At 43.0% G+C, this 64,351-nt stretch overlaps 1 protein-coding gene across 1 annotated transcript; it reads right to left on the reverse strand.

Annotated features, from left to right (window-relative positions):
- Nucleotides 1-5,482: 5,482 nt before the first annotated feature.
- Nucleotides 5,483-45,328, reverse strand: GRK7 (G protein-coupled receptor kinase 7). The gene is made up of 4 exons (XM_019968001.2): nt 44,717-45,328; nt 42,731-43,168; nt 16,830-17,104; nt 5,483-5,931 (listed from the first exon to the last, which is right to left on the reverse strand). The coding sequence occupies exons 1-4, from the start codon at nt 45,326-45,328 to the stop codon at nt 5,598-5,600; spliced, it is 1,659 nt and encodes a 552-aa protein (XP_019823560.2). The 3' UTR covers nt 5,483-5,597.
- Nucleotides 45,329-64,351: the final 19,023 nt, after the last annotated feature.

Raw genomic sequence — 64,351 nt, forward strand, 5'->3', positions numbered from 1 at the left:
CCACAGTTTATTGTGATCCACACAGTCAAAGGCTTTGGCATCGTCAATAAAGCAGAAATAGATGTTTTTCTGGAACTCTCTTGCTTTTTCGATGATCCAGCAATGTTGGCAATTTGATCTCTGGTTCCTCTGCCTTTCCTAAAACCAGCTTGAACACCTGGAAGTTCATGGTTCACATATTGGTGAAGCCTGGCTTGGAGAATTTTGAGCATTACTTCGCTAGCGTGTGAGATGAGTGCAATTGTGCGGTAGTTTGAGCATTCTCTGGCATTGACTTTCTTTGGGATTGGAGTGAAAACTGACCTTTTCCAGTCCTGTGGCCACTGCTGAGTTTTCCAAATTTGCTGGCATATTGAGTGTAGCACTTTCACAGCATCATCGTTTAGGAGTTGAAATAGCTCAACTGGAATTCCATCACCTCCACTAGCTTTGTTCGTAGTGATGCTTCCTAAAGCCCACCTGACTTCACATTCCAGGATGTCTGGCTGTAGGTGAGTGATCACACCATCATGATTATCTGGGTTGTGAAGATCTTTTTAGTACAGTTCTTCTGTGTTTTTGCCACCTCTTCTTAATATCTTCTGCTTTTGTTAGGTCCATATCGTTTCTGTCCTTTATTGAGCCCATCTTTGCATAAAATGTTCCCTTGGTATCTCTGATTTTCTTGAAGGGATCTCTAGTCTTTTCCATTCTATTGTTTTCCTCTATTTCTTTGCACTGATCACTGAGGAAGACTTTCTTATCTCTCCTTGCTATTCTTTGGAACTCTGCATTCAAATGGGTATATCTTTCCTTTTCTCCTTTGCAAAAGGAAGTCCTTGGGAGTTGGTTATTGCCAGAGCCAGCCTGGGCTCACACCCAGGTCCAATTATGTTTTGCTTTAAAATGTATACTTTTTCTTGATTTTTAAAAGGAAGTTTTAATTTTAAGTTCTAATGTTCAACTTTAAGTTTAAATGTTCAGTGCAGAAAACTTAGGAAAAAATGAAGAAAACAAAATTCATCTTTCCCCAGAGAGGTATAAAGTTTTAGTGAAATACAAAGTGAATGAAAGCACCCTGCAATCTAAAAATTTTAAAGGGACAAACCCCAGAATATCTCCTCAAACTGAAACGGGGCCTAGAACATTACTGTAAGAATATTTATTGAAAGAATGAAGCCTAAACAACTGCAATTATTTTTCCCAGATGATCCAAGAAAATTCAGTCTTTTTACATTTTTGATAATCAAAATGGCTAATATGGTAAGTCTTCTAGGCTCCCCTTTGCCACCCCCAAAATCTTTTATCTATTTTTTTCCCTTTATGATTTTTTTTTCTCCTTAAGGTTTGTAACTGCCAAGAACAATCATTTAAGAAACAAGGATTATATATTTTTCATTATTTTCATCATGTTTTACTGTCTAAAACTTAATGTATGTTAAATTGCCCCAATGATAAACACAATATAATAATAATGATCTTTTAAAATTGATGTAGAATTCTCTATGATTTCTTTTTTCTTTCTGCCTTTTTTTTTTTGGCGGCACCACATGGCCTGTGGGATCTTAGTTACCCAACCAGGGATTGAACCAAGGCCACTGCTGTGTGCAGTGAAAGTGCTGAATTCTAACTGCTGGACTGTCAGGGAACTTCCTCTATGTTTTCATATGAGCAATTCCCAAGAAGCAAAGCTTAAATTATTCAGTTATTTCACATTCATGCCTGGTCACCTAAATGAGAAATATCTTAAATTTGATATTCAAAGTAACCAATTGAGAATACTTTTTTAAAAAATGTATTAAGTATTTATGTATTGATTTATGACTGTGCTGGGTCTTAGTTGCGGCATATAGGATCTTTATACGATCTCCTTTATAGGATCTCCTTCATTCTGATTTGGCCCAAGTGAATCCCCACCTGGCATATGATAGGCAGAAGGCCTAAGATGGGCTTCTGTGTCTCCACTTATTGCAATTAGATTTTTCTTCTGTTGTGTGTAAAGAACTACCTTCTCAACCACTCCCCAGGAACCATCTCTCTTGCCTCTCTTACCCACTCTGTAACTTTTAATGAAGATGTGGGTTCAGCTCTTGATACTTTGTTCCTCAACCTAGAGTCATTTGACCTGCTGCTACTTCCTGACCATGATCTTCAATTTGTTAGAAAGAGATGGCTGGATGGCATCACCGTTGCAATGGACATGAACTAGGGCAAACTTTGGGAGATGGTGAGGGACAGAGAGGCCTGGCGTGCTGCAGTCCATGGGGTCACAAAGAGTCGGACACGACTGGGTACTGAACAACAACAACTCAGGCTATTTGCTTCCTATACATTATTTCTATTATATCTACATCATGTCTTCTCAATAACACTGTAAAGCTGTGTGACCTTGGAAAAGCTATAAAACATTTATGAGTATCAGTTTCCTCTTTTAAAATGTGAGTAATATACCCACATAAATCTGCATTCTACGTGACACCACATGGCCTTTCTTAGATGGTTGTCTTATTTCTCTGCTGTGTCCCCAACACTACCCAGTATAGGGCTCAATGTAATTAAAGCTCAACACATACTTACTTGGCGACTGTTTAAATGTACTGCTGTGTTCAGTTGTGTCCAATTCTTTGTGGTCCCATGGACTGTAGCCCACCAAGCTGCTCTGCCCATGAAATTTTCCAGACAAGAATGCTGGAGTGCGGTGCCAGGGGATCTTCCTGACCCAGGGATCAAACCTGCTTCTTTTGAGTCTCCTGTATTGGCAGGCGGATTCTTTGAACATGCTTATCTTACTCAATTATTTTCCTGAGTTACTTCTAAAAAGTGAAACAGATTTGCTTTTGAAGTTTATCAAAACCAGTAGGCATTCACTTGAAAAAAATGAATGCAAGTAGACTTCACTTTTAAAAAATGTTTAATGCTTATAAAGCTAAATCTTGAGATCTCTACTCTTGGAATGCTGTGGTTAATAAGGTTTCTGTTAACTGTTGATTAGTTTTTTTGTTAAACAGACATTTTATCAAGTTGTAATCTACTTTCTGGCCTTAGGAAGGAGAATCTGGTGGACACACCTGTATTTCACTTGGGTGACTCAGGACTCTGTGGTGTCTCCAGGGTAGGGTTTGGAGCTTCAGGGAGCTCAGTGAGGATAGAGGATGAGCAGGAGGGTGAATGGCAGGTGTTCTAACCCAGGGCTCAACTCCAAGGGTGTTTCTTCCTCCTGGTTCCTGATATGGTTGATGTTGTAGTTGAGTCTTGTAGTTGAGGATTACTGTTAGGTGGATTCCAATTAACCAAAAGAATTTTTGCCAGTGTTTTTGTAATTTTTGGCTCCCTTACTCAAGGGACAAAACTTTTAAAATAAGTTCAGCCAAGTTTCTCACCTTTGGGACAAACAAGATTGCCTTATGCGCGCGCACACACACACATACACACACACACAATCACTCCAGATATATTTATGTCAAATTTATATATCTCAGCCTTAAAATTCTTACTTTGGCTGTGCTTTAAAAATTTTTTTGTTGTTGTTCTATTTAGTTATTTGGCTATGCCAGGTCTCAACTGGGATCTTAGTTGCAGCATGTGGGATCTAGTTCCCTGACCACAGATAGAACCTGAGCATTGGGATCATAGAGTCTTAGTCACTGGACCACCAGGGAAATCCTGGCTGTTCTTTTGAGAAGTGCTAATTGGTGTGCTACTGGTAAAGAATCCACCTGCCAATGCAGGAGACACAAGAGATGCAGGTTCGATCCCTGGGTCGGGAAGATCCCCTGAAGAAGGAAATGGCAACCTGTTCCAGTGTTCTTGCTTGGAAAATTCCATGGACAGAGAAACCTGGCAGGCTATAGTCCATGGGACCTCAGAGAATCAGACACGACTGAGTGATTAAGTACAATACTCCTATAGAGTGTTGGCTGGGCACCCACTTGAATTGAAAGCCACCATTTGTTCAAATTAGTTTCAAGGCCCATGTTTCTCCTTTAGGTCTTGAAACAGTCAAGAGATCTACTTTCCAAGATATGTGTGAAGAACTAAAGTGTGCCTGGGCAAGAAAATCTACAAGATGAATACAGATTATAATCACTTCATTTAAGTGCAATTGCCCAAGTTATGCATTTTTTGGAGTATTTGAAAGATTGCTGTCAAAATGTCTGATTAGGGTTTTGAGTGACCCAAACAAGGATCCGTGTATAAACATTTAAATCTACAAGGCCGTAGATCCCAAACTTTGTTGCACACTGGTATCACCTGGAGAGCTTATGAAAATCTAGATGCCCAGGTTGTACCCCAGATCGATTAAAATCTGGCAGTGGGAGTTAACGCACTAGTATTTTAAAAGACTTCTGGGTGATTCCAAAGTTCAGCAAAAATTGGGAAGCAATGGAATATGGAAGTATACAAGTGAGCAATTTGTAGAATACTACTTAAAGAACTCAATTTACAGAATACTTTAATCCACAGACATCATGTGTATCTATATTTAACATGCTTCAGTCAAGGCTATGGTTTTTCCAGTGGTCATGTATGGATGTGAGAGTTGGACTGTGAAGAAAGCTGAGCGCTGAAGAATTGATGCTTTTGAACTGTGGTGTTGGAGAAGACTCTTGAGAGTCCCTTGGACTGCAAGGAGATCCAACCAGTCCATTCTAAAGGAGATCAGTTCTGGGTGTTCTTTGGAAGGAATGATGCTAAAGCTGAAACTCCAGTACTTTGGCCACCTCATGCAAAGAGTTGACTCATTGGAAAAGACTCTGATGCTGGGAGGGATTGGGGGCAGGAGGAGAAGGGGACGACAGAGGATGAGATGGTTGGATGGCATCACCGACTCGATGGACGTGAGTTTGAGTGAACTCTGGGAGTTGGTGATGGACAGGGAGGCCTGGCGTGCTGCGATTCATGGGGTCGCAAAGAGTCGAACACGACTGAGCGACTGAACTGAACTGAACATTATAATGGTAGAATATTTCAAAAATATGAAAAAGAGACATTCTGCAAATTAAAAATTATTTTGTGATCTGAAATATTTCCAAAATATTACAATCCACTCCCTTTTCTTTTTTTTTAAACAGGGGAGAAGGAAGTCAGAAATATTTATTTTCAGGTTTAAAATCCTTTTCATAAGTACAGAAGGGGAAGAAATACTGAAAGATGAAAGGAAGAAAAGATATAAACAAAGAAAAACTAAAATGATTATTTACTAAGAATTGAAAATGCTCATTTTTCTGAGCATACCCCAAAGCTCCATCCTCTGTTCCTAGGACTTGACGTCATTTTTCAAGGGCATGATGGCGAAGGCTCAGGCTTTTACTTTATCAAAACAAATCTGAGGGCTCCTTTTCCCAGCACTCAGTGAAAACCGAGACTGTACTTTTCTTTGTGAAGGAAGAAAGAAAGAATAAAGAAGTAAGGTAGGGAGGAAAAGAAGAAGGGAGGAAAGGAGGGAAGGAAGGAGAGCAAATATGTCCTAGTGGTGAGTTCATTTGTCTTTTGAACTGTTCTGTAGTTGAGGTACCCCTCCTGATTGATCAGTCCTCCACAACAGATTTCATGTATTAGGAACATTCGAGGATTCTGTCAGCTGAGACTCCTGCTGCTGGTCTGGTAGAGACAACAACTTATAATAACAAACATACGCCAGACCTGGATGAACCCTCCCCACAACCTGCGGGCCTGTTGGGGTCATTCAATTCTGCAAACAGTCCCGTTTCTATAATCTCTTCCTGCCAAGCTATGGGGACAGCACCTGTTGCAAACCTTTGAAAGAACTGCTTATCATTATCATCAAATTCAACTCCTCGAACCTCAGAGAAATCATCGATTTCATTGATGTCTTTGGCATAAACCACTGATGGGTCTGGCACAAATGGAGGTTCAACTAGGCCGGCTTCCAGGCGAGGAAAATTGATGGTTTTGAAGAAATGGTGTTTCCTGGGATCATCAGACTTTTCTCTGTGAAGAAAGGAGACGGTCAGCCTGAGACATAGTAACAAACCCAAAGAGGAACTCTTCTAGCAATACAAAGCATGTGGTATTCTTTTCCTAGAATTACATTTCATTCTCATTGCAAAGATGATATAAAAAGAATAATTTAGAAAAATAACATCTTTAAAAATCACCCCACAATTCTACCATATGCATTCAGTAGCATTTTCATTGTTTGTAGACCACTTTCACTTTAGATGTAATTTTTAGAGTCAAGCAGTTGGCATGACTTTTGTTCTTGGTGTTTCACAGAAACACCAGCAAAATTCAGTGGGGCCAGAACCTGCTTGCCTACAACTTCCAGTCACATCCTCTTGCTTTGTCCTTCAGGGTTAGAGAGAACAAGTTAAGCATGTCTTTCCTCACCTGATCACCACTTACATTTTAAAAGATAGCAGTCATATCTCCTTACTGTTCATATGACACAATTTCTAAGAACCCCACCTACCTCCCCCAACTGCCACAATAATATTTAAAGACTTTAAAATAACCCATTAGCAATTTTTAGTAGCATAAATGAGCATACATTTGATACTCATGACTTTCATTATTTGTTTTCAAGCCCTTCTTCCCAATGCTAGAAATTATTCTGGTATTTGCCTTATAATAAGGGGGGAAAGTGTGTTTCTAGTTGAGTAACCTTTTGTGTTAGTTATCTTTTGCTGTGTAACAGATAGCCCCTACACTTAGTGACTTAAAACAACAAACATTTGCTATTATCTCACAGTTTCTGTGGGCCAAGTATCTAGGCTCTGATAAACCAGGCAGGCACTTCTGGCTCAAGGTCTCTAGTGACATCACAGTAAAGCTATCGGTCAGGGCTGTGGTCTCATCTGAAGGTTTGACTAGGGGGTCAGTGACAGGGGTAATCTGCTTCCAAGCTCACTGACATGGTTACTGGAAAGTACCCCCCTCACCATGTGAGCCTCTTCTTGTTATTACCTAATCTTGGAAGTGACATCTCCTTACTTCTAGCCTATTCTATTTGGTAGAAGCAAGTCAGTCAGCTCAGCCCATCCTTAAGGGAAGGGGTTACTCAAGGGTGTGGACGGCAAGAGGTGGAGATCTTTGGGGATTATGTCAAGGGTGGTCTACCATACACTCTCTTGGTTCATTTTTTTTTAAAGGAAGATATTTATTTGGCTGCACCATATTTTAGTTGTGGCATATGGGATATATTTTTTTAGTTGTGGTATGTGAGATCTAGTTCTGCAACCAGGAATTGAGTCTGGGCCCTATTCATTGTGAGTGAGAAGGGACCATCAGGGAAGTCCCCTCTTGATTTTCTTAAGTCCAAGTTTTCAAGAAATGTTTTAAAAAGTAGGGGAGCTGTTTTGCAGTATCAGGTTCAAACAATTTTTTTCTCTTTTTCTTTTGTTGTTGTTCAGTCAGTTTTATTGAAGTATATTCAAGGAATGGGGGTTGGAATCAGATAGATTTTAAATGTGTCAGAACTAGACTAGAGCTAAAATTCTATTCAAGTATATCAGGAATGAACCTCAGGTCTGTGTGTCTTGAAGACAACAGAGGAGTTAGGATGGGACCAGGTGCCATGAGAAAGGAGCTTGTACCACCTTGATGGCTGCTGGCAGGTATGAACGCACTGTACCAGAGGTCAAGAGGGCACCTTTAAAGTCACTCTGAGCAGATTTAACTTGGATAAAGGAGAGCGCCCAGGAGCTCAGTAACCATGGGGAACTTGCCGAGCCAGTCTTCACATCAAGATGCAGAGTTTTCTTATGCAGGAAACAGAAAGAAACTCACAAATCTAGACAACAGACTTGTGGTTGCCAAGAGGTGGGGGTGGGTGGGTGGGGAGTTTGGGATTAGCAGATGCAAGCTGTTATATATAGAATGGATAAACAACACAGTCCTTTTGGGTAACATAGGGAACTATATTCAGTATCCTGTAATAAGCCATCATGGGAAAGAATATGAAAAGGAATATGTTTATATATGTATAACTGACTTCCCTGGTGGCTCAGATGGTAAAGCGTCTGCCTACAATGTGGGAAACCTGGGTTTGAACCCTGGGTCGGGAAGATCCTCTGGAGAAGGAAATGGCAACCCACTCCAGTACTCTTGCCTGGAAAATCCCATGGATGGAGGAGCTTGATTAAGCTACAGCGTGTGGTGTCGCAAAGAGTGGGACACGGCTGAGCGACTTCACCTTACCTTATTTGAATCACTTTGCTGTATAGCAGACATTAACACCATGCATCAGTAGAATGATGTATAGTTTTAAAAATCACGTATAATTTTAAAAATGCAGTTTTTTCATTGATGACTGTCTCTTTTTTAAAATATTTATTTAGTTTTTTCGGCTGCATTGGTTCTTGGTTGCTTGTGGCACAGGCAATCTTGTTGCAGTGCACAGGCTCTAGAGTGCTCTGGCTTGGTTGCCCCATGGCATGTGAGCTCTTAATTCCCTGATCAGGGATCAAATCTGTGTCCCTTGCATTGGAAGGCAAATTCTTAGCCACTGAACCACCAGGGAAGTCCCCCCAAATGTACAGTTCTCAACTAACATCTCAACTAGGCCCAGATTGCCTTGGTTTGTCCATTAAGAAGGACCAACTGCTGCCTTTTTTGCAACTAGTCACAGACAGACAAGGACACAATGGGCCACGTTGAGGTTTCCCTCATGTTCCTCAACATCTCCCACCAGGTGCCCCTAGAGGGCAGGGCCCATGCCTTTTGCCCCTTTCCAATAAATGCCTCTGGTTGCTGATGCTAACAACAGAAGACTAGGCTCTCCAACTTCTGTTCTTTCCCTCTGTGTCTAGGCCACCATGGGGCTGCTCACTTGGTTCTTTGGCACGAGTGATGTTTAGCCTCAGTTGTGGAATTAGAAATTGTGTGAAGGTCAGTTGACTCTTAAACATTTCCCTGGCAGCTTTCTTTAGGGCTCTTTTAAAATTTATTTTATTTTTTAAGTTTTATTTATTTGGTTACACTGGGTCTTAGTTGCGGCACATGGGATCTTTAGTTGTCTCAGGGGAGCTCCAGGTTCCCTGACCAGGGATTGAACCCAGGCCCTCTGCAGTGGGAGTGGGAATCTTAACCCCTGAGCCACTAGGGAAGTCCCTGCTCAGGGTTCTTTTGACGCATCATCATGCTGTGCCCTTTGGACTAATAGAAGAGGCTATTGAAGGAAGCAGCACCTTTTCTAATAGCCAAATCAGCAGCTCCAGGGAGACTTCTGCTTATTAAATACATTTCAGAGCACTGACAGGGGCTCTTGTGTTACCAAGCCCCACACAGATTACAATGGATTTTTTGGTAACAATCATTGAAGAAAAGATACCAGCTGCCCATACACAAGGACCACACTGTGGGGTTTGGTCTGCCAAGAACCTGAATTGGCCCAAAATTGTGTCTTGGAGAAGCGCTTAAGTCAGAGACTTACATGGTTATTTGTCCTTGTCTGCACTATCTGATCAGAATAAATCCTGCAAAGTACTTGAGTCTTCACTTTTTATTTTATTGGAAAACACCATAGTTGACTCTATCTGGAGTCCCTGTGTCAAAAAGGTTTTTGGCCTCTCTGCAAAATTAACTCACAAACCCCACATAAAGGCAAAAGAGGAGATTCCCTTGAGTGATGTCTAAAAGAGCAGGGTTTTTAATTTCTTTCAAATGCTCGTGAATGCAACAGTGAGGGGGGCACTTGACCTCTCCGCTGTGTAACACTCTGTCTAGGCATTTGCTGTCTTTGCAGGATGCCCACGACAGTAATCAAACGTTATCTCGTCTGAATGAATGTTTAAAAAATACAAAGAGTTGAAATGAAAATGTTGGAAGGTTTTCTCTTTCACTGAACAGCTGGTTTTTATATGCCTTCGCTCTAATGTTGTAAACAGCTTTTATTCAAAACAGTCTCAACAACAGATGCTTTTTAAAAAGGTTTCGCTTGACAGAGCAGCTTCAGGCCATGATATGGTGCTTTAAGGTGGTGTTTTCCTAAAGAGGTTGGTCAATGTTTCATTTTATAGATTCAAAGTGTGCTTATAAAGTATTGAGATAGATTTTTATTCAAACACAACGAATGGGTCGTGTTTCCTTCAGGGAGGTGATCTAAAGAGACTGTTCACTTCTTCCAGTGCCTTGGCCACTGTTGACACTCCACCCCCGCTTCCCACCCCCTGCATGTGCTTGAAATCCAGGATGGTAGAGATGATCAGTGGTCACCATATTCAGTTCTCCTCTCCTCCTTCCTGGGCAGATAGAAGGCAATACGAGACAGCCTCCTGGCTCTTAGGGCCCAAGGATTCTTTCTGGCTAACAGAAGTGTGTCTGAACTGACCTGTGAAGTGGGTCTGAGGCAGGACAAAGCTCCCAGGTTTTCTACATGCACTTGTGTTGCCATAGCAACCGAAACCCACAAGTTCCAGTGGAGCTGAAAGATGGAGGTAGCCTGGAGCTTTGAGTCACCGCTCTGAAAGGAAATACGCTGGAGAACCACTGGACATATAAAGGACTTCGTGTGAATGAGAAATAATACTTTAAAGTGGCTGAGACTTTGGGATTTGCCTGTTATCACAACATGGCCTATTCTGACCACATTAATACAACCATGTTGAAATCTACACAAGAAAATCACTTCCAGATTTTACTTCCCATCAATGTAGGGTTTCATCTCATTTCAAAATACTCCTCTGTAAGTTTGGTTATCTTTGAAATGTTTTGAAAGTCATTATAAATACATTTTGTTTCACTGTTTTAAAAAATCAGGTCAAAAATCAAAAGCTTGCCTCCATACAAAAGCATTGTACGCTAAGGCAGCCTTGTTCTAGAGCTTCCATGACAACTACTCAGAGGATTTTAATTTCGCCCCCCAAGTTTTGGTAATTTTAAAAATCAGTCATATTACTTTATGGTTGTAACTTTCTATTTGTTATATGTTTTTAGATTTTGAAAATTCAATCCAAGTAATTTAAGACACATAAACTCATAGGTGAGTTAAAACATTAGCTGATATCACTCTTAGGACTACTTAATAATTGCTATCATTTATTGAATGATTCCTAACATACATTATATCTAACCTCCCTGTAGGCTCAGATGGTAAAGAATCTAACCTTGCATGTATTATATCTAAGCCTCAAAATATCCCACTGAGTGAGTTAGGGTTCTTTAGAAAAACAGAACCAAAAGGATGTTGAAGGGGTCCAGAATGCACGCCAGTGACATAAAAACTGGGCTTCCCTGATAGCTCAGTTGGTAAAGAATCTGGCTGTAATGCAGGAGACCCCAGTTCAATTCCTGGGTTGGGAAGATCTGCTGGAGAAGTGATAGGCTACCCACACCAGTATTCTTGTGCTTCCCTGTGGCTCAGCTGGTGAAGAATCTGCCTGCAATGCGGGAGACCTGGGTTTGATCCCTGGGTTGGAAAGGCTACCCAACCCAGGTCCCCACTTCAGTATTCTGGCCTGGATAATTCCATGGACTATATAGATCATGGGGTCAAAAGCATCGGACACAACTGAGCTGTGCTGTAGGTATTTGAGAGTCAACAGATGCAGGTTTTGAAGTCCCCTTGTCTGCCTTTAAGATAAGCAGAGCCTTGGAAAAATACCTAACTCATAAATCCTCTCCCCAGGAGTTTCAGAGTTTTGAAATCAGGTAAGACTGACTCTTATCACCACTGAGAGAAGTCAGCACCACACATAAATAGACATTGTCACAAAGATATCATATCTCCCATCTAGTCTCCTAAGGGCCATTTATCTTTCCTAAAAGTCAACTGCTCTCCCATAAGTGCCCTTCCCCCACCATTTCAAAGAAATCATTTGTTTTCTGGTAAGTAACCTTCTCCCCATCCACCTTCCCTATTAGGATGGTGTGTAAGCCTGAAATTCTAACTGCCTCCTAGCCACAATTTTCTGTGAACTCCGGGTATGAATGTAAATAAAAATCTGTCTCTTGTTAATCATCTTCCGGCAGTTTAATTTTCAGGCCTCCATTCCTAAACCTAAGGAAGGTAGAAGAAAAGTTCTTTCCTCTCCCAGCAATATGTATATGATAAAGAGAGAGAGAGAGGTTTATTTTAAAGAACTGGCTCAGGCGACTGTGGAGGTTTGGCAAGTTCACATTCTGCAAGGTAGGCTGTGTGGCTGGAGACCCAGGGAAGAGGTGCAGTTCAAGTTTAAAGATAGTTTGCTGGCAGAATTCCCTCTTCTCCCAGGGAAGCCAGTTCTTTTCTATTAAGGCCTTCAAATGGATAGCAAGAGGCTCGTTCACATAATGAAGAATAACCTGCTTTACTCATGTGTTTATATATTAATCTTGCCTAAAAATACCTGCACAGAAACATCTGGAATAATGTTTGATCAAATATCTGAGTACTGTGGCCTAGTCAAGTTGAGACACAAAATTAACCATCACGCCCACAAAAATCTCATTTTATATATTAGGATATTGAGACTCAGAGAAAATAATTCAATTGCTGGGGATAAAATGACCAGTATGTAGCAGAGCTGGGATGTGAGTCTATCTCTGTGACTCGAAAAATCTTGGTTTTCCCCCTACGTAACACAATTACTTGCTGCCGAGGGTGCTATCACAGGTCAGCTTTTGTAATTTTTTTCTTCTAAAATATCTTGATCTTATTACTCCATTGTAAGCAATAAAACTTGACTTTTCTCAAAACTAATTTCAACTGTACTTAACATACCTGGCAACATCATATGTACTTATTAAATATCTATTGACTGATTGATGGTATTTTACAGAGATGTTTAAAAGGGGCAGAATTTCCCAGAACTATGGCTATCTGTACTGATGGCTTTTATTTTAAGTTTTACTCATTTTTGAGTAATAATTTATTCACATAGCTCAAAATTCAAGCAACCAGTCCATTCTGAAGGAGATCAGCCCTGGGATTTCTTTGGAAGGAATGATGCTAAAGCTGAAACTCCAGTACTTTGGCCACCTCATGCGAAGAGTTGACTCACTGGAAAGGACTCTGATGCTGGGAGGGATTGGGGGCAGGAGGAGAAGGGGACGACAGAGGATGAGATGGCTGGATGGCATCACCGACTCGATGGATGTGAGTCTGAGTGAACTCTGGGAGTTGGTGGTGGACAGGGAGGCCTGTCATGCTGCAATTCATGGGGTCGCAAAGAGTCGGACACAACTGAGCGACTGAACTGAACTGAACTGAATGAAAATTGTTATTTTGTATCCCTGTCGCCAGCTCTCTCAATTTCTCTCTTTTTAGGTCAGTTAATCCTGGGACTCCCCTGGCTATCCAGTGGTTAAGACTCCATGCCTCCATTGCAGAGGGCATGGGTTTGAGCCCTGGTTGGTGAACTAAGATCCCATATGACACACGGAGAAGGCAATGGCAAATCACTTCAGTATGCTTGCCTTGAGAATCGAAGGAACAGTATGAAAAGGCAAAAAGATACGACACTGAAAGATGAACTCCCCAGGTCAGTGGGTGCCCAATGTGCTACTGAAGAAGAGTGGAGAAATAACTCCAGAAAGAATGAAGAGATGGAGCCAAAGTGAAAAAAATGCCCAGTTATGGATGTGACTGGTGATGAAAGTAAAGTTCAATGCTGCAAAGAGCAAAATTGCATAGGAACCTGGAATGTTAGTTCCATGAATCAGGGTAAATTAGAAGTGGTCAAACAGGAGATGGCAAGAGTGAACATCGACATTTTAGGAATCAGTGAACTAAAATGGACTGGAATGGGTGAATTTAATTCAGATGACCATTATATCTACTACTGTGGGCAAGAAGCCCATAGAAGAAATGGAGTAGCCCTTATAGTCAACAAAACAGTCCAAAATGCAGTACTTGGGTGCAATCTCAAAAATGACAGAATGATCTCTGTCTCTTTCCAAGGCAAACCATTCAGTATCACAGAAAACCAAGTCTATGCCCCGACCAGTAATGCTGAAGAAGCTGAAGCTGAATGGTTCTACGAAGACCTACAAGATCTTCTAGAACTAACACCTAAAAAAAGATATCATTTTCATCATCAGTCAGTTCAGTTCAGTTCAGTTGCTCAGTCGTGTCTGACTCTTTGCGACCCCATGAATCGCAGCACACCAGGCCTCCTTGTCCATCACCATCTCATAGGGGACTGGAATTCAAAAGTAGGAAGTCAAAAGATACCTGGAGTAACAGGCAAGTTTGGCCTTGGAATACAAAATGAAGCAGGGCAAAGGCTAACAGAGTTTTGCCAAGAGAACTCACCAGTCATAGCAAGCACCCTCTTCCAACAACATAAGAGAAGACTCTACACATGGACACCACCAGATGGTCAATACTGAAATCAGATTGATTATATTCTTTGCAGCCAAAGTGGAGAAGATCTATACAGTCAGCAAAAACAAGACTGGGAGCAGACAGTGGCACAGATCATGAACTATTTATTGCCAAATTCAGACTTAAATTGAAGAAAGTAGGGAAAACCACTAGACCATTCAGGTATGGCCTAAATCAAATCCCTAACGATTATACAGTGGAAGTGAGAAATAGATTCAAGGGATTAGATCTGATAGAGTGCCTGATGAACTATGGACGGAGGTTCATGACATTGTACAGGAGGCAGTGATCAAGACTCAAGAAAAAGAAATGCAAAAAGGCAAAATGGTTGTCTGAGGAGGTCTTATAAATATCTGAGAAAAGAAGAGATGCTAAAGGCAAAGGAGAAAAGGAAAGATACACACATTCGAATACAGAGTTCCAAAGAATAGCAAGGAGAGATAAGAAAGCCTTCCTCAGCGATAGGTGCAAAGAAACAGAGGAAAGCAATAGAATGGGAAAGATGAGAGATCTCTTCAAGAAAATTAGAGATACCAAGGGAACATTTCATGCAAAGATGGGCACAATAAAGGACAGAAACGGTATGGACCTAACAGAAGCAGAAGATATTAAGAAGAGGTGGCAAGAATACACAGAAGAACTATACAAAAAAGATCTTCATGACCCAGATAACCATAATGATGTGATCACTCACCTAGAGCCAGACGTCCTGGAATGTGAAGTCAAGTGGGCCTTAGGAAGCATCACTACAAACAAAGCTAGTGGAGGTGATGGAATTCCAGTTGAGCTATTTCAAGTCCTAAAAGATGATGCTATGAAAGTGCTGCACTCAATATGCCAGCAAATTTGGAAAACTCAGCAGTGGCCACAGGACTAGAAAAGGTCAGTTTTCATTCCAATCCCAAAGGGCAATGCCAAAGAATGCTCAAACTATCACACAATTGCACTCATTCTCACACACTAGCAAAGCAATACTCAAAATTCTCCAAGCCAGTCTTCAACAGTATGTGAACCATGAGCTTCCAGATGTTCAAGCGGGATTTAGACAAGGCAGAGGAACCAGAGATTAAATTGCCAACATCTGTTGGATCATAGAAAAAGCAAGAGAATTCCAGAAAAACATCTACTTCTTCTTTATTGACTACACCAAAGCCTTTGACTGTGTGGATCACAACAAACTGTGGAATATTCTTCAAGGGATGGAAATACCAGACCACCTTACTTGCCTCCTGAGAAATCTGTATGCAGGTCCAGAAGCAACAGTTAGTACCGGACATGGAACAACAGACTGGTTCCAAATTGGGAAAGGAGTACGTCAAGGCTGTATATTGTCACCCTGCTTATTTAACTTATATGCAGAGTACATCATGAGAAATCCTGGACTGGATGAAGCACAAGCTGAAATCAAGATTGCAGGGAGAAATATCAATAACCTCAGATACACAGATGACACCACCCTTATGGCAGAAAGTGAAGAGGAACTAAACAGCCTCTTAATGAAAGTGAAAGAGGAGAGTGAAAAAGCTGGCTTAAAACTCAATGTTAAAAAAACGAAGATCATGGCATCCAGTCCATCACTTCATGGCAAATAGATGGGGAAACAATGGAAACAGTGAGAGACTTTATTTTCCTGGACTCCAAAATCACTGCAGATGGTTACTGCAGCCATGAAATTCAAAGGCTCTTATTCCTTGGAAGAAAAGCTATGATCACCCTCGACAGCATATTAAGAAACAGAGACATTCCTTTGCTGACAAAGGTCCAAGCCATGGTTTTTCCAGTGGTCATGTATGGATGTGAGAGTTGGACTGTGAAGAAAGCTGAGTGCCGAAGAATTGATGCTTTTGAACTGTGGTTTGGAGAAGTCTCTTGAGAGTCCCTTGGACTGCAAGAAGATCCAACCAGTCCATCCTAAAGGAAATCAGTCATAAATATTCATTGGAAGGACTGATGCTGAAACTGAAACTCCAATACTTTGGCCACCTGATGCAAAGAACGGACTCATTGAAAAAGACCCTGATTTTGGGAAAGATTGAAGGCGGAAGGAGAAGGGGACAACAGAGGAGATGGTTGGATGGCATCACCAACTCGATGGACATGAGTCTAAGCAAGCTCTGGGAATTGGTGATAACAGGGAAGGCTGGTATGCTGCAGTCTGTGGGATCGCAAAGAATCAGACAGGACTGAGTGACTGATCTGAACTGATGACACACAGTGCAGGCAAAAGATAAAATAAAAGTAAATTCAATCAATCCTATATATTCCTTCTATACTCTGCTTGAAATAGTCAATGCAACTATTTGAATTATGTATTATTTTTCTTCTTTTTAATGTATGCTGCTTTGCACCTCACCTTTTCACTTTAAAATGTATTTTGGAGACTGTTGGACATCAAGTGTTTCTAGTATTTGAAAGTGTTGAAAATACTTAACCACACAATATGCAAATAATAAGAAAATACTGCTATTATTTAATACCAAGGCCTTATCATCAATCCAAAGTATTCTCCAAATCCCTGTGGCAATGCTGACAATAAATATTTATTTATAAGATAATATAAACATTATCTTTATATAATAGTTACCTGCTTCCTAAGCGTTGCTCTGGTGTCTTAGCCAAGAAGAGTCTGCAAATATCTTTTGCTTCCTCTGTGAAGTTACTGTGTTGGAATCTGACTTCCTCTTTCAGTGTTCTTTGCTTTAAATCCTCTTTACTGACTTTTTCCTTGTAATCTCTGAATGGTGTTCGTCCAGCAACCATTTCATAAATACTGCATCCCATTGCAAACCAGTCCACAGGATAGGAATAACTTGCTTTTTCCATTAGGATTTCAGGAGCCATATAACCATTAGTTCCAGCCTGTAATGCCCCAAGCAAAAAAACAAAACAAAAACACTAATGTGAGTGTAACAGACACGGCTGATGCCTTCCCAATGCCCATTCTCCTTCTCTTTCCTTATGAGGGAACCCTAATTTACTTGGAGTGGCCACGTGTCTAACCTGTTCTATTCCCCAACTTTCCCAATAGCCTCTGGTGTAGTCAGGGCAAGCCACGCAATCCATTTTAGCCAATGAGACATTAAGAGGACTTGGCTGGAGTGCATTATGAAGGAGAGAGATACTGTGACTCTTGAAGTGGGAAAATCAAGAGATTTTGGACTCTTGATCAAAATCAAACCTAGACTCTTTTCAGAGAAGGCAATGGCACCCGACTCCAGTACTCTTGCCTGGAAAATCCCATGGATGGAGGAGCCTGGTAGGCTGCAGTCCATGGGGTTGCTAAGAGTCGGACACGACTGATCGACTTAGCACAGCAGCAAACTCTTTTAGTCTCCTCACTTCATCCTTAGGTGAAAAATTCACATGGCTGTTGCTAAGAGCCCCTAAATTGTGCTTCTGCTTTTCATTCAAAGATAATAGAAAATTAGATGCATGATTTTTTAAAAGGTAGAGCTCTTTAATGATAATATTGGATGCTCACATAGTAGTATCTGTATAAGAGTTTTTTAGTCTATTTGGCATGTGATGATATTATCATCAGCCATCTTTGCCTATTTGTCTCTGCACTGAAAAATTAACACAAATATTTTAAATCAGAAAATTCCACACAAGAAACTTCATTTAACATGAATGACTATATATTATAGGCACACTGCCACTGATAATATATACCAAATGATCATTGGGTTTATATATATATATATATATATATATATATATTTTTTTTTTTTTTTACAGGCTTCTCAGGTGACTCAGTGGTAAAAAAATCTGCCTGCCAATGTAGGAAATGTAGGTTCGATCCCTGGGTCAGAAAGATCGCCTGGAGAGGGAAATGGCAACCCATCCCAGTATTTTTGTCTCAGAAATCCCATGGACAGCGGAGCCTGGCAGGCTACAGTCTATGGGATTGCAAAGAGTTGGATATTTCTGAGCAACTGAGCACACACAAAGACATACACACACACGCACACACATATATATATTACACATAATACACAATTTGCCATCTTACCATTTTAAATGGTCAGTTCAACTAGTAAGTACATTCACATTGTGCAATGAATCTCCTAAATTCTTTTCATCTTTAAAAGCTGAAACTCTGTACCCATTAAACAACTCCCCATTGCCCCCACTCCCCAAGCCCTGGCAACTGTCATCTACTTTCTGTCTTTATGAATTTGACCATTCTAGGTACCTCATTTAAGTAGAATCACACAGCATCTCTCTTTGTAACTCAGCATAATTTCACTCATTCATTCAACAAATACTTAACGAATACCTGCAACAAATCTTATAATTATAATGTATATATTTACATTAGAATGTGTTTTCACAAAAACTAAGCTGCTTTTGTTTAAAGTATAATGTATATATATAATGTATAACCTCTGCAGCACTTAAAAATGCTAACAACATCCTAAATGACAATTCAGTTCAGTTCAGTTCAGTTCAGTCGCTCAGTCGTGTCCGATTCTTTGCGACCCCATGAATCGCAGCACAATAAACACCTATTAATACAGAAAACATGAAAACATCAATTATTGACAGAGCTCTGAGAAACAGATGTGCTCTGTGATTTGACTCAGATTTTCAGGAGAGCGGTCAGACACAGAGCAATAGGTAAGTAAGATGTATCTACCATTCTCGTTCCAGAACCAGATCACTTGGAGCAAGTAGCTCAAAGAATTGACTCAGAAGAAAGGGAAAGGAATCTACATCAAGATGTTCATAGTGCCATTATGGCCACAGGCTGGAAACACCCAATGCCTTTCAGTAAAGACAACAGACCAGAGTCACATGTTAATACCAAGAAGTGCATATATGTAATGGGTTTTGCATACTGTTTGTAAATGTGAATTCAGTACACCAGAAAAGGTTGAAAAACGTTTTTGTTGTTCATTGGGTGATTTTTTTTCTTTCTGGTTGCATAAGTATATATATATATTTTTTTCAATGTATTTTTGGCCGCATTGGGTCTTCATTGCTGTGCATAGGCTTTCTCTTATTGTAGACGGTGGGCTTCTAGTTGCAGCGTCTTCTCTTATTGCAGAACATGAGCTCCACGGTGTGCGGAGCTCATGGAGCTGTGGGCTCAGTCACTGTGGCACACAGCCTTAGCTTCTCCGTGGCATGTGGGATCTTCCCGGACCAGGTATCTAACCCATGTATCCTGCATTGCAAGGCGGATTCTTAACCACTGGGCCACCAGGGAAGCCCAAGTATATGTTTCTTTTATGTGCACAATGTATGGACTACCTTAGGAATATTAAATTTCATGGGTGATTTTTCTACATGGATAATAACAATGAAAAACACGAATAACCCAAGCACTGATTAGGAGTAATTGGCCCTTGCAAGAAAATTCTGGAAGTGACTGGTCTGATAGGCTGGTCATGAGTCAGCGTGGCACTGCTGTTTTCATAGACGTGGACATGTAATTTGGGTGACCTTATGTTCCGGTTTGCCCGGGACAGTACCAGTTTACATCTGTTGTCCTGGCATCTTGTCCAGTGTTACATCTGCCCAGAACAAAAGGGTGCTGGAGGTCCTCTGAGGCCCAGGATATAGTCTTACTCATCATTGTTTCAAACCAGGTATTTACTCCCAAGTCTCCTTTCCTGCATGCCCCAAAACATGTTTGGCAGGTAAACAATAGTAACAATGGTAACCAGACGTTTTCCATTCAATATCCAACAAATATTTGTGGAGCCACCCCTGCAGTGATTTCTAGGGATACCAAGATATACAAGGCCTGGCCCCTGCCTCTGAGGATTTACAGGTTGGTGGAGACAGATCAAAAGGTTAATTCAATAAAGGAGGGTCAATGCCAAAATGGGAGTGGAAAGCAAACAAAGGGAGGCCAGAGGGTGTGTGTGTGTGTTTGTGTGTTGGGGGTATTTCACTGAAGGGTGACAGCTGAGTTGAATTAGGAAGAAAGAACCTGTCACACAGAGAAGGTTGTCTGGGTAAAGGATGAGTGTAAGAGTTGGAGTCCAGAAAAACGTGGGGTGCCCAGGGAACTTTAAGGAGTTTCGGATTTCTAGAATAAAAGATCTGTGAGATGCAATGGTGGGAGGGGAATCTGGAGGGGGAGATGTGGACGAAATTGAGAAATGCTGTCTGCCAAGGTAACAAAAATCCATTCCCAGGCTCCCTTTTCTCTTCGTCCCTCTGTGTAGAGCCAGAAGGCTAAGTGCTCCATCTCCCGGCCCCTGTTACTCCCAGGGTGGCCATGTGATAATGTGACATGAGTTGTATTGAAAGGTGTGCAAGGCAAAGGCAATGAGAGTTGTGGAAAGACTTAAAAAAATGGAAATACATAAAAGATATAAGATGGATTCATGGATCCATAGGGGGAAGGATAGATGGATGGACAGATGATAAAGCACATATAAAATGTTAATAATATACAATGAAATACTATATAAAAAAGAATAAAGCATGGATAAATGTTACAACATGGATAAGCCTTAAAAACATTATGCTAAGTGAAAGAAACAAGTCACCAAAGACCACTTACTGTATGACTCCATTGATATGCAGTGTCTAAAATAGGTGATTCCATAGATTCAGAAAGTAGATTAGTGGTTGTTGAAGACTGGGAAAGGTGGCACAGCGGGCAAAGAATCTGCCTGCAATGCTGGAGACATAGGAGATGAGGATTGGATCTCTGGGTCAGGAAGGAGGTCGTAGCAACCCACTGCAGTATTCTTGCCTGGAGAATCCCATGGACGAGGAGCCTGGCAGGCTACAGTCCATAAGGTTGCAAGAAGTCGGACACGACTGAGCAACTGGGCAGGAACACATGCATGCAAGGTTGGGAGAAGGGGAATGAGAGTGACTGTTAATTGACAGGTGGTTTCTTTTAGGGGTGAAGAGAATATTCTAAAACTGTGATAATGTTCACGTATCTGTGAATATACTAGAAACCACTGGATTGTACACTTTATATGGGTCAATTTTATGTATTTAAATTATATCTCAGGACTTCCCTAGTGGTCCAATGGTTAAAAACTTGCTTGGGACGTGGGTTTGATTCCTGGTCAGGGAACTAAGACTGCACGTGCCACAGGGCAAGTAAGCCCACAGGCCGCAGCTACTGAGCCCACGTGCCACAACAAAAGATCCCGCACATTGCAACTAAGAGCCAGTGCAGCCAAAGGAATATTTTAAAAAGTAAGTTATATCTCAATAAAGCTGTTTATAAAGAAATCTGAGCGCTGAAGAACTGATGCTTTTGAACTGTGGTGTTGGAGAAGACTCTTGAGAGTCCCTTGGACTGCAAGGAGATCCAACCAGTCCATCCTAAAGGAAATCAGTCTTGAATATTCATTGGAAGGACTGATGCTGAAGCGGAAACTCCAATACTTTGGCCACCTGATGCGAAGAACTGACTCACTAGAAAAGACTCTGATGCTGGGAAAGATTGAAGGAGGGAGGAAAAGGGGACGACAGAAGATGACATGTTGGATGGCATCACTGACTTGATGGACATGGGTTTGAGTAAGCTCCGGGAATTAGTGATGGAAGGGGAAGCCTGGCGTGCTGCAGTCCATCGGGTCACAAAGAGTTGGACACAACTGAGCGACTGAACTGAACTGAAAGCTGTTTAAAATGTCTATGGTAAAATCTAGGTAATGGGTATACAGGCGCTCATTGTGAATTCTTTCAACTTCTCTATATGTTTGAAAGTTTTCATAATAGAATGTACAGGGAGGGCTTCCTTGGTGGCTCAGTGGTAAAGAATCTGCCTGCCAATGCAGGAGACATGGGTTCAGTCCCTGATCTGGGAAGATTCCGCATGCCGAGGAACAACTAAAACGGCTGCCACAACTACTGAGCCTGTGCCCTAGAACCCACACTTCACAAAAGAAGCTACCACAAGAGAAGCCCAGCCACTGCGATGAAGAGCAGCCCACTCACCACAACTAGAGAAAAGCCCCCACAGCAACAAAGAGCCAGCACAGCCAAAAAGAAATAAAACTATATAGAAAAAAAAGAACGCACAGGGAAAAAAGGAAAGAGGGGCAGGGGGAATGTGATGTCAGATGTTACCACACTGGCTTCTAGTTTAATGGGTACATAAGACTCTTCCAGAAGGGTCACAAGGAGGAACCATAGGAGAGGGGCATCTGTCTGCCCAGCTCCCTCTCATCTCCCATTGCCATTAGTCAATAGTAACCCTGTATGCTATAACTTATACATGGAATCTAAAAAAAAGCAACAAATCAGTGGCTATAACAACAGCAACCACAAAAAAGCAGACTCACAGATATAGAGAACAAAACAGTGGCTTCCAGTGCCAGGGGGCAATATAGGGATAGGAGATTAAGAGGCACAAACTATTAAATATAAAATAAGCAAGGATATATTGTACAACACTAGGAATTATAGCCAATATTTTATAATAACTATAAATGGAGTATGTGTATGTGTTAGTTGCTTCAGTTCAGTTCAGTTTAGTCACTCAGTCGTGTCCGACTCTTTGCGACCCCATGAATAGCAGCACACCAGGCCTCTCTGTCCATCACCAACTCCCAGAGTTCACTCAAATTCATGTCCATCGAGTCGGTGATGCCATCCAGCCATCTCATCCTCTGTCGTCCCCTTCTCCTGCCCCCAATCCCTCCCAGCATCAGGGTCTTTTCCAATGAGTCAACTCTTCTCATGAGGTGGCCAGAGTACTGGAGTTTCAGCTTTAGCATCAGTCCTTCTAATGAACACCCAGGACTGATCTCCTTTAGGATGGACTGCTTGGATCTCCTTGCAGTCCAAGGGACTCTCAAGAGTCTTCTCCAACACCACAGTTCAAAAGCATCAGTTCTTCGGCGCTCAGCTTTCTTCACAGTCCAACTATCACATCCATACATGACCACTGGAAAAACCATAGCCTTGAGTAGACGGACCTTTGTTGGCAAAGTAATGTCTCTGCTTTTGAATATGCTATCTAGGTTGGTCATAACTTTGCTTCCAAGGAGTAAGTGTCTTTTAATTTCATGGATGCAATCACCATCTGCAGTGATTTTGGAGCCCCCCAAAATAAAGTCAGCCACTGTTTCCACATCTATTTGCCATGAAGTGATGGGACCAGATGCCATGATCTTCGTTTTCTGAATGTTGAGCTTTAAGCCAACTTTTTCACTTTCCTCTTTCACTTTCATCAAGATGCTTTTTTAGTTCTTCTTCACTTTCTGCCATAAGGGTGTTGTCATCTGCATATCTGAGGTTATTGATATTTCTCCCGGGAATCTTGATTCTAGCTTGTGCTTCTTCCAGCCCAGCATTTCTCATGATGTACTCTGCATATAAGTTAAATAAGCAGGGTGACAATATACAGCCTTGACGTCCTCATTTTTCTATTTGGAACCAGTCTGTTGTTCCATGTCCAGTTCTAACTGTTGCTTCCTGACCTGTTAGTTGCTTATTCTTGTCCAGCTCTTTGCAACCCCATGGACTGTATCCTGCTAGGTTCCTCTGTCCATGGGATTCTCCAGGCAAGAATATTGGAGTAGGTTGCTGTTTCCTACTCCAGGGGGCCTTCCAGAACCAGGGATTGAACCCTCATCTACTTCACTGCAGGTAGATTCTTCATCATCTGTGCCATCAGGGAAGTCCATAAATGGAGCATAACATTTAAAAATTGAAAATCACTATATTGCATACCTATAACTTACATAATATTGTATATCAACTATATTTCATTTTTTAAAGAAATTTTATTAAAGTTTAATCTCTGCTAGGTCTTTATTGCTGTGTGTGGACTTTCTCTAGTTGTGATGCTCAGAGGCTACTCTCTCGTTGCAGCCCAAGGACTCAGTAGTCTGTGGCATGTGGGATCTTAGTTCCCACATCAGGGGTCAAACCCGTGTACACTGCATTGGCAGGCGGTTCTTAACCACTGGCCCACGAGGGAAATTCCAACTATATTTCAATTTGAAAATGTTATTTTCAGGTAAATGTTTAATTGTATTTTGAAATTATATCATGACTAAATATAATAAAAAACAGAATTGTTAAAGCATGAAAGAAAAAGACAGTTACGCTGAAGCTAGCTTGTCTACCCAGATATGTTATCCAGACCCTCAGCAGTCGCGCTGAAAACCAGGTCCCGCATCATACCAAAGTATGATGTTTCATCCGCTTCTAAAAGTGGAGGAGCAACTTGGCCTCTACAAGTGGTGCCAACAGGGTACTGCCCAAGAGAGAGAGAAAAAGGAGGCATCAGTGAAGACTGTCAGTGTGTGAGGTTGTGAGCCGGTACACCAGCTTCATGAAATTTCTCTATGATGGGCTTTGGTGTGGGCTATTTTTCACCCCGTGTTGGCTACTGGCTGGCCTCTCAGTCTAGAAACTAATGGCTGTCAGTATCATGAAATTTGCTCGAATTATTTCTTTGATCATTTTCTTCCTTTCATTTTCTTTCTTCTCTCTCTCCTGCTCTCTCTTTAAATCTGAACTTATTGTGTTTCTTACCTTTTGCTTCTATTTTCCATCTCTTTGTCTTTTTCTTTCCTTCCTTTTTTAATCTGGGAGACTTCCTCAGTTTTTCTTCTAACTCTTCTATTTTTTTTAAAGTACTTTATTAATGGGAAATTTCAAACACACACAAAAGAAAAGACACTAGAATAATAAACCCAGTGTACTCTACTCCCAGCTTTAACAATTATCAACACATGATCAATCTTGTTTCTTTTGTCCTTACTCACTCTTATTGCCCTCCACTCTACTAACTCAGATATTACTTGAAGTATTTCACTATGAATCTTTAAAAGGTAAGGTCACTTTAAAAAAAAAAAAAGCAAACAAACCCAAAGCACTACAAACACCATTATCTCACTTTAAAAATAACAATAATTCTTGAATATTATCAAATATCTGGACATGTTTCCCTATTGTTCAGTAAACTTGTCCTCTAAATTGTTTGTTTAAATTTAGATTCAAACAAGGTTCACACAATGTGATTGATTATATGTCTCTTAAATCTCTGTGACAATTAATTTTTTCTGTCTCTCCTCACCACCTCCCCTTGCAAGTTTTTATTAGAAAAAAAATTGGTTAAACTCTAGAGTTTCCCACAGTCAGACTTCGCTAATTGCATTCCTGTGATGTCATTTAACATGCTCCTCTGTTCTTTGTGTTTCCTGTAAGTTGATAGCTAGATTTAGAAACTTCTACTGAACTTTTCATTTCTGCAAATATGTTTTTATTAACATAATTAACACAGAATAATGTGCATAGATCTTATACTGTTGGTTCAGTGAATTTTGATAATTGACTACATCCACACAAATAGAACCCAAACCAGATAAAGAACATTTCCATTCACGTCGAAAGCTACTTTGTGCCCCTTCTGGTTCCTTCTCCTCCCTGCTTCCCAGGCAACCACTTCCTGATTTCTGTCACCGTCAATTAGTCTTGCATTTCATATAGAAGGAATTGTAAGATAGATTCTCCTTTGTGTTTGACTTCTCTTTTTTTAAACATAGTGTTTTTTGAGATTTATCCATGCTGTTCTGCAGACATATTTACACATATTTTATTTCCAAATGTCCTTTTTCTTCTCTGAATGTTCTTTGTTTTACAGCATCTGTCCCTGTTTCATGGATGCAATATCTTCCCTTAAATCTCAAAGATAAGAATTGTAGGTTTTCAAAAATGTTCTTTTTTACTCCCTGAATTGTTCCTGTTTGCTCCAAGTTTCTTTCTTCTGTTTGTTTTGGCACTGCCTTTCATTTTGGATGATTTTTTTCAAGTGACAAACGATCTTTGTTTATGCTTAACAGTGTGACACCAAAAAGCTGACAAAAGCTTGGATTTCACTGTAGGGTGATTATGCCAAGCCATGTCATCAAGGATCTCACCTGTAGACCTTTTTTGTTAGGCTATTCAGTGTCCCCAGAGGGAGATTCTCTAATACTCCATAAGAGAGGTGTCAGTCTGCTTGCCCTCATTATGAGTGCTGAGATGGAAAGCTGCTAAAGGTCTCCTTGTGTGTAGTATTTCATCCTCTACAGCTCTGAGTTGGGCTGTAAGTTCCTGGGTCAGGCTTCTCTCTGTTGAATTTCTTGAGCTGGGGTGGGAGAGGCATAAAAAAAGACTATAAACCACATCCTACTGCATTTCAGATGGTGATGATGGGTAAATTCTACTTGGTTACATTTATTGTGAGCTTACTCTGTGTGTGGCAAGCTTCCAATGAGCAGATTTCAGAGGCAAGTGACTTGAAGGATTAAAATCACTAATCAGGACACTGGATAAACATCAGTTGATTGGTAGAAGCTTTAGGGTAAAAGTGGAGAGCATATGCCAGTCCGTCCTGAACAAAGGATTGTGAGACACACACTGGGAGAAAAATTGGAAATATTAATAATGGGAAATAGGTATTGAGTGTTTATTACATGCTAAATATTTTCTCCAATGCTTTCTATGAATTTCTTATTTACTCTTCATGATAACCCTATGAGATAGAGACTACTTTATCGCCCATTTTGCCGACTGGAAAACTAACCCACAGAGGTTAAATCTTGCCCAAGGTCACCCACCCAAGATTTACACACAGGCTTGCGTTGTGAATTACTACACTACATTGCCTCTGTGGAAATGGCTGAGGTAACTTTTTCTTACTCTTCCAAGTTCCCTTCAGGATTTCTTTTTCTCCCTCTAGAGTATCCTCCTTCCCTCTCCCCATCTGCCAAGTACTAAGTCTTCATTGTGGTCCATGCTTGCTTAAGCTACATCTCTTCCCCTTTTCCCAGCAAGTTCTCTGTTCCCTGCCTGCATTTCTGCTCACCAAGTTGGCTGGGCTGCTCCACACCAGAGGCTGCTAGGTGGTGGGAACCAGACCTTGAACCATGCCGGGACCACGTTGCTCCCTCTCCAGGAAATAAGGGAAGAATCGGCCAGCTGGCACTATAGCCCCTTGGGGTTTTGAAGCATTAATAGTATGGAGGGTAACCTCAGACTCATTCCAAATAATTTTCAGCACTAAATTTACCTCTTGACTCTAAAGAGAAAATATCATCACTGACTCAATGGACATGAGTTTGAGCAAACTCTAGGAGATAATGAAGGACAGGGAAGCCTAGTGTGCTGCAGTCCATGGGGTTGCAAAGAGTAGGACATGACTTAGTGACTGAACAAAGAATTTACCTCTTGGCCCCAAAGGCAGAAAATATCAGTGATGGAATTTTGAAGGGCACCACCCCCTTGCAGAGTGGAGGTATTTCACAGAGGAGAAGAATGGAATTAGCAGTGCACGCCAGAGTCTAAGCACCCAAATTCCATCACAGCCTCCAGCTGAAAAAATTAATTGCCTGCCCTTTACGCCATTTGTCTTCTGCATGTGAACTGCCTCCTCAGAACGGGGTGGGAGGAGAGACCGGGCCAAACAGCACGGGGCAGGGTCCAGCCACGCTGACCTCTCGCAGCTCAGTTTAACTCCTGCAGTTACAAGGGGCCCCCGCACATCAGTCTCTATGGCATCAAAACAATCTTTTTCAGTCCGTGTGACCAGAACTGCCATCGCAAGGGCTGTAGGGATCACCCAAGTGTCAGCAGCAACAGGACTCAGTGGAGGTTTTTGTGTATAGTTTAACTTCTTCTTTTGATTCATTTTGTTTTGTTTTGCCATGGTTTTCTAGTGCCCTTGGATGGGCTCACTCTGTCAACACCTGGTCAGGCAAAACACAGTATGCCCAGCATTCAGGATATCAAACATCAAACCTCGTAGGGTTTAGGAAGCCAGTTGTTGTTCTTGAGTTGCTAAGTCGTGTCCTACTCTTTTGCGACCCCGTGGACTGTAGCTCATCAGGCTCTTCTGTCCTTGGGATTTCCCATGCAAGAATACTGGAGAGGGTTGCCATTTCCTTCTCCAGGGGGTCTTTTCCATCCAGGGGTTAAACCAATTTCTCCTGTATTGGCAGGGAGATTCTTTACCACTGAGCCACCAGGGAAGCCAGATGGAGGTTCAAATCCCCACCCACCTGCAAGCGGGCAGCAGGAGGTGCATCTGCCACTGTCATCACACGTGGGTTGCTTAGTCCCATCAGGGCCACCTGTCACCTACAGGTATCCAGACTTGGAGGGAGGTGGACACCCCAGGCGAGCATCAGGATCCCAGCTAGCTTGTGGGGACCTGTGCGGACACCTCCTGCCTGCCTTGCTCTTGCTGTCAGATGCTGGCTTCCCCTGACCCTGCAGCTGTAGTCGCTCTCACCCCTGGGCCCCTGAGAGCGAAGTGGCTGGGTCCAGGCTGGGCGGAATTTGCACACTGAGTTGTCCAAGGGTGGCTCTGGGCAGGAGTGAACTGTGACCTCAGCCGCGGTGATGAGAGCAGGGAGTGGACTTTCAGAGGGGCTGAGAGGGCATAGTTCGTCTCTTAATAGTTTTACACGTCCATAAAAAAAGTGTGTCCCCCGAGCATGCGTGCCGTGTGTACAGTGCAGGTCTTTCAAGGTCAAGGTCACTGCCAGTTCCCAGTGAACCTGCAAAGTTGGCAATCTTCAATTCATCAGGAAAAGAAATGCCTGTATCGCGGGCCCCGGGTGTGGCCAGGCCGGGCTGGATTTACTGAGTCGCGCGGGACAAAGAGGCGGTCAAAGAAGCTATCTCCGCGTCTCGCGATGGCCCAGCAAACTGGCCAGCGGAGCAAGAAACCGCCCGCGGATTCTCTTCCCCCCAGTTTATCACAGACCAGATCCACTCGACAGCACAATCCAAACAGAAGAGGGAATCAGAATGTACATCTTTTGTTTGCCGTGGCAGGAGAACTGTTGAGCAGAGGAAAAAAAACAAGCTGAGCTTAGCGCTATCAGCTGTTTCCTGGGGCTCGCTCCTTCCTTCCTCCGAGGGGGGCCCGGCCGCTTTGTTCTCGTTCCCAGCTGCTCCTCTGCGCCTTTAAGCGGTGGCCTTTGCAGACCTCAGAGGAATGCGGCCCGGGACCCCAGGGGACTTTGCTCCGAGGCCCCGCCCTATGTGCTTAGCGCCCCCGGCTGCAGCCTCCAGATCGCCGCCGGCCTAACTTTTGTTCCTCGTCCGCCTGCCTTGTTGCTTTCTGCCAGCCGGGGAAAGCAACTTCCTGGGCCGGGGCGGGAACCTCATCAGAGGGGCTTTGCTACTCTCCCTGACAGCCCTGGGAGAAGGGGATCCAGAAAAGGGGTCCCTGCAAGAACGAATCCTGCACCTATACAGTCTGGCGTCAGTCAGCTCTAGTGCACATCCCAGCTGTACTCATTATTAGCTGGTCACCCCCAGGCCAGTTACTCAACCTCTCTGAGCTTCACAGCTCTGATCTCATAGGATCGTGATGAAGATTAAAACCATAAGACACACTGAGTGCTTTTTCAAAGTCTGGCATGTTTCACACCCTCAATAGGTGTTAGCCACGACCAAGCCAAAGCTGGTCCTGTAGGCAGGGCAGCTACACACACAAAAAACCCAGAAGCCTCTAAGACTCCATCAGATTGAAAGATGAGCCTGGTGCATCATCAGAGATCAATAGCAGTAGTTCTTCCTCTGGAGTGTGTCCTTGGGTGGATTCATGTTCTGTGAATCTGTCCAGTGGCAGGCTGATACCTGTTTTCCATGATGCCTCTAAAAGGCTCAGAATAAAATCACAAAGCTCCATGTGGCTGTGAGGAAGCAAGATGATGGTGTGTGCCTGCTGGGCTCAGCTAGCAGGTGAGCTGTGCCCTCATCCACTGCCCACCCCGCTGCAGCCTTGGAGTCCTGCTGGCTCTCTGCGTCCCTCAGAGAAAAAGCACAGCAGCCAAGGTCCCTGGAGCAGCTACAGTGCCTTTCCGGTGAGGCAGAAACAGTGCAATAGTGGGGATCACGACAAAGGGTTCGGTGCTGGGCTTCTTGTAGAATGACCATAGCAATCATTTTTTGAGTGCCTACCAAGTGGCTTATCTCTGCTAGGCATTTATCTACCTTAATCTTCTCATCAAGCCTAAGAGGCGAGCAGTATTAACCAAGCTCAGAGAAGAGGCATGACTTGCCTGGGGTTAAGTGCAGGGCTGAGACCAGCCTAAGTAGCAAGTCTGGGCCAATTAGGAGGCAGTCTGCCTGGCTTGGCTGGCTGTCAGTCCTCACTGTCCCCACAGCCAAGTGCCCCAGGTGTGGGGTCAGCCTGTGCTTCTATAAACAGCAGCCATAGTAAATGGCAGAACCGGATTGACAAACTCACTGTCCTCCCATCTCACTGATCCTGTAGACGGCATTTCATCAGCTGCACTTGATCTGAAAGGATGCTCTGAGCCTCCAACCCGTGTCTACCTTAAATTAGAAGATGCGGCAACTGGTTGTTCTCTGGATTGCATCATCTCGCAAGACAGCCCCCTCCTGCTGCAGACTGCAGACCTCACGGCTCTTCTTTCTCCTCACAGCCACAAATCAACAGACAATGTGCCAGCCTGCCCAGTCCCCAGGGAAGACCCAGGGCCAACCTGCTCTCCACACACCAAGCCGTGCAGACTGTCAAATTCTCTTTCCTCTCTCCTTTGGTAACTACAGGTTTGTTCTCTGTATCTCACTCTTTGTGATCCCATGAACTGCAGCCCGTCAGGCTCCTCTGTCCCTGGGATTCTCCAGGCAAGAATACTGGAGTGGGTTGCCATTCCCTTCTCCAGGGGATCTTCCCAACCCAGGGAGCAACCCAGGTCTCCCACATTGCAGGCAGATTCTTTACTGTCTGAGATATCAGGAAGCCCATATTATTTTTTACTTTCCCTATATAAGCAGGATTTCATTCTTTTGTATGGAGAAGTAATATTCTAATGTATGTGTGTATATATACATATATGTGTGTGTGTGTGTATATACACACATCACTTCTTAAACCGACTGTTGATGGGTATTTCCATGTCCTGGCTTTTGTAAATAGTACTACTATGAACACTGCATTCCCCTATTCTTTACCTTCAACTCCCTCTTCCTGACTGTTCTTCCAAGGCTGATTTGTCACTTTTCTGCCTGGAAATCTTCAATGGCTCCCCAGTACCCTTGGCACTGGGTTCGAATGCCTTTGTCCGACTCCTCCAGCCCTCTAGGGCCTGACATACGCCCATTTTCCAGTTGCACTTGCTGTCACCCCTCACGCCCTGTGACTTCACACTCGAGGCAGCTACAGAGTCAGTCTGTTCTGTGGCTGAGCCCTAAGCCTCTGATCAGGGCTGTCCACTGAAGCACTGTGGACATGGAGGGTGCTCTTTGGGTGGGGAGCGGGAGGGGGTGTCCTGCACATCGTAAGATGTTCACAGCCTCCCTGGACCCTATCCACTAGAAGCCAGTGGCAGTTCCCCCTTCATGACAAACCAAAAAGTCTCCAGACATTTTCATAACGCTCTGGGGGCCCAAACTGCTCTCGGTTGCAGACCACCACCCTATGCTGAGCCCTGTGCCAAGCCCACTTTCCTTTCGGTTCACCTGGCTCACCTCTGTTTGCCTTACAAGTCTGCCTTTGGTTGTCATTTCCTCCTGGAAGCCCTTCCTGACCCCATGCTGGGGTTGGTGACCTTCCTGCGCACCCAACTGGGACAGCTTGCCTGCTGTACTGTCACTGCCCTGTGGCTTGATGGTCTCTTCCCTGTCCGGGACTTCATGAAGATAGGCATTTGTCTGTACTCAGAGCCAAGTCAGTACCTGTGACATGACCTCACCTAGTAAATCACCTTGACCCCCTCTCCCTTAGCTCACATCCAAACCATTACTGAAGCCAGGTCATTCTGGAATCTCTTTCCAAATCAAACACTGTGCTCTGACTACCCCTCACACCCCCCACCATTCCCCAACACATGTGGGCTGAGCTGCCATCATCTTTCACTGGGATTGCAAACAACCACAATCCACATGAATCCCCTCTGATCTGCTTTCACTTCAGATGGAGTCATTTTGTTCCAAAATGGAATTCTAAACTCTTTGCCTGCTTTGGTTAAACACTTTCAAAGGCTTTCCAGGGACTTCCCTAGTGATCCAGTGATTGAGAATCTGCCTGCCAATGCAGGGGATCCGGGTTCGATTCCTGCCCCAGGAAGATTCCACATGCCTCGGAGCAATAAGCCTGTGGGCCACAGCTAGTGAGTCTGCGCCCTAGAGCCAGTGCTCTGCAACAGGAGAAACCACTCCTATAAGAAGACCACACACCGCAACTACAGAGCAGCCCGCTCACAGCAACGAAGACCCAGCGTTGCTATGAATAAATAATAAAATTTTGAAAATAGATAAATAAATCCTCCACATGGAAATCTGTTTCTGAGTCAGTTTCTAGTGACACCTACCAAGACACCACCCAAACTGCTTTGCCGAGTGAATTTCTATCTTCTTTCTGATGTCATTGAGTTTTCCCCTATGGCTGATGCTCAGAGTCTCACATGCGAGTGGGCTCACTTCAGTCACGTCTGACTCTTTGTGACCCTATGTACTGTAGCCTGCCAGGCTCCTCTGTCCATGGGATTCTCCAGGCAAAAATACTGGAGTGGGTTGCCATGCCCTCCTCCAGAGAATCTTTCCAACCCAGAGATCGAAACTTTGTCTCCTGTGGCTCCCGCATTGTGGGCAGGTTCTTTACTATTGAGCCACCTGGGAAGCCCCAGAGTCTCACATGTTAACAAATCCTCCCTGAAGAGCCCCATGTACCACATCTTCACAGCACTTGTCATCATTGAAAGGTTACATTCATTGGGTGAAATGAAGTTCTGTCTCCTTCACTAGACTGTAAGCTCCATGAGGGCAAGAAATGTCTCTTTTTGCTCATGGCTCTATGCCTTATTTTATTTTATTGTTTTTTGAGGGAGTTTTGGTGGAGACCAGCATGTGACAATAAAGTAACCAGAATGCCTGTCCTGTGTGGTTCTCAGAAGTAAATTCTCAAAGAGAAAAATACTTGGAGCAGGGTCATAAGGGCTGTGATATATGTAGTTGTCAACCCAGCAATGCTGGGTCTTTGTTGCTGTTTCAAGTAATTGAAACACACTCAGAGATCTTTTAAAAATCACTTATTTAGTGTGTCCCTAGCATTTTATTCAACACAATAAGAGCTTCAAAATAAATATGATGGCTGGGACTTCCCTGGTGGTCCAGTGGTTAAGAATCCAGCTTGCAATGCAGGGGACACAGGTTTGATCCCTGGTAGGGGAACTAAGATCCCACGTGCCACAGAGCAACTAAGCCCATGTACCACAACTACTGAACCTGCATGCCACAACTAGAGAGTCCACGCACCTGAACAAAAGGTCTCACTGCTGCTAAGTCGCTTCAGTCTGTCCGACTCTGTGCAACCCCATAGACGGCAGCCCGCCAAGCTCCCCCGTCCCTGGGATTCTCCAGGCAAGAACACTGGAGTGGGGTGCCATTTCTTCTCCAATGCATGAAAGTGAAAAGTGAAAGTGAAGTTGCTCAGTCACGTCCGACTCTTAGCGACCCCATGGACTGCAGCCCACCAGGTTCCTCCGTCCATGGGATTTTCCAGGCAAGAGTACTAGAGTGGGGTGCCATTGCCTTCTCCGAAAGATCTCACATGACTCAATAAATATCTCATGCAGCAACTAAGACCCGATGCAGCCAAATAAATAAACATTCAGAAAATAAATGTAATGCTGGAGCTCTGTCACCCATCATCCTTCTGAGTGTGAAGAACTGATCAGAGGTAGGGCAAGGTAACCAAACATGTCATGAGCTCTTGGGTCACTGTGCTAATTTCATTCTAATTCCTGAAAAAATAGCAAGTTTTAAGGATTGACTCATGTTCCTTAAAATCTGAAGGTCATTGCTCTCCACATAGAACATTGAACTTGAAAAGTCCTGGCACAAGCCCCACTGCCTGATTTTCCTATTATATTTACCTCATATCTCTAAAACTGCCAAGAGTTAGTTTTAATGTGTGCATGTGAATGTCAGCTGAAAACAGGCTGGAGTGCTTATCACATTTATTATAGTTGAATACTGACGGTGGCTGGGACCACAGTTAATGATATTGTGTCGGGCTGTGGGAGGCTGACTCTGAAATATTAGTCACATGTTTCCCTGTAAAGGTTGGGCTCCTTTTCCAAAGTCTTAACTCCATCAGAGGTTCAACTAAGCCTGAGATTGGTGTACACATCAGACCAGACTTAGGAAGTTATGCGTCATCACACACATTCATTCTCAGTTTTATTCAATGGAGGGTCTTTTACAGCATTATAAACCAGAGGCAACATTCTGCCCTGTGTGTGAATTTGAAAGTTCAGTTCAGTTCAGTCGCTCAGTCGTGTCAGGGTGGAGTCAAAACTATAAGTGCTCTTGAATCTGGCATACCTGGGTTCATCTCACATATGAGCAATGTGACTTTGGATGGGTAACTTAACCTGAGTTTCAACTTCTCCATCTGTAAAATGGAGCTACATCTTTTTGTAAAGGCTCTATCTAGATGCCGTCATCACATAATTGAGAGGTCAGAAAGTTTCCAAACCATCGAGCAGTTATTAGGGGCATCCACTGTTTCTATCTATCTGAATTCCATTCCTATTCTCTTCCATCCCTATTTTCTTTTCTTTTGGCCTTATGGTGCGGCATGTGGGATCTCCGTTCCCCAACCAGGGATCAAACCCAAGGTCCTTGCATTGGAAGTGCAGAGTCTTAACCAATGGGCCACCAGGGAAGTCCCTCCATCCCTGTTTTCTATTGGAGAACACTTTCCTCTGTCCCCAATATTTATATAGGACAGAACTTCTCCCTGGCAACTGAGAACAGAGACCTAGTCCTGGCCAGTGGACTTGGATATGATTGGGCATGTAACTTGAGTTGTCCATTGAGAGTCTTCCCTGGGAATTTGAAGGACCTTTTGTAAAGAACTGTTCCCTTTCCATGAAATTGTTTGGTTGCTAGGATATGCGTGGAGCTGCCAGTGGCCTCCACGTAGGAGCTCCTCAGAGTGAGAGTGAGGCCAGTACCAAGGAGGGCAGAGCTGGGACACAGAGGGAGAGCTTTCAGCGACACTGCTCAGACCCTGGATCAGACCAAACTGCTAGGCTTCTCAGTTATGAAAACCATTAATTTCATTTTCTTGAGTAACTTCACTTTGTTCCTTAAGATCCCTGATTGATAGCCCAGTAAATCATAGTAAAATGTAGGCCATATGTTCATCTTCTGAGTTTATGAGTCTTTTCCTATAAATAATTCAAAGACTATCTCATAGATTCATGAAATCTTATAGATTAAGGATGTCCTGGGGCCTGCCTGAGATGGCTGACTCCGTGAGTCAGGGATAGGTCTGGGACAGGAAGCCAGGGCCTCTGCATTCCAGCCAGTGCTCTTAAGCATCCTTGCCTCTCATTGTGTGTCTTCCTCAGTCTTTCTCAGACTCGGGCAGAACTACCCTCACCTTTCCTACGTGAATCATTGTCCAACTACCCGAAACCAAGGAGACCCACTGGACAAAGGGCATCACCTTCTAGAAGTGGCTCCATTCCCCCAATAACCATGGCCTCTTCCACCGAAGACAGCCATGCTTTAAGAGAAATAGACACAGATGTGGGTCTTGATGGAACTTAGGTGAAGCCAGAGAGCTGAACTCTGGAAGTAAGGCTGTTCAGAGCCCAGGGCCATACTTCAATTCTCATTACTTCATGTGGGGATTATTACAGTAATTCATCATACTTCAATTCATCATATATGCTGTTAATCATCTTCTTAAAGAAGCACTCTGTATATCCAGACAAAACTATAAGTTGAAAAGATACATGCCCCTATGTTCACAGCAGCACTATGTGCAATAGCCAAGACATGGAAGAAACCTAAATGCCCACTGACAGATGAATGGATAAAAAAGATGTGGTATAAATACACAATGAAATATTACTCAGCCATAACAAAGAATGAAATAAGGCCGCCTGCAGCAACATGAAGGGACCCAGAGATTACCATGTTAAGTGAAAAAGGTCAGAAAGAGAAAGATAGATACCATAGCATTTGATATTACTTATGTGTGGAATCTAAAATACGACATAAATGAATGTTTCTACAAAGCAGAAACAGACTCGCGGTCACAGAAAATAGACTTGTGTTTGCCACGGGGGTGAGGTGGAGGAAAAGAGGATTGGGAATTCCGATTACCAGATGCAAATTAGTACATATGCTGCTAAGTCGCTTCAGTTGTGTCCGACTCTGTGCGGCCCCATAGACGGCAGCCCACCAGGCTCCCCTGTCCCTGGGATTCTCCAGGCAAGAACACTGGAGTGGGTTGCCATTTCCTTCCCAATGCATGAAAGTGAAAAGTCAAAGTGAAGTAGCTCAGTCGTGTCCGACTCTTATCGACCCCATGGACTGTAGCCTATGAGGCTCCTCCATCCACGGGATTTTCCAGGCAAGAGTACAGGAGTGGGGTGCCATTGCCTTCTCCGATTAGTACATATAGGATGGATAAACTATAGCACAGGGAACTATACTCAGTATCTTATGATAAACCACACCGGAAATGAATATGAAAAAGAACACACACACACACACACACACACACACACACATCTTTGCTATATAGCAGAAATTAACACAACATTGTAAATCAAATATACTTCAATAAAACTCTTTAAAAAAGAAGAATCACTCTGGTCATGCCATTTTCTTGTTGAAAAAAATCTTCAATACTAGGTGCATATCACATTCTTTTCTTGCCTTTAAGATATAGTGGCCTTCAGAGCATCTATATTGAACTTTATATTCAGAGACTGTCAAACATGGATAGCGTGATAACAAACTCGATGAATACAGATGGCAGCTAGTGTGATTAATCTCACTAGGATTTTGTTGTTGTTGGTTTATGGTTTGGGCTCATTTTGAATTAATTGTCCTCATTTTATTTATCTATTTTTAAAATTAATTAATTTATTTTAATTGGAGGCTAATTACTTTACAATATTGTAGTGGTTTTTGCCATACATTGACATGAATCCACTACGGGTGTACATGTGTTCCCCATCCTGAAACCCCCTCCCAGCTCCCTCCCCATCCCATCCCTCTGAGTCATCCCAGTGCACCGGCCCAGAGCACCCTGTCTCATGCATCGAACCGGGACTGGCAATCTGTTTCACATATGATAATTTACATGTTCCAATGCTATTCTCTCAAATCATCCCACCTTCGCCTTCTCCCACAGAGTCCAAAAGACTGTTCTTTACATCTGTGTCTCTTTTGCTGTCTCGCATATAGGGTCATCGTTACCATCTTTCTAAATTCCATATATATGCGTTAGTATAGTGTATTGGTGTTTTTCTTTCTGACTTACTTCACTGTGTATAATAGGCTCCAGTTTCAGCCACCTCATTAGAACTAATTCAAATGCATTCTTTTTAATGAATTGTCCTCATTTTAAAAGCAAGACACTTCTCAAAAATTCACAGGTGTCCGTTTCTGTTTTAAAAAGTCAGGGGACTTCTCTGGTGACCCAGTGGATGAGAACTCGCCTGCTAATGCAGGGGACAGAGGTTCAATTCTTGGCCTGGGAACTAGGATCCCACATGCTGCAGGGCAGCTAAACCTGTGCACCGTGACTACTGAAGCCTGTGAGCCCAGAGCCCCTGCTTCACAACAAGAAAAGCCGCAGCAATGAGAAGTCTGAGCACCGCAACTAGAGACTGGCCTCCCTCGCTGCACCTAGAGAAAGCCTGTGTGCAGCAACGAAGACCCAGTGCAGCCAAAAATAATAAATGAATGAATAAATATTAAAGAAAAAAGAGCCAGAACTTTGGATCTCTGTTCTCACAGTGTGGTCACTGGACACGAGGAGTGGCTTCCCTCCTTAGATGGAAGTGCTCACTCTGTTCTGGGCTCCACGGCACTCGCTTCACTTCTTACACTGCATGCCATTTGGGTTTGCTCCTTCAGCTCTGCACAATTGTTGTTCAAAGTCTTTTTAATCCACGTTATAGAATTATCTCACAAATGCAATTTCCCTGTAAGGCAAAATGATACATGCTTTCCTTTGATAGGATCCAATCGGTATCGAAATGTTCTAGTGGGTTTCCTTAAATTTATGCAAAAATTTAGCAGGACTTTTCTTTACAGTTCTACCTTCATCCAGCTGATCATACTCTGGGAATATAGTGAGATCTGTACTTAAAAATTTTGCTCTTATTTGGTTGCACCAGGTTCTAGTTGGGGCATGTGGGATCATCGATCTTCACTGTGGCATGCAGGATCTTCAGCTGTGATATGTGGGATCTAGTTCCCTGACTAGGGATCAAACCTGGGCTCCCTGCACTGGGAGTGCAGAGTCTTAGCTACTGCACCACCAGGGAAGACCCAGTAATTCTTTACATGGTTTCTTGACATCAAAACATTAGTTAGTTACAGAAGCTGTATAAAATATGTTCCTTTTCATTTCTTCTGTGAAATGGATTGTGAGTATAATGATTTAAAATCCACTTGGGGGCCCAGTTATTGTGTGGGAACTGCAGTAAGTACGATACTGAAGGGCTTCACTTAGATATGTAGACCAGTAAACAGTGAAGGAGGAACACATTTCTTTTTTCTTTCTTTCTGTGGCTTTCTAAACCTTCTCTCTGACCCCCTTTTTTCCCTCCATCCTTCCTGAAAATCTCCCTGGGCTTCAGAGGCAGGTCCAAGGACCAGGGCATAAACTTTCTTGGATGGGGCAAGTGGTCTAAACCCAGAAATCTGGTCTCTTGGGACAAAGAGGGACTCAGAAAAGACAAAAGGGTGAGAGGCCTCTAGGCATTGTATGCACGCATGCTAAGTTGCTTCAGTTCTGTCTGACTCTGTGCAACCCTATGGATCACAGCCTGCCAGGCTTCTCTGTCCATGGGATTCTCCTGGCAAGAATACTGGAGTTTCCATGCCCTCCTCCAGGGGATCTTCCTGACCCAGGGTTGAACCCACATCTCTTATGTCTCCTGCGCTGGCAGGCAGGTTCTTTACCACTAATACCACTGGGGAAGCCCTAAACTCCACCAACTGCCCTTGTTATAGTGGACAATATTGAGGAGGTACCAAAAGCTTCCTGCAGGTTCCAAAAGAGCCAGAGAGCTGGATGCAGGAGGAACTGTCCCTAAATATTCTCTTGGCCCATGAACAGAGCTGGAGGAAGACTGAGAAGGGATTTACAAGAGACTGAGCTGTGTGTCTCCTCATCCTTCAGCAAGGTGGAGACGGTGCCACCGGTCAGCATGATGCATGCCCATGGGATGCTCAGAAGGAACACTTCCTCTCTGCATAATCAGCAGTACAAATTCAAAATAATATACTGAAGTAGTACACTTCTGATTTTGTGTGCATTGATAGACATGCATTCACGGTGTTCTCTTTTCACAGTAAAGTCCCTGGGAGGCAAACACTCTGCTTCCTCCCCATCTTCTTGCTTCCTCCACCTCTACTTAGGAGATAGTTATACTGAAGTTCTCCATCCTTCTCCACCACTTTCTCGATTTCTCCACCTTCGTTCAGCCTCTTTCCTTTCTACACGACCAGCAATTTATCTCCTGAATCTTTTTTATTTTTCCCACTATTTTTGGTTTTAAGCCATAAGATATGTAGAATCCTAGTTCCCTTACCAGGGATCAAACCCAGGCCCTGTTGTCCTTGGGAGTGCAGAGTCTTAACCACTGGACTGACAGGGAAGTCCTCTCTTCTGCTTCTAGCCTCAGCATCTAAATCTCCAGTCTCCCTACTTAAAACTCCATCCTGCTCCTTCCTTCATCTCACTCTTTACTTCCAGGTCAATCCAACCTCTGCCATCTGAGTTTTGACCTTGAAAACCTCTCTTCCTGAGGACACTTTGGTTTCCAGAATGTCAAACCCTGCAGTCTGTGTGACCTCTTGGCAGTACTTAACAGTGCTGACCACACTCCTCACTTAAATCCTCTTTTTCTTTGGCTCCTGTGGCAGAGGCCGCCAGTTACTTGTTCCATATTCCTTAGTAGTTACTTGCTCTCCTTCCTTAGTAGCTAGAATTCCTCTCTCCCTCTCAAAAAAAGCAAAAACAAAAAAAGTCATTTATCAGCTGCCCCTGCAGGTAGGGTGGCCAGATAAATGTCCTAGCCAATGAGATTTAAATGGAAGCTGTCAGATGGGCCTTCTAGGGAAGTTCCTTAGAGGGAGATATATTCAGTTGCTGTGGGCATCCCTATTTACTCCTGACCCTTCCTCCTTTCTCTGCCTAGACTTGATGGCTGGGGCTAGAGCAGCCATTTTGCAACACATGGAAAAGGACAAAATCACAGAGATGTGATTCCTGCCATTATCCCATAGCTGCGGAACTAATATCAGTCATCCTTATCTCTACACTACTTGTTACATAAGAAAAATAACCCTTTCTCTTGTTTAATCCACTGTTATTTGGGTTTTCTATTATTGCTAGTGAAATCAACACTTAACTGATACAGCTCCAATGACTCTGCCATTTTCATCCTACTTCTTTAATCTCTTCAAGACCCCTCTTCTTCCACACCCCCTACACGTTGCTATTTCTTGGTCCTCTTCCTCCACTGTTTCTCTTTCTTTTCTTTGTGTCAGGCGTTTTTCTTTTTTTTTTTTTTTTAATTTTATTTTATTTTTAAACTTTACAATATTGTATTGGTTCTGCCATATATTGCAATGAATCCGCCACAGGCATACATGTGTTCCCCATCCTGAACCCTCCTCCCTCCTCCCTCCCCATACCATCCCTCTGGGTCGTTCCAGTGCACCAGCCCCAAGCATCCAGTATCGTGCATCAAATCTGGACTGGCGACTCGTTTCATATATGATATTATACATATTTCAATGCCATTCTCCCAAATCATCCCACCCTCTCCCTCTCCCACAGTGTTCAAAAGACTGTCCTCCACTGTTTCTCAAACAATCCAGTAGTGTCTGCTGCTTCCCAAGCCATGATGACTCCAAATTCCAGTGTCTAACTCAGACCTTTCATCACAGCACCTGCCTGTCATAGAAGAGCCTTATATATACTATACTCACAATTAAACTTTCCAGCTTTCCCATAACTGTTTTCTTCCTTCTAGTCACTGGAGCTAGGGACCTTCCCCATTCCTCACCCTCATACTCAGCTGGTCCTGAAATCCCAACAAGTCTCTTTCCAACAGCTCTGATTTACTTCCCACTTCATCAGTCCTAATGTCTTACACAGGCGCCATCATTTCTTCCTGCACCACTTCATATGCTAGCTCCTCTGCTTCCCATCTACGATCAAACTGGTGTCTAAAAGAATGCAAATCTGATCATGTCATTCCTTTTTAAAAATTCCTTCAATAGCTTCTTGTCCCTCACAAGAAAAGAATTCCAATGTCTTTGCATGATCTGAGCCTTACATGTCTTGTCAACATTCCTTCCATTATAGCCACATAAAATCACCTTCAGTTTCCCAAACTTGCCATGATTTTTCTCACTTCCTTGCCTGATTGTCCTCTCTGCCTTGCAAGCTGGAAACTGTGCAGAAACAAAGTTTTAAGTGTATGTTTAGGAACCTGACTTGAGCCTTTATCTTCCTGGGACTTCTCCCATCTTTGTGCACAGAAACTCAATAGTAAAGACCTGTCAGAATTTGAGAGATTTTTGTATTGATCACTTAACATAATGTGATATAAGAATTAATCTTAACATATAAGAATTAATATTCTTATAATCCCTTTTTTAATCAAAGAATTCTCTGCAAGTCTCTTTGGACCAAACTGATCAAAATAAACGTCAGTTGCCTTTGTTGACTTGTATATATCTTTTCATTTAAAATTTCACCTTTGTCCAATGTAAAACATTTCTCCATTGTGCACTCAACAGGAAAGGAGATATTTAATGGGCTAAGTGTTGGGGTTTCTTCTATTTATTATCCTATTAAATTTTACCTTCTGCTGCTGCTGCTGCTGCGTCGCTTTAGTCGTGTCCAACTCTGTGTGACCCCATAGACGGCAGCCCACCAGGCTCCCCCGTCCCTGGGATTCTCCAAGCAAGAACACTGGAGTTGGTTGCCATTTCCTTCTCCAATGCATGAAAGTGAAAAGTGAAAGTGAAGTTGCTCAGTCGTGTCCGACTCTAGCGACCCCATGGACTGCAGCCTACCAGGCTCCTCCATCCATGGGATTTTCTAGGCAAAAGTACTGGAGTGGGGTTAGAATTTTAGGGTCCAGCCCCTAAAATTTTCCCGAAGAGGAAATCAAAGCTCTACTGATGCAGGAACACAGCACCAGGGAGGTGGTCATGGGCAGGACATACCTAGCTCCTGGCTATGGATTCAGCTCTTGCTATCTATGGTGAAGGCACAGACCACCTCCAATTCACAAAGAAGGCTACCCTCTGCTTCCAATGAGAGGAGAACAAAGTAGACCTCAAAGAGCCAGTAAAGCTAATCCTCTTACACCACTTAAGGCAAATGACAGCACAAGGGGTTTAGGAATAAGAAAATTAGAAGCATTAAGTCCAAGGCTCTGTCTGCTCTGGGAAAGAACAGCTTTCTCCCTTCCTCTCTGACTCTGTGGCCCACCTTTGGGCCAGTGGAGGCTCACTCACCCTCTGGGTGATGGGTTTACCATCCTGGATCTGCACGGCCAGCCCCAGGTCAGACAGTCTGCAGTTGCCGAGGTCGTCCAGAAGCACGTTCTCGGGTTTCATGTCCCGATAGACGATGCCGAGGGAGTGGAGGTGCAGCACGCCACAGGTTATCTGGGCCGAGTAGAAGATCACCCTGCTCATGTCCAGGCCTGGTTCACCCACGCTGTAAATGTGGAACTTGAGGTCTCCACCATTCATCAGGCTCATCACCAGGCAGAGATGGGACTTGCTCTCAAAGGCGTACGCCAGAGAGACAATGAATGGGCTGCTGACCCTCTCCAAGATTTCCTTTTCCAAGAGAGCCATTTTCTCACCATTTTTCTTCTTCAGTCGCTTCTTGTCCAGTTTCTTACAGGCATACATCTTACCGGTGTTTTTCACCTGGACAGCACATACCTTAAGGAGAGAAAGAAAGGGAAAAGAAGAGGTAGAAATAGACAGCAGTGGAGAGAGGAAGGGAGTGGAGGATACAGAGGATGGAGGGGCAGAAACCAATCAAGGTGGCAAGATAGCAGGCTTACTGAGGAAAGAAAAGCTGTGAGTGAGAGGGTTCTTGGAGAAGGAGCTTCGACCACAGTGAGGTATCATGTGACGCATACTAAATGGGCCATTAAAAAAAAAGGAATAACAAGTGTTGGCCAGAATGCGGAGAAACTGAAACACTCATGCATTGCTTGTTGTTGTTTAGTTGCTAAGTTGTGCCCGACTCTTTGTGACACCATGGACTTTAGCTCACCAGATTCCTCTGTCCATGGGATTTTCCAGGCAAGAATACTGGAGTGCCACTTCCTTCTCCAGGGGATCTTCCTGACCCAGGGATCAAACCCAAGTCTCTTGCAGTGGTAGACAGATTCTTTACTACTGAGCCACCAGGGAAGCCCTCATGCATTGCTGGAGGGAACTTAAAACATGAAGACTTTGGTGATTTCCCAAAAAGTTAAACACAGAATTGCCCTAAGACAAGACCCAGCAATTCCATTCCTCGCCACATATGAAACAGAAATGAAAGCAGGTATTCAAATAAATACTTGTACATAAATATTTACAGCAGCGCTATTCACGATAGCCAAAAGGCAGAAACAACCCAACTGTCCATCAATAGATGAACGGATACATGAAATGTAGTATTCCCATACAGTGGAATGAAGTATTGATCCACGCTACAAGGTGAATGAACCTCCAATACACTACTCAGCAAAAGTACACTTTTCAGTGAAAGAATTCCGAGACAAAAGCTCACATATTGTATGACTCCATCTATATGAAACATCAGAATAGGCAAGTCCATAGAGGCAGAAAGTAGCCCAGAGGCTGCCAGGAGCTTGGGGGTTGGGGTGGGGAAGTAGCTGTTAATGGGCACAGGAGTACTGAAAATGGAACTAGAGATGATGGCTGAATAACATTGTAATGTATTAAATGCTATTAAATTGTACACCTGAAAATGGTTAATGGCTAATCTTATGCAAATTTCATCTCAAAGAATTTTTTTTTCTTCTTAAAAAAAAAAAAAGCTGAACACAGCAGAGGTGCAAAACAGATTTATAGACTCTAATTCAAGATGATTGTTTTCTTAGATACCTGAAGTTTTTCTCAAATTACCTCCATGAGCACAAGTAAAGGGGAAGGGAACTCTCCCATTGTATTGATATCTTGATATCATTCACCAAAGGGGCATTTCAGAGTGTTCCTGCCTCCTGGAAACCCCATGATCATGATTCCTGGCCAGTTCCACATCTTGTTTGTTTTTCCTATGGCATTCTCACTTTATTTCACCCAGCGACAAAAAAGAAGAGGTGAGAGCAAGCTAGGAATGCTTTCTCCACATGTGGCACTGAAATTAGTTCTAAGATCCCTTAAGATTAAAAAGAAGACAAAAAGAAGACAAACAGAACTCTATTATGCCGTCTATCTCCTCTTTCAGCCTGGCTCCTCGCAGACACCTACCTCCCCGAAACCACCTTTCCCCAGCACCCGGAACTCTTCAAAGTACTTGTCTGACACTGGCTGCATCTCGAAGACTTTCCATTGCAGAAACTTGTCATAGAAGGGACTGGCTAGGAACTCCCGGAAGGGCTGGTCCTGCAGGAAGGCCATGACCTCAGCCTTGGCCAGCTCCACCAGGGATGCTCGATCGTCGTCGGTGGTGGCTGCTTGGCACTTGGTGACCAGAGCTGGGCTGAAGAAGGGGTGTGGGCGCCCCGGGACAGGGGCGGCGGCACAAGTGGTCACCAGCCCCTGCAGCGCGCTGCCCTTGGCGGGGCCCTCTTCGGCCAGCTCCCAGCTCTGCACCTCCTCCAGAAAGCCCCTGGCCTCCTGGTATGCAGGCACCGTGGCCAGGAAGTCCCGGAAGAGGCGGCGGCCGATAGGCTGCTGCTCGCACAGACTATGGAAGTCGGTGGCCAGGGCCTGGCGGAGCTGCTCGCAGCTCTGCGGGCCAGGCAGCATCAGGCTCCGGCGCCGGCGCTGCAGCTCCTTGCTGTCGGCGTCCGAGGACTTCCGAGCCTGCAGGTAGGCCGTGTTGGCGATCAGGTTGTCCAGGCCCCCCATGTCGACCATGGCTGAGCACCGATCGTGCTCCCCTGGTACAGACAAGGAAGGATGGAGAGCGGCGGCGGTGGAGACGCGGTCAGGCCCGGGGCCAGCTGGCAGCTCTCTGATCCGAGACGCAGTGACTTCCAGGGGATTTACAGCGAATCTTTGGGGTGACGGATGGGACTGGTGGAGGGTGAGGAAAGAGGTTTCTCTAGTAAGAAGCTTTGCTGGCTATGTATAGCTGGCCAGGGACGGGCGCATCACGGATCACCCAGCAACCTGGAACACCTGCAGGGTCTACCTGTTCATCCCCTGGCCATGTTCCTCACACCTGCTTCCTGCATCCAGTGACCAATCACCAAAGGAAAAGACTCATTCTACGGTGATGCGCTGTTTGCTGTTGACAGCAGTGTTTTCAACTGTGTCTGATTTTACATTTCCCAGCAAGTGCAAGCTCTGTAAACCTCTAGGAGAGACGGGTCAGGAAGAGGAGCTGTGAGAAGCTGGAGAGGTTTTCCTTCCCCCGGTCTAGCAGCCTGATACAGAGCAGGTTACAGAAGGGGATGCTCTGAGCTGCGAGTCACTGGACATGTTCCCAGAGGCCCAGGTCGTGACTCTCAGGGCAGGGGCTGTGGCTCTCCCATGGCTGGTGGCACCCTCAAGTGCCTGTGGAGATCCTCAAGACATGGCTGCCTTAGTTCTGAGGAGTCTGTGACCTACAGTACCCTGTTAAAAGGGGAGGGTCACCCTGACCCGGAACATCCCGTGAAATGACATCAGCAGGGAAGTCGCCCACTTCACGGCAGGTGGCCCAGAATCTCCCAAGGGCACAAGCCTAATGAAGGGGACCTGAGAGTGAAGGAGCTGTGTGTGGAGACCCCAAGCAGGGATGTTCCAGGCATGGCCCCTGGACACCTCGGCCCAGGCTGCTTCATGAAACCAGGAAGCTTCCCTCCACGGAGATGACTCTGAGCTGCCCCAGACCACGACCTCACAAAGAACAGAAATTGGTTTAGACAGAGATCAGGCTAAGAATCTCTGCTCCAAAAATAACACTTGCGTCCTACAGGGAGAGAATTCTCGGGCTTTTTCTTCACAAAGCAAGGCTAAGGCAGCTTAAAAACAAAGTCATTCAGTATTATGCCAGAGTGTTTAAAAGGGGAAAAAAGAGAGAGAGGAAGGAGGACGGAGGGAAAAAAAAGAGCTGGTCAGTCTTTTTCCAAACAAACAACCTCTAGCACACTCTCTGTCAAAACATCACTGTGATGGCCATGGTGGGCCTGAGCAGAGCCTGCCACCTGGCTCCCGGAGCAGACATGCGCTTGGCCTCACGCTACCAAGAATTATGTAATGAACTCGTGGGTGCCCTTTGGCTCTGCACTGCTGCGCTGTAAACCATCGGACCAGTGCAGAGGTGGAGGATCTGCATTAGTGACCACTGTTCAGAACCATCATCTGCTTTGCAACCCACACTAAAAATGTTGATACTTTTTTTTTTTTTTTTTGTCTTTGACAGGTCATCCCAGGCTCACATTTCTGAGTAGAGAAAAATCAATCGGAGACTCTCCCCTAAGTGGGAAATGACTTTCCTGTTTGTTTTTTTTTTTTAAGAGTAAGGTTCTTTTGTTTATTTTAAATGTTTATTTACTTATTTGTCTGTGTTGTGTCTTAGTCACGGCATGTGGGATCTAGTTCCCTGACCAGGAATCAAACCTGGGTCCCCTTCTTTGGGAGCTTGGGATCTTAGTCCCTGGACCACCAGGGAAGTCCTTCCTATGGTTCTTATGAATATAGTGGCAATCCAGCAGGGCAGAACTTTGAGAAAATGGTATGGCTGTCATCACATCACTATTTAACCTCACTGAAAAAAAGATGTTTTTCACTGATGCCTGTATCTGCTATGAGCTGCTTGATCCCACTGGCACGGATACTTACTTTAAATCACCAAGTGATCACTTAACCCTGCACTGTCCAACACATAAATGCAAGGCCACAGATGTAATTTCAGATTTTCTAGCAACCACATTAAAGAAACAAGTGAAATTAACCTTAATAAGATATTTTACTTGGCCCAATATGTGCAAATTATTATCATTTCAACTTACATTTGATATAAACATTGCTAATGGGATATTTTACATCTTTTTTCGTGTCCTGAGTTTTCAGAATTGACTTTGTATTTTACACTTACCAATTCAAGTCAGTCACATTTCAAATGGTCAGTAGCCACATGTGGTCAGTGGCCACCTTGTTGGACAGTATGGACAAATTTTCTTCATGTAGCTTTGTCATTCATAAGTAAGAGAAAGTTTTTCTTATTTTTTTTTTCTAATTAGTAATACTATAGACCATCTGGGTAAAAAAACTCTCTTAGTAATTAAACATGATCTGACTGATGAGAATGGAATTTAAATAGTATGTTACAAAGTTTAGAATTTATAAAATGATTATACATCAACTACTGCAATTTTAAAGAGTACCATTATTTTTAAAATTTTACCCACTTGAAACAAAAGAAAGGTCTAGTTAAAAATGGAACACTTGGTGTGATTACTAACAATTAGGATTCAGGGGTTTTCCCAAACTGATGAAACAGTAAATGTAGATCAGTTAAAGAACAGCAGTAAATCCTTAGCTTAGAAGCAGAGCCAAGTGCTGGGCACATTCAAGGTACACTGCACCGGTGGAGGAAATCATCAGAGATCTTGGACTGGAGATGTGGCCCTATGGTTATAAGCAGCCCAGCACAGCTTGGGAGAGCTGAGTCCTGGTTTTAGCAAGTCCTAGCTGTGTGACCTTCTGCAAGTTAGTTAACTTCTCTGAGTTTCAATCTAATTATGAGAAAAGAGAGATGATCTATGTTTATGCTTTTAAAAAATTATAGTTGGTATACAATATTATATTTTGCAGGTATACAATATAATGATTCCCAATTTTTAAAGGTTATACTCCATTTATATCAATGTTGATTTTTGAGTAAGTTCTTGAGAGAATTAAATACCAAACAGTTACTGGCACAAAGTTGACAACAAAGGTCCGTCTAATCAAAGCTTTGGTTTTTCCAGAAATGGTATGGACCTAACAGAAGCAAAAGATATTAAGAAGAGGTGGCAAGAATGACGTGGCAAGAATACACAGAAGAACTGTACAAAAAGATCTTCATGACTCAGATAATCACGATGGCGTGATCACTCACCTAGAGCCAGACATTTTGGAATGTGAAGTCAAGTGGGCCTTAGGAAGTATCACTATGAACAAAGCTAGTGGAGGTGATGGAATTCCAGTTGAGCTACTTCAAATCCTAAAAGATGATGCTGTGAAAGTGCTTCACTCAGTATGTCAGCAAATTTGGAAAACTCAGCAGTGGCCACAGGACTGGAAAAGGTCAGTTTTCATTTCAATCCCAAAGAAAGGCAATGCCAAAGAATGCTCAAACTACCGCACAATTGCACTCATCTCACACACTAGCAAAGTAATACACAAAATTCTCCAAGCCAGGCTTCAACAGTATGTGAACCGTGAACTTCCAGATGTTAAGGTGGATTTAGAAAAGGCAGAGGAACCAGAGATCAAATTGCCAACATCCGTTGGATCATCGAAAAAGCAAGAGAGTTTCAAAGAAACATCTACTTCTGCTTTATTGACTATGCCAAAGCCTTTGACTGTGTGGGTCACAACAAACCGTAGAAAATTCTTAAAGAGATGAGAATACCAGACCACCTTACCTGCCTCCTGAGAAACCTGTATGCAGGTCAAGAAGCAACAGTTAGAACCAGACGTGGAACAACAGACTGGTTCCAAATCAAGGCTGTATATTGTCACCCTGCTTATTTAACTTATAGGCAGAGTACATCATGAGAAATCCTGGACTGGATGAAGCACAAGCTGAAATCAAGATTGCAGGGAGAAATATCAGTAACGTCAGATATGCAGATGATACCATCCTTATGGCAGAAAGTGAAGAACAAAAGAGCCTCTTGATGAAAGTGAAAGAGGAGAGTGAAAAAGTTGGCTTAAAACTCAACATTCAGAAAACAAAGATCATGGCATCTGGTCCTATCACTTCATGGCAAATAGATGGGGAAACAATGGAAACAGTGAGAGATTTTATTTTTGGTGGCTCCAAAATCACTGCTGATGGTGACTGCAGCCATGAAATTAAAAGACGCTTACTCCTTGGAAGAAAAGCTATGATCAACCTAGACAGCATATTAAAAAGTAGAGACATTATTTTGCCAACAAAGGTCTGTCTAGTTAAGGCTATGGTTTTTCCAGTAGTCATGTGTGGATGTGAGAGTTGCACTATAAAGAAAGCTGAACCCAGAAGAATTGATGCTTTTTTTTTTTTGAATTTTTATTTAATTTTTAAACTTTACATAATTGTATTAGTTTTGCCAAATATCAAAATGAATCCACCACAGGTATACATGTGTTCCCCATCCTGAACCCTCCTCCCTCCTCCCTCCCCATACCATCCCTCTGGGTCGTCCCAGTGCACTAGCCCCAAGCATCCAGTATCGTGATGCTTTTGAACTGTGATGTTGGAGAGGACTCTTGAGAGTCCCTTGGACTGCAAGGGATCCAACCAGTCCATCCTAAAGGAAATCAGTCCTGAATATTCATTGGAAGGACTGATGGTGAAGCCGAAACTCCAATCCTTTGGCCACCTGATGGGAAGAGCTGACTTGTTTGAAAAGACCCTGATTCTGGGAAAGATTGAAGGTGGGAGGAGAAGGGTATGATAGAGGATGAGATGGTTGGATGGCATCACCGTTGCAATGCACATGAGTTTGAGTAGGCTCCAGGAGTTGGTGATCGACAGGGAGGCCTGGTGTGCTGTAGTCCAAGAGGTCACAAAAAGTCAGACATGACTGAGCGACTGGACTGGAACTGAACCAAACAAAGTCCACAGTTTACACTAGGATTTCCTCCACTACTCCCCCCCTTTTTTGCTGGAATATTTTAAAGAAAATCCCATCTGTAAATACTTTGGTATTATGTATATATATACTGGGTACATATATGTACATAAATATTACATACCTTGTGCAATACAGACAAGTAGGATTTGGTGAAGCAGCTCAGAGATGAGCTTGAGCAGAAAGCTACTCCCAACCCAGGTGCTGGGGAAGTGTGTTCCTAAACCTTAGGGCCACAGACACCCAGTGATGGGGTTGTAGGAGGTTGAATGAAGCATTCAAGTCCTAAACCCCAGTATGTGTGAATGTGACTTTATTAGGAAATAGGGATTTTCACAGATGCACTCAAGTCAAGATGAGGTCACACTAGATTTGGGTGGGTCTTAAGTCTGGTGACTGGTGTCTTTTAAAAAAAGGAGAGATCTGGATACAGAGACACAGAGGAGATATACAGAAAAAAAAAAAAAAAAAACAAAGACAGAGATTGGAGTAATGTGCCTATAAACCAAGGAACATGAAGGATTGCTGACACCCACCAGAAGTCAGGAGATAAGCATAGAACATGTTCTTACTCAGAGGCTTCAGAAAGAACCAACTCTGCTGACAGCTTGATCTTGGACCTCTGGTCTCCTGAGCTGTGAGAGAATGAATTTCAGTTGCTTAAGCTTCTTTAGTCTATAGAATTTTGTCAGCAGCCCTAGCAGGTTGATACAACAGGGGAGGCTGGGAGGTGAGTCATCTGAGATGTAGATCAGAGAAGGGCAAAGTTAGAGGACATATCTGAGAATAAGCAGATGGATAGTCAGCGTAAGTATCATGCCATTATCCCCCAATCACTGTTACCAACAATTCCTTAATATAATCTCATATCCAGAATAAACCTATATGTATTAAGTGTTGAGATTTGGACGTTTTGTTTCCTATCAAAATGGCAGACTTTCTAGTTGTCAGGCTTCTGTGGTATTGTGGTATAGCACCAAGAATTTCATTCAGCTCTATTGCAATTGATAATGAAACAGTCACTGTGCATCTGAAGGAACAATCCTTTCATTGGCAGGAATCCTGACCTTCTTTAAAAGCTATAACAGATTTCCTTAATGGTCCAATGGGTTGAGACTCCATGTTTCCACTGCAGGGAGCATGGGTTCGATCCCTGACAGAGGAAGTTCCACATACTACGCGTGTGGCAAAAAAATAAAATAAAAGCCATACCAAGAAATTTTGGTTTTGAGGCTACTTAGACTAGAAGATTGGAGAAGGTAATGGCACCCCACTCCAGTACTCTTGCCTGGAAAATCCCATGAACGGAGGAGCCTGGTAGGCTGCAGTCCATGAGGTCGCTAAGAGTCGGACACGACTGAGTGACTTCACTTTCACTTTTCACTTTCATGCATTGGAGAAGGAAAGGGCAACCCACTCCAGTATTCTTGCCTGGAGAATCCCAGGGACGGGGGAGCCTGGTGGGCTGCCGTCTATGGGGTTGCACAGAGCTGGACAGGACTGAAGTGACTTAGCAGCAGCAGCCGCAGCAGACTAGAAGATTCACTGGAAAAGACCTTGATGCTGGGGAAAGCAGAAGGCAGGAGGAGAAGGGGGCAACAGAAGATGAGATGGTTGGATTGCATCACTGACTCAATGGACATGAGTTTGAGCAGCTCCAAGCGATGGTGAAGGACAAGGGAAGCCTGGTGTGCGGCAGTCCATGGAGTTGCAAAGAGTCAGACATGACTGAGTGACTGAACAACAACAATAAGACTAGAAGAGGTTGCAACAACCCAAAGAATCTGTGGACATTGTTTAAATTCATAAATATTGATTCTTAAGAGCCATAATCTGGTATTATATAAACATCTTCCTCTCTAAATAAGACTCTGATTGTTCTAATAATGACTACACACCCATAACAGAAGATATTCTTCTTAAACAAGGAGTCATAAGAGCTGAAAGAGAAAATTAAGTAATTGGTATATTTGAAGGAAATAGAAAATACTTCCTGATAGAGGTTTAGTTTGAAAGTGGATCATGACAGACGCACAAAAGAAAATGAACTGTGTATATGTTTGCACAATGACACTTTAAACATTTATAAACAATTCTCCAGAGAGTAAGATATTTTATTAAAGAAGGCTAAGAGATTATTAGAGAAGACCAAACAATATAATGTTAACAAAGAAAAAGCAAAATAAAGTCTACTAAAAATATTACTATATATTTGATATATGGGGGAAATGTGAGAAACAGCAAGAAAAAGTTCTTGTGGTTACGATAAAGAGTAAAACCAAGTTTTGGTAGAACATAAAAGACTATTGTGGAAGTATAAACTATCAGGTTGAAGATAAGCTACAAAGATATAGCAGACATAAGGCTTCCCTGGTGGCTCAGTGGTAAAGAATCTGCCTGACAATTCAGGACACATGGGTTCAATTCCTGGATTGAGAAGATCCCCTGGAGAAGGAAATGTCAGCCCACTCCAGTATTCTTGCCTGGGAAATCCCATGAACAGAGACTGGTGGGCTACAGTCCATGAGGTCAAGAGTCAGACACGATTTAGCCACCAAACAACAGCAAGTATATTGTACAACACGGAATATGGCCGATATTTTATAATAACTATAAATAGAGCATAACTTAAAAAATTGTAATTCACTGTATTATATACCTGTAACTTTTATAATATTGTACATCAACTATACTTCAATTTAAAAAATCAGTTGTAGTGAGTCCCAGTTTAAAAGAAAGACTATATTGTGGAATGGAATGGAGAAGTGTTAAGTGTTTGCCACAAATCTTGGTAAGTCTGCTTCTAAAATATTTTCTTTTTTCATATTCAGCAAAGAATAAAATATTAATAATTATGAGTTGAGAAAATAAGAGAATTATAAGGAGAAGTGAACCAGCCAAGCATTTGATCCCAGCTCAGGGTCATCTCGGAGAAGGCAATGGCACCCCACTCCAGTACTCTTGCCTGGAAAATCCATGGACGGAGGAGCCTGGTAGGCTGCAGTCCATGGGGTCGCTAAGAGTCAGACATGACTGAGCGACTTCACTTTCACTTTTCACTTTCATGCATTGAAGAAGGAAATGGCAACCCACTCCAGTGTTCTTGCCTGGAGAACCCCGGGGTGGGGAAGTCTGGTGGGCTGCCGTCTATGGGGTTGCACAGAGTCGGACATGACTGAAGCGACTTAGCAGCAGCAGCAGCAGCAGCAGCAGGGTCATCTGGTGGGGAGGGGAAGTTATATTAAAAATATTTTCAAGTATATAAATACTGTCATGTTTGATTAACAGTGGTAACACTGGGGTCATTTGGTAATAGCAAACAAGATGAAAGCTTTATTTCCATATACAGTGCATGCATGCTCAGTCCTGTCAGACTCTTTGCAACCCCATAGACTGTAGCCAGCCAGGCTCCTCTGTTCATGGAATTCTCTAGGCAAGAATATTGGAGTGGGCTGCCATTTCCTCATCCAGGGTATCTTCCCAATCCAGGGATGGAACCCGAGTCTCCTCTGGCTCGTACATTGGCAGGCAGATTCTTTACCACTGAGTTACCTGGGAAGACTTCCATATACGGTAGGGGCCGTAATAGAAGGCTGGCTCTGGCATGGGGTAGCCTAAAGACAATGCAACATGATTCAGCCGGTGAGACTTAAGCATCTCAAATCTGATCTTCCATTGCAATAATGACCTTGATGTAAAAAAGGGGGATTAGGAAAGGTGGAACTGAGGACTAAGTCATGCATATCAACTAAAATCCTTATATCACTCTCCTGACATCTTTTCATTTGTTTGTTCTGTGTATTCATTCATCCCACTGGTAGAGATAGATAGATACATAGACAGGAGACTTTTCTGGTGGTTCAGTGATTAAGAATCTGCTTTCCTTGCAGGGGACAAGGGTTTGATCCCTGTAGGGGAACTAAAATCCCACGTGATGCAGGGCAATTAAGCTAGCACACAGCAAGTACTGAGCCCACACACTGCAACTAGAGAGAAGCCCCAAGCACCACAGCTAAGACCCAGTGCCACCAAGTAAATGAAAAATAAATTGAAAAAAAAATAGACAGATAAATAAAACATATTATGTCAGATATTGTTCTAGGCACTGGGTGTGCAACAGTAAACAAAAGAGAAAAAAAAATCCCTGTCTTTATGGAGATTACATTGAGTGGATGAGAATATCAACAAACAAAATAAGTAAAATGTATAATGCATTAAATGGTGGCATTACAAACTACCCCAAAATATCATAACCTAAAATAATGATTTATACCTTCTCAGGACTTGGTGTTTCATTGCGCAACTCTCTTCGAGTTTCACTCAGTGGGCTCATTTACCCGGTCAGTTGGCAGATGGCTGAGTTCGGCTGGGACATCTGGAAGCCATTGGAAGTTTTCAGCAGAGGAATGCTCTGCGTGGATGGACATTTTAACAGGAGCACAAGCTGAAGGGGCCAAGGCTAGAAACAAAATCAATTTGGAGTCTGTGGTAGTAACTCTGATGAGAGGTCAGTGGAGGGGGTAGGAGGGTTTGCTCCTGAGTTGAATGTGGGGTGTGGCAGGAAAAAGATCAACTCTGGGGTTTGGGGCCTGAGTAACTGGATGGATGAATTTCCTATAAATGCAGCTGGAAATCCTCCAGAAGGATGGGTTTCAGGAAAGATGAAGAACTCCGCCTTGCACCTGTTAAATCTGAACTGCCTGCGGGGCAACTGAATGGAGATCTTAATTCATCTGCTGGGTCTGTGAGTCTGGAGTATAGGGGAGAGACCTGGACTGGACATGTTCGCTGTCACCAAGCATATAAATGGCATTTAAAGCTGTAGGACAGGATTGCGACACAGTGGGGTGAGAGCAGAGAAGGTTAAGGACTGAGCCCTAGAGGTCAGAGGGCAGAAGGGCAGAGGATGCTAGCCTAGAAAGGATGTCCAGGAAGAGTGATGACAGATGCTGCTGATAGACCAAGCAGGATAAGCATTGAAGAACTGATCGTCGTTGACAGTTTTATTGGCTTCCTTGTGTTGGAGAAGACTCTTGAGAGTCCCTTGGACTGCAAGGAGATCCAACCAGTCCATTCTTAAGGAGATCAGCCCTGGATTTCTTTGGAAGGACTGATGCTAAAGCTGAAACTCCAGTACTTTGGCCACCTCATGCAAAGAGTTGACTCATTGGAAAAGACTCTGATGCTGGGAGGGATTGGGGGCAGGAGGAGAAGGGGATGACAGAGGATGAAATGGCTGGATGGCATCACTGACTCAATGGATGTGAGTCTGGGTGAACTCCGGGGGTTGGTGATGGACAGGGAGGCCTGGTGTGCTGCGATTAATGGGGTCGCAAAGAGTCGGACACAACTGAGCGACTGAACTGAACTGAACTGAGCTGTGAAACTGAAAAGGAATATCAAATGGGACAAAAAAAATGCTAATTTTACTTATAAAAGTGGGTACTTATAAATGAGAGGTTATGCTATGTATAAAGGAAAGCCAACCAACTAGCGTTGTAGTATTTTCAGAGTGGCACACCAGCATTTACTATTTGGGCAGATAAATGAACTCTGTTTGACACTTTTAATTCAGAATTTTTCCAAGGTGTTTTTAGTAGCAAACTTGACTGAACTATTTCTGTTGGTCACCGTAATCAAGGGTATTGACATCACTACTATGTCATACTGCCTATTTTGGCAGGGTAAGGCGGTGGCAGGCAAGACAAAGTTCATATAGTTTCGATGAACAGTGATTAAGTATGTTATTTTAATAAGATACTGAAACAAGAAATTTGCAATTTAAAGCTCACTGGGGAACTTGGCAAGAGCAGTTTCAATGGAGTGATGCGAGGAAACACTTATTAGACTCAGTTAATAGGGAATGGAAGGAGAAAGTTGGAACCAGGCAATATAAGCTTCTCTTTAAAAAAGAAAAAAAGTTATTTATTGATTTATGGTTGGGCTGGGTCTTCGTTGCTGCTCAGGCTTTCTCTAGTTTTGGCCATGGGGGCTAGTGTCTAGTTGGGGTACATGGGCCTCTCATTGCCGTATTGTCTCTTATTTCAAGCTCCAGGGTGTTGGGGCTTTAGCAGCTGTGTCACGTGGGCTCAGTAGTTTTGGCTCCCGGGCTCTAGAGCAAAGGCTCAGTAGTTGTGGCACACTGGCTTAGTTGCTCTACAACCTGTGGGATCTTCCCAGACCAGGGGTCAAACCCACGTCTCTTGCATTGGCAGTCAGATTCTTTACCACTGAGCCACTAGGGAAGCCCAGTGTTAGCTTTTCTTTTAAGGAGTTTTGCTCTTGGGTGTGACCACTGGAGTGAGTGTCCAAGGTAGGGGTGGAGAGCACACGATCACTGGAGGAGAAGAGGTCAGGGGTTGAGAAACCAGGGTATTTGTAGCATCATTCATGTGAATGTTGAAGTCACTGAGAACGACCCAAAGAGTAGTGATGAAGAGATACACAGAGAGCCAGGAGCTAGAGTCTTCATCCAACAAAGGGGAGTGATTATGAGGCCATTAGTGAGAGGTGGAGTCTAATGATATAAGCATCAAAGCTGGGTGGTTTTAGGGAGGGAAGCAGCAACAGAGAGAAATTAAGACATCCCACATATTACCAGGCCCATCCATATGAACGAGCAGAAGGGTTGAGAGGAAGCAGTGTTCTCGGGGGAGAAGAAGGCTTGAGAGAGAAGAAGAAAGTGAAGTGGAGAAGGATGAAGATGGAGGAAACTTTTTAAAATAAATTTAGCTTTATTTTATTTTTTTTGGTTGTACTGGGTCTTAGAGCATGCAGGATCGTCAGTCTTCGTTTTGGGTTGTGGGATCTTTAGTTGTGGCATGCAAACTCTTAGCTGTGGCATGTGAGATCTAGTTCCCCAACAAGGGTTGGATGCTTACTCCTTGGAAGAAAAGTTATGACCAACCTAGACAGCATATTAAAAAGCAGAGACATTACTTTGCCAACAAAGGTCTGTCTAGTCAAGGCTATGGTTTTTCCAGTGGTCATGTATGGGTGTGACAGTCAGACTACAAAGAAAGCTGAGCGCTGAAGAATTGATGCTTTTGAACTGTGGCATTGGAGAAGACTCTTGAGAGTCCCTTGGACTGCAAGGAGATTCAACCAGCCCATCCTAAAGGAGAGCAGTCCTGAATATTCATTGGAAGGACTGATGTTGAAGCTGAGACTCCAATACTTTGGCCACCTGATGTGAAGAGCTGACTCATTTGAAAAGACCCTGATGCTGGGAAAGATTGAGGGCAGGAGGAGAAGGGGACGACAGAGAATGAGATGGTTGGATGACATCACTGACTCAATGGACATGAGTTTGGGTAAACTCAGGGAGTAGGTGATGGACAGGGAGGTCTGGTGTGCGGCAGTCCACAGGGTTGCAAAGAGTCAGACATGACTGAGTGACTGAACTGAGGGATGGAACCCAGGCCCCATGCATCGGGAGCTTGGAGTCTTAGCCACTGGACCACCAGGAAGTTCCAAGACAGAGGATGTTTCATTAGTATGAATATCAGAGGTCACAGAGGAAGAGTTTCAGAAATTGAGGAGGAGTGGGACTGTGTGTGTGTTTAATTGCTCAGTCGTGTCTGACTCTTTGCAACCTCGTGGACTGGAGCCAGCCAAGCTCCTCTGTACGTGGAATTCTCCAGGCCAAAGAGTGGGTTGGCATTCCTTTCTCCAGGGAGTCTTCCTGACCCAGGGATTGAACCCAGGGTTCCACCTCCTGAGCTGCAGGAGGATTCTTTACTGTCTGAGCTACCAGGGAAGCCCCAGGAGTGGAGATGAAGGAATAAAAGGGAATGTAAAAGACTACTTCGGATTAGATTTAAGAGAATGGGAGGTAAGTTGGAAAGCCTGGGTTTCTTCAAGGGCAGGGTGGTCTCAAAGCAGAGGGTGGTACCCAGACCCTGAGTTTTCCAGGCGGGGAGGGGTGCACACAGAGTGCTGGAGCTCCCACTGGAACGATATGGCTGGAGTCAAGGGAGGTCTTATGTGCAGCACTTGGGCCCCTCCACCTGGTCTATGTAGGCAGAGCTCGCAGAGGTTTGGTCTGACCTAAGCTGGGAGGACCTGGTGTATTCACATGGTTAGATGATGGGTTTGAGAGCAGCCTGTAAGGACCTCATAAGGGCTTGAAGAGTAACTTCTTGACTTTACATCTGCCTTAAGGACCAAATGGCAGGGCTGTGGAGGAATTGGAGGGACTTCAGCACTCCTAAACTTCAGTAGGTATCTGTATGCACTCATAAAACTCCAATTCTGGACCATCAGTCAGACAGAAACTCAACACTACCAGCCTCAGGGCTGTTGAGGGCTATTTTAAGCCCAAGGTCTGGAAAAGATACATATCTATATCTTTATCCTTAAGAAGATTTAAGCCTATTATAAAAATTCAGTGTTAGTGTGTTCAATTTAGAGTTCAGTGAAGAATTTCAGGCTACCCTAAAATCTCCATCTTATAATTGGGGGAAGCTGCAAGATTTTGTATGTTTAAAACCCTGAAAAACATACTAGAAGAGAGTTGGAATGAATAAAATGTCTGCTCTTTTAAAAAGTCACTTCTTCCTTTACTTATTTCTTCTGTATTTTGATAAACTTCTTGAAAATGTAGCCCTTCTAATGAACTCCAAGGAGCTTTCTCAAATTACCTCCGCAGGGGACCAGAACAAGATGAGAAACACAATTATTTTGATTTGAGTGCTTTCTTGAAGAGTTGAACAATAAGACAAATGGAACAACCATTAGTGAATTTTCTTGTATTTTCCACTTAGTAACAAATGTAAAAAGGTGTTGGTTATGATCTTAAATAATAATATCCATTTCTGTTTTTAAATGCAGGTTTATTTTATATAGATTGAAATGCATAGCTCTTAAGTGTACAGTCTAAGAATTTTGACAAGTATGTAAACGCATGTAGCCATTACCCAAGTCAATTTATAGAACTTTTCTTTCATCATTGAAAGCTTTCTTGTGCCTTTTCCAGTCAATAGCCCCTCTGAAAGGCTACCATTCTTCTGATTTTTTATCACTATAGTTTAGTTCTACTTTTTATTGAACTTTGTAGAAATAGAATCATACAGTTAAATACTCTTTTATGCCTGGCTGCTTTTGCTCAACAAAATGTTTTGAGATTCATTCATGTTGCACCATGTATCACTTTTTCCTTTTATTTTTTTAGACTGCTACTCTATTCATTCCATTCTATGAATAGAATGTTATTCTTCTATTGATGGACATTTGGGTTGTTTCCAGTTTGGGGTTAGTATAAGTACGAAAAGTGCCTTTAAAGATTCATTGACATTTTTTTGTGGTCAAATGTTTTCATTTTTCTTGGGCAAATACCCAGGAATAGAATTGCTGGATCATAGGGTAGATGCATACTTAACTTTTTATGACCCTGCCTTTTATTTTCCAAAATGGCTGTTTCATTTCTTATTCCCACCAGCAAAGAAGGAGAATTCCAGAGCTTCTGCATCTTCACCAAGACTTGGTGTTATCAGTCTTTTAAACTGGAGCTATTCTCTGGGGTGCATAGAGGCATTTCATGGCAATTTTAACTTACATTTCTGATGGGGAAAGTTAGGCATATTTTCATATGCTGACTGTCTATTTGTATATCTGCTTTTGTGAAGTATCTTTTTAATTCTTTCGCCTGACATCTAGTTCTTTAATTAAGCTTTTGTTGACAATATGGCCTCATCAGGCAGTATTCTGTTGACTGACCACGTTCTTTAGTAGAGAAGCTGAATGTTTTGTAGACCTTGAGTCAGTGAAGGCAGCAATAAGATAGTTAGATAAGAGCTTTAGGTTTATATCTTTCTAAACAGTTTACATTTCTCAGGAAAATTATAGAAGCAATCAATTTTATCTGTGAAAGATTTCATGCACTATTTCAGTTCAAAGTTTCAAAATATAAAGACTAATTACTCTACAATCTCTGCATAAAAATAGAGTCAGGAAAAATATCTAAAAGTGGTATTACAGCCTGGATGATATGATTTTTATAGAGTTATATTTTTGAGACATATAATTTTATTCAAGAACTATCCAAATTCGTGTCATAAGGAACATGTACTCAGGCTCATTAGAGTTTTTTGCTTTCCAAGTCAGCATATTAAAAAATACAAACACAAAGCTGTCATTTCAGAGAGAAAATGAGCTCTAAGATCCTTTCCAGTTCTAGGAATCTATAAAAAGAAAGTGCATGTGTTACAAAATCAGGCTGGTTTGCCTGATGCATAGCAAGCCAAACCCTGAGATGCCAAGGGTTTGCAGCAGAGAAAGTATTGACGAGGCAGCCAAGTGAGAAAATGGGAGAACAAGTCTCAGATCTGCCTTTCTGAAGGCAAGGGACCTGAGACATTTATGGGATAAATGAGTAGAGTGGTCTCAGGAGTGGAGAAAGGTGATTGGAGGTAGGGAAAGAGTGAGGTGATCGGTGTTCTGTACATGTGTATCATGCTTCTTGGGAGACGCATGGTCAAAAATAGAGGTGCTTAGCATGTTCCAAAGGTGGAGTTTTTGACCCTCTGACATCTAAAAGAGTCATTCATGGACACCTATACAGGCCCAGTTTTGTTTTGTTTTTTTTTCAGTTGCAGTGTGTGGAATCTAGCTCCCTGACCACGGGTTGAATCCAGGCTCCCTGCATTGGGAGCTCAGAGCCCTAGCCACTGGACCACCAGGAAAAGTCCCAGGCCCAGTTATAAGATCAGTGGTTCCAACCAGTCTTAGCTGGCTTGAACTGGACAAGAGCTGACTCTAATTTCCTAAAAAACAACTTATGCTCCAGTTACTAGCAAGCCATAGGTCAGAGGTGTCATCTATAAAGGTGGTTTATGACTCTTGTGATAGATTACCTAGGCTATGTGAAGATCAGAGGTAGACAATTAAGGAAGAAAAAAAAAAACTAAAGCAAGCTTTACTTTGGCCACCTAATGCAAAGAACTGATTCATTGGAAAAGACCCTGATGCTGGGAAAGATTGAGGGCAGGAGGAGAAGGGGATGACAGAGGATGAGATGGCTGGATGGCATCACCGACTTGATGGACATGAGTTTGAGTAAGCTCTGGGAGTTGGTGATGGACAGGGAAGCCTGGTGTGCTGTAGTCCATGGGGTTGCAAAGTGTTGGACACAACTGAGCGACTGAACTAAAATGAAAGCAAGCTTAACCAGTAAGGGCAGGTTACAAGCAGAGGGGTTTTAACAAGTTGTTCCCTTATTTATTGTTTTATAAGACAAGCTCAAGAATTTCTGTTAGTCACCAGCTTCGTGGGGCATGGTTTCACATGTAACAACAACTCCCCAAGTATAAACAATTGTTAAGTTACTTGCTAACATGAATTGTGGCAGATGATATAGGTTGATTCATCCAACACCTGTTCCCAATGACTTTTCCTTTTTTATTCCTCTACTGTAAAAGTTGGTAAGTCAAACTTTTTTTAATATAAATGTATTTATTTTAATTGGAGGCTAATTGGAAAATCAAACTTTATCTCCCTTTCCCTTTGCTTTAGAAGGGGCTGTGTGACAAAATTCTGGCCACTGAGAAATAGACTAAAGACAGTGGGAAGGGTGGCCCTTCCCAAGTAAAAGTCCAAGTCTCCTTAAGGAAAAAAAAATCCTTCCCCCACACCTCCTCACTTTTCCCCAAGAATGTGAATATGAGGCATGCAGAACAGCAGCAATCCTGGGACCGTGGGGGAGAGGGCGTGAGAATGAGATTTTAAGATAAAGATGTCAAGGGCAGAAAGGAGAGAGTCTGGCTCCTGATAGTGCCACCGACCATTGTATTAGCCCTGCTTCCTACCCCGGCCTTCTCATTGTGAGACAATTACCCCCCATCTTTTAAAGCAAATGTGCTCAGGTTTTCTGATATTTGCTGCCAAATGTATTGCCAGCTGGTTCACTAGTGTTTAAAAGATACCAGAACAAACATGCAATTAACTCTACATTATGCACCATTATCTATTTGTTAAACCTGACTTATTAAGGATATAACTAGGTTTTCCAGGAACTCCAAGTCTTGAGACATAAATATACTTTTACATGGGAAGAAGGGCTTAACATTTTTCAGCATATTATTTGCCCCAGAACTTCCAGATGTACAAGCTGGATTTAGAAAAGGCAGAGAAGCCAGAGATCGAATTGCCAACATCCACTGGATCATATAAAAAGTGAGAGAATTAAAAAAAAAACACAAAAACCTGCTTCATTGACTATCCTAAAACCTTTGAGTGTGTGGATCACAGCAAACTGTGGAAAATTCTTAAAGAGATGAGAATACCAGACCACCAGACCTGCCTCCTGAGAAACCTGTATACAGTTCAAGAAGCAATAGTTAGAACCAGACATGGAACAACAGACTGGTTCCAAATTGGGAAAGAAGTACATCAAGGCTGTATTTTGTCACCCTGCTTATTTAACTTATACGCAAAGTACATCATGCGAAATGCCGGGCTGGATGAAGTACAAGTTGGAATCAAGATTGCTGGGAGAAATACCAATAATCTCAGGTATGTAAATGACACCACCCTATGGCAGAAAGGAAACAGGAACTAAAGAGACTCTTGATGAAGGTGAAAGAGGAGAGTGAAAAAGCTGGCTTACACCTCAGAATTCAAAAAATGAAGATAATGGTATCTGGTCCCATCACTTCCTGGTAAATAGATGGGGAAACAATGGGATGACAGACTTTATTTTCTTGGCTCCAAAATCACTGTGGATGGTGACTGCAGCCATGAAATTAAAAGACGCTTGCTCCTTGGAAGAAAAGCTATGACCAACCTAGACAGCATATTAAAAAGCAGAGACATTACTTTGCTGACAAAGGTCCATACAGTCAAAACTATGGTTTTTCCAGTAGTCACGTATGGATGTGAGAGTTGAACCATAAAGAAGGCTGAATGCCAAAGAATGTTTCAAACTGTGGTGTTGGAGAAGACTTTTGAGAGTCTCTTGGACTGCAAGGAGATCAAACCAGTCAATCCTAAAGGAAATCAACCCTGAAAGTTCATTGGGAGGACTGATGCTGAAGCTGAAGCTCCAATACTTTGGCCACCTGATGCGAAGAGCTGACTCACTGGAAAAGCCCAGGATGCTGGGAAAGATTGAAGGCAGGAGGAGAGGGTGACGACAGAGGATGAGATGGTTGGATGGCATCACTAACTCAATGGACATGAGTTTGAGCAAACTCCGGGAGATGGTGAAGGACAGGGAAAACTGGGGTGCTGCTGGCTTACAACTCGACATTCAAAAAATGAAGATCATGGTATCCGGTCCCATCACTTCATGGGTGGCAAAGAGTCGGACATGACTGAGTAACTGAACAGCAACAAAATAAACTTTTGGGCTTCCCTGTGGCTCAGTGGCTAAGAATTTGCCTGCCAACGCAGGAGACAAGGGTTCAATCCCTGGGTTGGGAAGATCCCCTGAAAAAGGAAATGGCAACCCATTCCAGTATTCTTGCCTGGGAAATCCCATGAACAGAGGAGCCTAGTGGGCTACAGTCCATGGGGTTGTGACTAAACAACAAACCAAATTTTAAAACACTGATAAATCTAGTACTAATAATAACCTGCTTCAGTATTATTTGACCATTTATGAAAAATGTACCACTTTAATATATTACTTTTTTTTAAGCCAAAGATTTTGTCATAAGCACCTACTCTTTTTAAGTAAACATAAACTCCCTTTTCAGCATATGAACTTCTGAATTTATTTTTTTCACTTTTATTGAAGTATAGTTGATATACCATATTATATGTTACAGGTGTATGATATAGTGATTTTTAAAGGTTATATACTCCAGTTACAGTTACTATAAAATATTGGCTATATTCCTTGTGTTGTACAATATGTCTTTGGGTTTATTTTATACATAATAGTTTGTACCTCTTTTGAGTGTTTGAATTTAGGTCATATATGGCAGCAGTATGCTAGGGCACAATAAAATGATGCAGGACACAATAAAATGGTAGAGAACACAATGAAATGGCTTGGCCAATATACCGCAGAATATACTGCTCTAAAACACAGTTATAAATCGAGAAGTATCTTCACAGAATTGAAAACAGAAATGTGTGAACAAACTTTAGAAAAGCAATTTTGGAGAAAAATATGTTCAAATAAGGT

Source organism: Bos indicus, chromosome 1 (genome assembly GCF_029378745.1).
Source record: "Bos indicus isolate NIAB-ARS_2022 breed Sahiwal x Tharparkar chromosome 1, NIAB-ARS_B.indTharparkar_mat_pri_1.0, whole genome shotgun sequence".
Taxonomy (NCBI): domain Eukaryota; kingdom Metazoa; phylum Chordata; class Mammalia; order Artiodactyla; family Bovidae; genus Bos; species Bos indicus.

What these genes read in the sequence shown, in the direction of transcription:
- GRK7 (XM_019968001.2), bottom strand. Translation starts at nt 45,328, where the DNA reads ATGGTCGACATGGGGGGCCTGGACAACCTGATCGCCAACACGGCCTAC. An exon ending in GTAAACCCATCACCCAGAGG is followed by an intron (nt 17,105 to 42,730) that starts GTGAGTGAGCCT and finishes GGGGCATTACAG; the next exon opens with GCTGGAACTAATGGTTATAT. An exon ending in GAGCAACGCTTAGGAAGCAG is followed by an intron (nt 5,932 to 16,829) that starts GTAACTATTATA and finishes CTTTCTTCACAG; the next exon opens with AGAAAAGTCTGATGATCCCA.